The sequence below is a fragment of the Rhinolophus hipposideros genome (genome assembly GCF_964194185.1).
Source record: "Rhinolophus hipposideros genome assembly, chromosome: 4".
Lineage (NCBI taxonomy): Eukaryota > Metazoa > Chordata > Mammalia > Chiroptera > Rhinolophidae > Rhinolophus > Rhinolophus hipposideros.
The window spans coordinates 38,559,712-38,631,800 of record NC_138050.1 but is presented as its reverse complement, the minus strand read 5'-3'; the positions used below and the strand labels follow the sequence as shown (position 1 = coordinate 38,631,800).

General features: G+C 38.4%; 1 protein-coding gene across 2 annotated transcripts; it reads right to left on the bottom strand.

Annotated features, from left to right (window-relative positions):
- Positions 1-36,484: 36,484 nt before the first annotated feature.
- On the bottom strand, positions 36,485-59,786 carry ERI1 (exoribonuclease 1). 2 transcript variants are annotated; one of them, XM_081046269.1, is made up of 7 exons: positions 59,512-59,786; positions 55,406-55,584; positions 52,119-52,329; positions 48,653-48,736; positions 46,653-46,762; positions 44,492-44,606; positions 36,485-37,591 (listed from the first exon to the last, which is right to left on the bottom strand). In XM_081046269.1, the coding sequence occupies exons 1-7, from the start codon at positions 59,617-59,619 to the stop codon at positions 37,349-37,351; spliced, it is 1,050 nt and encodes a 349-aa protein (XP_080902395.1). In that variant the 5' UTR covers positions 59,620-59,786; the 3' UTR covers positions 36,485-37,348. The 2 variants fall into 2 exon arrangements, with proteins under 2 accessions (XP_080902395.1, XP_080902396.1); XM_081046270.1 differs by having other exon boundaries at positions 59,306-59,545.
- Positions 59,787-72,089: the final 12,303 nt, after the last annotated feature.

Below are 72,089 nucleotides of genomic sequence, written 5' to 3'. Positions count from 1 at the left end.
TCTCAAAGCTCCTCACATAGGCCTGGCATTACTAGAAAAGTAACAGATACTTTCTGCTTTTAATTATATTGAATTCCAAAGAGGGAACTTCAAGGTTAGGCATTTTATGATAGGTGTGCATTCTACTTCCATCTGTAATAGCTAGAATATAAACCCTACAAAAGGAAAAGTATTTATTAAACACCAAAGTTCCTTTGAGAAACGACTAAGTCAAGTTTACTGGTTATCATTAGTTTAATGAAAATGGTTAGGAAAAACTGACCTAGCAGATGTCTATAACCATGCAATCTTTGGCTTAGAATAATGCCCTGTATTACACTGTATAAACCCAAGAACTTTCCCTTGTGAGCCAATAAGCTTAGCAACAGTTCTCTTTCCAAACATGCCAAGAAAGATATGTTGCTTTGGGTTACAGACACTGAAAAACCAACAGACCAAAACACCCAGAAGAACTGAGTAGAGAGGATTGAGTCCGGTCACCCTGCAGTCTCTGAAGAACCACTGTGATAAAGCTGACTGCAACGCCCTTGGAAGCTTCCCCCCCACCCCCCCCAGACTACCACCACCACATCCCCGCCAGGCCCTCACACACATCTGCCAAAATGTCGAAGAAAAGAGATTGAAAATGAAGTCAGCCCCAAGTTAGAAACATAGTTCACAGAACCACAGTCAAAAAAAAAAAAAATTAACTGTGACCTATTTGACCTATACACATGAGACTGGAGCCAGATCCTTTCAGATACCAAGTGTTCTCTTTCTGTGTGCATTTGCAAGGACGAAATGCATTGGTTAAGTGGGTTAATTGGTCCTTATGAGCAATGAGTTTTTATGGGTATTCATTATGAATGCACTGTGGGTGAATAAGTGGTTGGGAAAAAAGCCAATCAATTTCTTCCTTTCTGTCCATACTGGTAGTTCTGATACTTCTGAACACCACCAATGCCTCACCAAACATTACTAGGGTTCTTTCCATTTTATTTTATGTATGCTATTTGAGTAAGACCATTGTCCTCTGCACATCCATCTTCAGGATAAAAAATCATTATGATTGCATAACTTGTTTCTACTTCTTCAAACACCTTCATACATGTTTGATCTTCATAACTGAGAGAAGCATTCTCAGGAAAAATTGACTGAATTTTCTTGACCACTAAAGTTCATCCCATTATGTTATCACAATTAAAACAAACAAGCAAAAAGAAACTTAACGAATCTGAATAAAAATCTTTCTAGAGCAGGCCCGGTGGCTCAGGTGGTTGGAGCTCCATGCTTCTAACTCCGAAGGCGCCGGTTCAAATCCCACATGGGCCAGTGGGCTCTCAACCACAAGGTTTCCAGTTCAATTCCTCGAGTCCCTCAAGGGATGGTGGGCTCTGCCCCCTGCAACTAAGATTGAACAGGGCACCTTGAGCTGAGCTGCCGCTGAGCTCCCGGATGGCTCAGTTGGTTGGAGCACATCCTCTCAACCCCAAGGTTGCCGGTTAGACTCCCGCAAGGGATGGTGGGCTGTGCCCCCTGCAACTAGTAATGGCAACTGGACCTGGAGCTGAGCTGCGCCCTCCACAACTAAGACTGAAAGGACAACAACTTGAAGCTGAACGGCACCCTCCACAACTAAGATTGAAAGGACAACAACTTGACTTGGAAAAAAAAAAAATCTTTCTAAAATACATTGCAACAAAGAAAGGTAAATTAAAATAAGAATAATATGAGTTAAATTTTTTTCTTTTTTGCCTATCATATTAACAAGGATTTTTTATCGTTGTAATATCCAGGTTCAGAGAAGATGCAAGGAAAAGGATCCTCACAGACACTACTGAGGAGATTGTGAATTTTGACATTTTGAGGAGGCGATTTGATAAAATAAATCAAAAACCTTATAAATGTTTCATCTCCTTGACCCCTTTTATTCTTTTAATAATATTTGAATGCCTAACAAGGCTAAACACTCAAGGTACCCGGAAGAACAACACCATCTCCCTGCTCTTGGGAAGCATACATTTTCATGAAAAGAGAGGAAGACAATGAAAAAGTACACAGATGAATAGAGAAGATAATTTCAGAGAGCGATAAAATCCTAGAAAGAAAAGTAAGCCATGGATACAATGGACCCCTGGGTGAGGGAGGAGGTTGCTTCTGTTGGTGTCAAGACCTCTGCGGCCAAGAGGACGATGCCCTCACAATATCCAGCCTCCCACTCACCCTCAGTAAGAGCCTCAATGAAAAAAGAAACCACAAAAGCAAACCCACCTTGCCTGGCCTTCCCGAAGAGCAGGACAGTATGTGAGCTGTAATGGAAGTTGTTAGCTGGAACTTCCAGAAATGCTTCTTTAAAAGTGAGACAGTGTCAGGTAAATCACATATAATAGAACTTCAGAGATGACTAGGGAAAAAACCTTGAATTTCAAAAGAGGTAAATTAATGGTAAGGAAAAAAGCAATTCTGGCTTAGCGATGACTCTGAAAACATAGGTCCTCTGCTTCCTATACTTGTTTTAGGTATAAAGCTTTAAGTGAAATTGTTCAAGGTTTGGTAGAAACTTCTAGCTTGGAGGATGGACTGTTGGGAGAGACCATCATGGAATATATAGGTGGTATAACACTGCTAATATGTATAGAAAAATTGGATTAGGTCATCTGTAAGGTCTCATCCATCTTCTATTAAGGCCTTGTCTATATTCTTTTTCCTTCCTCCTACTCTTAAGATCACACACACACACACACACACACACACACACACACACTCACTCACTCACACACACACACGATGCAGGTTAAATCTTACTATGACCTTTATAGTGAATGGGTCCATAGAGAGGAAAATTACAATCATGAAATAATGGACTATTTATGTCCGGAAAACTTAACACAGATTTTAGGATGATGAAAGAATGTGTCTATAATCTTTAGGTATAACATATTTTATATGTATGAATAATGTGCCTTGTAGCTAAATCAATAATAGAGGCTTATATTTGCATAATGCTTTAGTGTTTACAAAGCCAGTTTAACTATTGCTTTCACTTTTGAGTCTCCAACAACTTTAAGAAACAGGCAGGACAATCAGAATTACTTCCTTTTTGCAAATAAAGAGACTGAGACTTGAACGTGTTAAATGACTTGCTCAAGTTTACATAGCCAGAGACCAAGCTGGGACCTGTCCCAGTTCACCAGCATTTATTCCCAGGCCACTGGAAGGACTGTACCCTGCAGTGTCCCCTCCCCCTCTCACTTCACCTTTCTGTTTTACCCATTTGCATAGCTCAGCTGAAATCACTGAGAACACCAGCACAGTGAAGCAAAGGGATACCCAAACTGTCATAAAATAGAAGTTATCACAGAGATTCTCAACCAGCTGCTTCATGTCAATTCACAGAGTGGTCATATTTTAGTCACTGCATGGGAGTCTGCAAAACCCCCCTTTTCTTTTCTTTTTTTAAAATTTTAGATAGGAAAACAGAAGGCATAAAGTATACTAAACCCCTTCATTCAAAAATAACGAGTAGCATTATATGTCCATCATTCATAACTGAACTCATCTTGAATCACAAAATAGCCTACATCTGCACAAAATAATTTATTTGATTTCTTTATGCCTTTAGTTTGTCATCCACTTTCAGCATGCCTAACAATCCAAACACAATGTGAACTCTAAATCAAACCGTAGCCAAGTATTGGTGAGTTCAAAAGATATCAGGCATAAATCCTATACAAGAACCACAATTGGTTGCCAAGATAGTAAATATTTTAAACCAATTAAGTAAAGTTAAAAATATATGAAGATCATAAAAGGGTGGACCAAATGCCACAATCCCGTTATCATTTTTATTTGTCATCTCATTAAAATGGATAAAACCACTGCCCCTTTTGAGTTTTCACAGCAAGAATTAATTCTCATGGCCTTAATACCTGGGACACTCTCCATGAGCAAATTTGCTTCTAATTGTAATCCCAGAAATGCTGAGAAACATGAATGAAGGGTCCACTCTGCACGGTCACCTAAGAGGTCCTAAAAGGAAACAGTCCTTGACTCCACCCTTTTTTACACTTCACATTCACTTCATCAGGAAATCCCCTGGGCTCTACCAGATTCCCAGGCCTTCTCAGCAGCTCCATTGCCAAGTGAGGCCTCTAGATATTTGCAGCAGTCTCTTAACTGGTCTCCTTGCTTCTGCCCTTGACCCCCTGCGGTCTGTTTTTAATGCAGCACAGGGCCGATTGTGTCACTCTTCTGGTTCAAAACTTTCCAGTGCCTTGTATGTCACTCTGAAAAAGGCCTAAATCCTTTCCACAGTCCCTAAAGGGCTACAAAATCCACCTGTTTGACTTCTCTGACCTTATCTTCTATTCCTTTACCTGCCCACCATTCCATTTCAGCCTTCCTGGCTTCCTTGCTGTCCTTAAAACACACCAGGCACATTCTTGCCTCAGAACCGTCACCTTGGCTGGTGCCTCTGCCTGAACCAATCTACCCCCAGACTGTCCTTGGCACAGTGTCTCTCCTCTTTCAAGTCTTTGCTCCAATGTCACCTTCTCATTCACCCGACCACCCTATTTAAAATTGCTGCATGGACCACCACCACTCTCCCCGTGCTCTCATCCATTTTCCCCTAGCACTTACACCTTCTAATCTACAAAATAACAGACCTATTATGTTTACTTTCTTCCTCTCCTCTCTAGAATGTACACTCTCTAAAGGGAGAGATTTTTGTGTTATTTGTCACTGTGTCCAAAATAGTATGTGGCACATAGAAGGTCCCTAAGAATTATTTGTTGAATAAGTGAATGAATATAGATGCCTAATCCTTGTTTTGCAAACCAGAAACTAGTTAACAAGTGTGATTTCTAAGCATGAACCCCCAAATGACTGGACTTCTGAGCTGTACGCTGCGTCTTCTATGTGACTACTGAAGTGTTTGCCAGTCCCTGATTTAATATTCATTGGCCTCATTCTGCAATTAAAAGTTATGAGAGGAAGAATGATCCAGACCTGGGCAAAGTATATGAAAAAGAAGAAATAAGTGGCTAACAAGCACTTATGTGAGGAAAGTGTTTAACTTCAAGAATAATTGAACAAGTATATATATATATATATATATATATATATATATATATATATATATATATATATATATCTCAAAGCAGTAAGACCATTTTTCAACTATTATGTTAGCTAAAGTTTTTAAAAATTTATAATACTCAATGCTGTTAAAGGAACAGATGAAAATAAATGTATTTCTGGACACTGCCCTTTAGAAAATTGAGCCTTTTTGGAAAGTTATTTGGCAAATGTGTCAAAAGCCTTAAAATATTCAGGAATTAATTTATGAAATTTTACCCGAAATGTGGAAAAAGCTTTATGAGCAAAGACTTTATTACAGCTGTATTTATAAAATCAAAATTTGGAAGCAACCTAAATGAACCACTACATGAAAATGATTAAGCAAACCATACATGGCTCATCAACTCGATTCCATTTTTCATGACCCATTAGTAGTTTAACAATGTGGAAAAATCCTAATGTGATGCTATGTAACCCCCACCCCAACAGAGTAGGGGAAAAGATGGGAAGGAGGGCGGTTGAATATAAATAGAGGCAGACCCAGGAGAGAGCTGTGCTCCTGGATTCCCGGTTGTTGGACCCATCCATCTTCTCTCAAATCCTCAGACTGATAGTGTCTTTCACTCTCCTGTATCTGAGGATAGGAGTTCCAATGCCCAGAAGCGTCACTGTTTCCCACCCCTTACTGTCTCTCCTCGGAGCTCCAGGAACCCTAAGCATGTAGGCACCCAGGGATCTGCCCTGAGAACCACTGTTGCTGAGGGACATGTATGAATTAGGCCCTAGAGTGACCTCACTCCAATCCGTAACAAATACATATAAACAAAAATGTAAGAATAGAGGTGTAAAACAGACAACAACTATTTGTGGAAAGGTAAAGTTGAATCCTATAAAAAAGTGAATCAGAATGAGGACTAACTGGGCCCATAATGTATATTTTGATAGGCATAATTTGGCCCTCAGACCTGCTTTATAATGGGAATCTGCCATACAGATGAGTTCAGTCACAGGTCATTTTAAATACACTTACAAAATGCCATTACCAGTAGAAATTTATATTACTTTTGATACATCCAATTCCATGGTGTTGCTTTTACACAGGAAGATAATTGGATCCATTCTGAGGAGTTTTGGCAGAATAAATCATGAATTGGATGAACTTCCTATGTGAAGGTGGAAATGGGAGCTCATTATCACACCAGGTAGCATATTGGGCCTTAAAGCTTTGTATGCTACGTAATGTTGTTTACTCATCTATCACGGATATATATTTTCTCACTTCAGAAGGATCTGTTGAATGTTATGCTGTCTTCAAGTGTTTTAACGTGCTTTCTGGGGGCAATCGAGGACGGAGCGTACTCACTTGGCTGCTTTTCAGAAGAGAGATCTTATAGCCAGTTCCTCCAAAGTTCTTACCTGGTTTCCACAGCAATTCTCTGATGCCAACTGGGTGTCCTACGATTCAATCCAATTGTGACACTAACCACCTGAAGTAAGCATTAGGTCCCTCACGTGAAGGATTCAGTCTCACTAGTTAGTCTGCCCCCATGTCAGACACCAGTGCAAGCAAGCAGGGCCCCTGGGCCACCTGAACTTCTGCCCGGCTGACTACAAATTTGGGGTTTCTCTGCAAATATCAAATCATTGTTCTACAACTGAAACTAATATAATGCTATATGTCAGTTATACCTCAATTTTTTAAAAAGTCCCCCCCAAAAATCGGGGGTTTCCAAGACATCTTTCAGGCTTAATAATTTGCCAGAACAACCAACAGAACCCAGCAAAATCTCCCCTTCCCCATGGTTTTGCTTTCTGCCGTTTCAGTTATCCCTGATCACCATCATCTGAAAATATTAAATAGAAAATGCCAGAAATAAACAATTCCTAAGTTTGAAATCGCAAGTTATTCTGAGAAGCGTAATGAAATCTCACACTATCCAGCTCTGTCCCGCCCGGGACATGACTAGTCCCTTTGTCCGTCGTCTCGACATTGCACACCCTCCCCACCTGTTAGTCTCTTAGTACCCTTACTGGTTATCAGATGAGCCGTTACGGTATCACAGTGCTTGTGCTCAAGTCACCCTTATCTTACTTAATAATGGCCCCAAAGTGCAAGAGTATATATATATATGTATATACATGGTATATATATATATATATATATATATATGTGTATATATATATATATGGTATATATATTTCATATATATATGAAAAAGCACAGTACATATAGGGTTCAGTACTATTCATGGTTTCAGGCAACCACTCTAGGCCTTGGAACATATCCCTCATGGATTAGTGGGGACTACTGTATTAATAATTACAGTTTTATAGATACAACTCGAGAACAGATAAATGAAAGAGATGAGCAAGACAAGGCTTGGGGGTGGTCAGGAGGTGGGGCAGGTCCCAAAGCGTCCAGGTCCTCTCTGCTGCTCCACCCTCCCAGAACCTCGATGACGTCACCAACCTGAAAGCTCCTCAGAACTCTGTTGTTCAAGTTTTTATCGAGGTTGCATTACTTAATCATTGGCCGTTAGTGATTGAATTCAACCTCCAGCCCCTCTGCTCTCCCTGGAGGTTGGGGGTGAGGCTGAAAGCTCCAGCCTTCTAACCTCGTGCTTGGTCTTTCTGTTGTGACCAGCCCCTCCCTTGAAACTATCTAAGGGTCCACCATGAGTCACCTCATTATTTTAAACTCAGGTTTGGTCAGAAAGGAGCTCATTAGGAAGAACAAAAGATACTTCTATCAGAAAATTCCATGGGTTTTTGAAGCTCTGTGCCAGGAACCTGGGACAAAGACCAAACACACATTTTATTATCCCACAGGTCTGAATTGTGTTTTCTGGGTAAATCCTTTTACTTCAGTCTTCTCAAACGTACCCTGAAATCAACATGTTTAACTTCCTTGACAACCATGACCCAGGTTTCTTCAACTCTGGGTCTACACATGCTTAACACAGTCCCTTGTGCAAAGCATGTACAGCAAGATGTGTGCATTTAGTGTGCTTCTCAATTGATAGTACTGGTATGTGGCACTTAGGCCAAAGTGCTGCTGGTGTTAGTGGGAAAGCACTGCCAGGATCCCAGAAAACTGAGGGCTCTAGGAGAGTTAGACCAACTAGATTAAGCATAGGAGTTGACTGTTCTCAAACCAGTGGTGTTTGTCCAGAATTCTTTGGGTATCAAGAGACAGAAACCTGATTTAAATTTTCTTAAAGGAGATTTACGGGGAAAAAAATGTAGGAGACAACCAAGATGGCACAGTAGGTAAATGCTGTGCTTACCTCCTCTCACAACCACATCAAAATTACAACTAATCTACAAAACAACCATCAGAATCGCCTAAAATCGAGCCTTTCAACTAAGGACGTGCAGAAGAAGCCACCTCCAGAGAGGTAGGAAGGTCAGAGACGCAGAACAGACTGGTCTCACACCCACGTGGGACCATTAAGGATCGGGAGGGCTATTTCAGCTGTGGGTGTCCCCCTCACCCCCTAGAGGAGCGAGATCCCAGCCCCACCCCAGCCCAGGATTCCAGTGCCAGGGAGAGAAGTCCCCATAAATTTTGGTTGTGAAAACCAGCGGACTTTGTGACTGAGTGAGACAGTGCAGCTGTTCACAGGCGCTCCTCTTAAAGGGACCGCACACGGACTTACCCACCCGTGGAATCACTTCCTCTGAGCTCCAGAGCTGGGGCAGCAGCTGGAAAGGCGACAGGAACAAATGGTGGGGAACTGAGTTGTCTGGCTTGGGACAGGGGCTGGAGAGGCAGCTTTCTCCTGGATGAGGAACTGGCAGAAGCCATTGTTTCATTGCTGAGCCCTCTCCCTTTCCGGCAAGCAAACACAGGTGTCTGCCATTTCTGAGTCTGCCATTCACACCCCACCAAGGTGATTTGAAATGTGGTCCCACCCAACTTTCGGGCACACCCAGGCTGCTTTCAGTGTCTCTCTCATGCAGACCACCTGCTTTGGCTCAAGCTGCACTTTCCTAGGGCCTCTCAAAGGTTTGCGGAACCCAGACAAGCAGCACCTGGCTGGAGCATGTCCTGTACCTCTGGCTGAGCAGCCCTAAGCTCAGCACTAGTGGCAGCTGGCCTTGGTTCGCAGCTTGGCCTCTCAAGGCACTTCCAAGCACAGCACGGGCAGCAGACATCTGCAGATTTCTTTCCCGCTCCCACTGGGTGGCCCCGGATGGGGCACAGGCTGTGGCTGAAGTAGGCCTACAGAGGATCCCCTCCAAGGTGGTCCTGGGGCTAGCACCCCCAGTGGCCAGCTTCAAAACGAGCTGGAGCATCACCAGCCATCTCCAAGTACGACACACCCACGGGGCAGATTGGGCAGGCACCAGAGTCCTGCTGAGGCAGATCATGCTCTGTAGAATGAGCCCCTGCACAACAACCCTTCCACTGTAGTCAAGGCCAGTCCTTACAACCAGTGAGCCCAAGGTCAGTCCCTCACATTGATGTGCAATTATCAGCCAAGGCTCAACTACAAGAGGAGGGCACAACCCACACAAGGGATGCACCTGGAGCGCGTGGCTCAGGTGACCAGAAAGACTGTGCCATTGAACCCCACAGCTCACCTACTACATAAGGCCACTCTACTAAGACCAGAAGACATAGCAGCCCTACCTAATACATAGAAACAAACACAGGGAGGCAGCCAAAATGGGGAGACAAAGAGACATGTCCCAAATGAAAGAACAGAACAAAGCTCCAGAAAAACAACTAAGCAAAACAGAGACAAGCAATCTATCAGACACAGAGTTCCAAACACTAGCAATAAGAATGCTCAATGATCTCAGGGAGAACTTCAACAGAGAGATGAAATCCATTAGAAAGAACCAGTCAAAAATAAAGACTACAATAATGGAAATGAAGAATGTATTACAGGAAATCAAGAGTAGATTAAATGAAGCAGAGGATCCAACCAGCGATGTAGAAGATAAGGTAGCAGAAAACACCCAACCAGAAGAGCAAAAAGAAAAAAGAATCCAAAATATTGAGGAGAGTTTAAGGGGCCTCTGGGACAATATCAAGCATGCCTACATTCACATCATAGTGGTGCCAGAGGGAGAAGAGAGAGAGCAAGGAATTGAAAACCTATTTGAAGAAATAATGACAGAAAACTGCCCTAACCTGGTGAAGGAAATAGACATACAAGCCCAGGAAGCACAGAGAGTCTCAAGCAAGATGAACCCAGAGAGGCCCTCACCGAGACACATAATTCAAATGCCCAAGGTTAAATACAAAGAGAGAATCTTAAAAGCAGCAAGAGAAAAGCAGTTAGTTACCTACAAGGGAGACCCAATAGGACTGTCAGCTGATTTCTCAACAGAAACCCTATAGACAAGAAGGGAGTGGCAGGAAATATTCCAAGTGATGAAAAGCAACGACATACAATCAAGATTGCTCTACCCAGCAAGGCTGTCATTTAGAATTGAAGGACAGATAAGGAGCTTCCCAGGCAAGAAAAAGCTAAAGGACTGCATCACCACCAAACTAGTATTACAAGGAATCTTAGAGGAACTTCTTTAAGATGGGAAGTGGGTAAAGGAAGGGTGGAAGGGAAAGGGATTAAGAAGTACAAATTGGTTGTTAAACAGCAGTCATGGGGATGTAGGGTACAGCATAAGAAATACAGTCAACAATATGGTAGTAACTAGGTATGGTGCCAGATAGGTACTAGATCTATCAGGGTGATAAGTGGGAGTGGGGTTTGGGGTTTGGGGGCAGGGTAAAAATGGTGAAGTAGAGTCATGGGATATGGAGTATAGCACAGGGAAGACAGTCAATGGTATTGTAAGAGCTATATAAGATGTCAGAGGGGGAGTAGCTTCGGGGTGGGTTATCACTTTATGAGGGGTTTAAATTTCTAACTATTACATTGCTTTGCACACCTGAAACTAATATAATTATATATATAATTATATATATGAAAATTATATATATGTATATATGTGTGTGTGTGTGTGTGTGTGTATATACATATATATATATATATATCTCACAGAATAAAAATAAAAAGAAGAGCCCTTTGTTCAACCATGATCAGAAAAACAAGAAATGAAACCAAGAAACTCTGGGACTCCGGACAGGGGAACTGTGACTCCAGCACTACTAGGCCTCTACCATTTGGTCTCTCACTGTCTGTCTCCATCTCTCTCTGCTCCCATTCTCTCAAATATTGTTTAATTTTGTATGTTAGCTTTCTTCTTTCCTACTGCCACTGTAGCAACAGCTTTGGTACTAGAGGGAAAAAGGGTTTCCCCACACCCCATCCTAAGACTCAGTTGGAAATATCCAGGGCTTGGGCTCAGATTCTTACTCCTTAATCAATCACTATAGTTGGGGAGACGGAGGGAGAAGGGTCACATAAGCAGCAAATAATTAAAATGTCTAACATTTATTGAAATTTACTATATTCCATGCATCATTCTAATCGCTAGTTAGCAAGCATAAAGCACTCCATATGTGCCCCATTTTACGTGCACTGTAGATATTAATCATTTAAACCTCACAACCCTTAGGCAGGTGCTATATTATTCCCATTTCACAGGTTAGCCAACTGAGACATGAAGAGCTAAGACATATTTTCAAGACCATATGGCTACTAAGTGGTAGAGTTGGAATGTGAACCCAGGCAGTCTTGTTCCTGAGTTTATGCTTTCAATCACGATGCTATATAGTCTCCCCACTTTACATGTTTTAACCGACATGGGAAGTAAGTAGTACCTATAATTATCTCCATTTTACAGAGGGAGAAATGAGACTCAAAATGTGTCTGTTATGTGGTAGAATCAGGATTAAAACCCAGAGTGTGAACCCAAAGCCCATGTTTTCGACCATTCTGCTGTACTGCAGAGTTGGGGGACAAGGGGTGCAGTGCCTTGAAGAAGTCGGAGAGGCATAAGAAAACACTGCATCCATTGCATTCACTACAGTTTGCCGAGTCAGCCACTCAGGAATCCTTAGTAGCCCCAACCCTAAGCCGGAGAGTCAGGCATGCTCAACAGTAGGAGATGAGCTGTGATCAAGGCCAAGTCAAGGTCAAGATCAAAGAAAAGAAAGCCAACAGAGCCATGGCAGAAAAGCAGGGTAAGGGTCCAAGGAAACCCTCCACGAAGAGTGAGTTGGCCTGGGACTCTGATGGACATTACATACAAGAGTACAGAAGGCTGCATCCAAGAAACAACTGGAATTCTTTCAGAGCTCACACAGCACTGGTGTGTCCTTGCCCTAGAAAGCCACAGGACTGTGTCAGCTTAGATTTCCTCAGAAATGCGTTCACTGAGCTATGATGTACTGTCATGCTCTCAGCTTTTATCAAGAATTCAGATAAGAAATGGCCATTTAAGAAACATTTTGTGGTCTTCAGAAAATCTGCAACTGAATACATTGTTCTTACATCTTATATAATGACCTCAATATTCTGCCCATGATTTAGAGCCAGATAAATATTTGCCTCTCAGACAAATGTGTGTGCTTATTTTCATCAGACAATATGAACTATACAGCACGTTTCCCTTTTTCACATTGGCTCCTATGAACCGTAATTTAAATTTAATTGTTCCAATATCATCCTAGGTTCTTGGATGCCTCCTAATGAGTTCTGATTTTCCTTTTTGTCTTAAACTATCTTAGTGGTGTTTTTCCTAACTTTCTAATTGTGAAGCAGAGCATATATACAAAGGAGTGTACAAAACAAAAACACAGCATGATTACCTCAAGATAAATACCCATGTAACCACTACCTGGGACAGTAAACAGGAATGGCCAGCACCCCAAAAACACTTTCATCCTCCTCCCAAACACCATGCATCTCTCTTCACTACCCCTCCCTTGTTATTCTGACTGCTTTGCTTCTCTATATTTCTACTACCTAGGAGTTTATCCTTCAACAACCATAGCTTAGTGTTGCATTTTTTCTTTTAATTTCACATAATTAGAATCATGCACTATGTAGTCTTCTGTGACTGGCTAACTCCACGCAATATTACATTTGAGAATGTACACAATCTGCGCTATTATTTATATTTGTAGCTCATTTTATCGTATCTGTATAGTATGCCATTATATGCCTAGATCCCAATTTATCTATTTTACTGCTGATAGTCACTGTGTTTTTTCATTTCATTTTCTTGGGTTACTAAGACGGCTGAGCACCCATATAAATGTGGGTCATTTGGAAATCCTCTTGTTGACTACCTTTCTCTTGTTGACCACCTTTCCTCTTTTTGAACCAAGGAAACAGATTCTCTGGTACAGCCTGCAGAAGGATACAGAACGTGTCCTGCTAACATCTTGAGTTTAAACCAGTGAGACCCATTTTAGACCTCTGACCTCCACAACTGTGAGAAAATAAATTTATGTTGTTTTAAGCCACTAAGTGTGTGGTAACTTGTTACAGTAGCAACAGGAAATTAATACACAAGGAAAGGGAAGACGTCTGCTTAATTAAAATAGCTTATATTTTAAAATAATGTAATGATAATTTGCATTATTAAATGATAGAAAATGGACATTATAGCATTGCCCATTTTCCATCACTTAATATTTAATATCCCATCATTTGAAGTAAAAAGATGATTTTTAAAATTGAGGTATAATTCACCTGTAGTGATATGTACAGATCTTAAGTGCATACACAGTTCGATAAGTTTTGACAAATGCCTACATCTGAGTAACCAACACCCAAATGAACATTTCCACTACTCCAGAAATTCCTCATGTTCCTTCCTAGTCATTCCCTAATGCCTCCCTGCTCCTGCCACCCCAGCAACCACAGATCTGATTTCTATTCCTATAGATTAGTTTCCATTCTTGTAGAATTTCAAATAAAAGAAACATAAAATATCTATTCTGTGTCTAGTAAGAATGCTGAGTTAGAAGTTAAAGACTTCAATACAAATCCTGGTTCTTCCACTAACCAATTCTGTGAACTTGACTAAGTATCAGTCTTTAAGGGGCTGTTTCCGTTTAGAATATAGACTGCCCACCTCAGAGCTGCTGTGAAGATCATAGGAGATCATACGATAAAAACACTTTGTCATTTCTTAAATAGTATACACCTGTAAACACTTATTTCCACCTCAAAACAGAAACTGGATGCTAACCACCTTTGGGTAATGGCATAAGTGATTTCTTAAATACATACATACATATATACATACGTACATACATACATATATAGACACATATATATGTATATATATATATATATATATATATATATATATATATATATATATATATATATATATATAGTACGTTAACACATATTCCTTTTAAAATAGAAAAAGTCATTTTAAAATAACATGGGGATTGAACCAGCAATCTTGGTGTTATTAGCACCATACTCTAACCAACTACCAACTGAGCTAACCGGCCACCCTCAACTTCTATTTTATATCACAACTTCGTTAGATTTTTATTTTAATATTCTGTTTCAATTAATAATTACAATCCTCCAATATGTATTTGTGCAAATCATGGATAGAGTTTTATTCATCATTACAGCAGAAAATAAGGATATAAGGATCCTAGATTATTATTTTCTAATTTTATAAATCTAAGGAACGCCTCACAGCGTGAAATACGTTGCTGCGTTGCTGTACTTAAGAACAAGCCACATTATTGTACAGCACGTCTAGCTGTTCAGATGCAAAATGCAGGTGCAAGGCCTATGACCATTTCTTGTTTGTACCCTCTGAGCCTCCATCAGTAGCTAGCACATAGCAGGAGCTCAATGTTTGGGGATAAATCGGTTATAGAAATAAGGATGCTATCCTTCTAACCCGACCATGCTGTCATCAGCTAGCCCAAAATGTCCCTGTTCTGATAGCCAGAACTTTCGAGCAATCTCTATTTCTCTAATTATCAAATACAACTTAGAATTGTGTCTAGATATGGGTACTAATCATTTCATTTTTACAAAACATGATTCAGCTTCAATAAACAGCACAAACAACTGAATGTTAATGATAGCAATTAAATATCAACTATTTTATTAGACCTTTGTTCTTCACAACTTACAAAATGCTATTGCAGACTATCTATACGGACGTGGGTAGCAAAATGACAGAATTGCCAGTGGCTGCAACCAGTGGGTGGACTGGGAGGAAAGAGGAAAGATGTTTAATATTATGAACCAAGAAGGAATGACTTCCTAGAACTAGTCTACGTAGTCCTTCTCATTGCTGCTGTGAAGAGAGGAAGAAAGGGGTGGGGGAGAGAGAGAGAGAGAACATAACAGGGAGGAGTAGTTGGAATTCATAGATATTGCCCCATCGAACAAGCCTTTAGTTTCAGAATTGCACAGATCAGAGTAATAGCTAACACAAACAGGGGGCAATACAATAATGGTTAACATTTATTGAGTGGTTACTCTTTGCTAAGCACTATATTAAGCACTTTATCAACATTAATTCTTTCATTTCTCGCCACAACCCTATGAGATCATGGCTACTGTGCCCCATTTAACAGAGGAAGGCCACTTGTTTGGTGACACAGCAAGGCATCAGAGCCCATGCTCTCAATCATTACACTAGCTCACTTTCTAACAATGGCTGGAAAATGACTCTGCATTTAAAGTTTGAATTATAAGCAATTGCAGTCAAAAAGACTGAACATTCTCATGAAGTAGTGCATGAGCTCTGAGAAAAAGAAGAGATTAGTCAAACACATACTCATGGAGAATGTGTAATTACATGGGACACTTAAGAAGATCAAAATACACAAACTCAGGATAACCACAGAAGCAGTCAGTTGTAGGCAGGATGAAGAGGAAGACAGTTATGGTGCTTCTTAAAAATAACGCCAATTCCCTATGGGAAAGTAGTATAGATAATACGAGAAGCAACATCTATGCTGTTTGCTTACAGTAAGAATTTAGCCAATAATACGTAGTTCATCCCATTGTCCACGTTTTGTTACTCTCAATTAATCCTGCCTGCTATCATTTTAAAGTCCTGAAGAAAGGATCTACTTCCAAGGATTACTGAAGTTCAGTATCAGAACCAGGTGAACCAGCCCAAAGCCATAAGCCCGCTTAAAGGATTACACCTTGACAAAGCTGATTTCCACCTCAGTGTGCACCTGTGAGTCAGTCACTTTTGCACCATTATCTCTTTGATCCCCACAACAGGAGAACAGGAAACATACTATCATTAACCTCATGGTAAAAGGAAGAAATAAAGCGGTCCAGAGAGGCGAAGTGCTATACCTAAATGCACACAGCTCACAAGAGCTGTGACTAGAATCCAGACTTCTCCATTCCTTCTCTAATCCTGACCCTTTTTAGTGACAATTTCCCAGGTGTATTAATAAGCAACAAAACTGGCTGATTTGGCCTGCCCTCTGGTGAGTTACCAGTGAGCAGTGAAATGTTCTAAAAATGGACTGAGATAAGAAGGTAGAGCTTCTAGAACAGACTAAAAATGCAATAGTCATATAATACTAAATGCAGTTAGTTTTTAGCATTAGAATGTACTGGAAGTATGCAAAGTCGTATATATATATGTATATACATACAGATATATACACACACACATATATATATAACATATATATACACATATATATACACACATATATGTATATATATATATATATATATATATATATATATATATATATATATATAAACCTCTGTGTTTAAAATATCCCTGTGAGTTATATGATTAGCTGTTTTACAGACAAGGTTAAACAGGTTAACTTACCAAGGTAACACTTAGAATCCTGTGTCCAGGGGAGTTGTGTGCTCAGGTTCAGAACTCAGCCCAGCCTAATGATTCCACCGAGACTGGCACTCCAAGGCTGCCCTCAGGGACATGGGCTGGCTGACATCTCGCATTCAGCATACCCTCTCCATGCACTGTTTTCCACTCTCCCTCTCTTCTCACCTGCCGGCTCTGAACGACAAGGTTATTTTTTGTTCTAGTCTTCACTTTGATGCAGGAAATCCCGTCAGGCTCTGGGAGGCTAGCATTTTTCTGATGCTTCTGTGATATTGCCCTCTCTCAGTTCAGAAGGATCTGAGCCAACTATCAGAAGGATCTTTAGTCCCCTTGCGGAAAAGTTTACTCGGACTCGTGGTGGGACACAAAATTTAAGAACAATGCTGTAATGTAATGTTTGATTGAAAATCAAACTTAATGCAAAAAATCCATTTTAAATAAAGACGGGAGATCCAACCTCACACCTGGACCACTCACCCCACTCCCCTCACCTAGCCACAACCCTGTTGGATTCTGTCTACATTTCAATTCTTGACACGGTTTACCCTGGATGTTCTTTGCATTGATTTCTATTTTTTTAAATACACTAAAACATTATTTATCTTGATGAGAGAATTTGGGAGGTTTGGGGGAAGAGGTGGGGCACAGTCCGCCTAAATGTTGTGCCTGAGGCCTCACTCACCTCAGCCTATCCCGGTTCTGGACTGAGTACATAATAGACAGAATCGCAGATTCCAATTTCTGATTTCCAATTTACAGTTTTCCCACGTCCTTCTCTGTCTCCTCTCCATGTTAGCTGTTCTCCATGTAACTCTTGCCAAGTAAGTGACCGCCACGTGCACTCAAATTCATACCTGAGCCATGGGGGAGAAGGAGCAAAGACTTTACCTTGCACCAGAGCTGTAGTTTTGCTCTGTTTCTCTTTCTTACAGGACATGTTTTATACCAACAGCTGAGTAATTTGCCGTGAGGGAAATTCCTATCTTTGACACCCTCAAATCAGTGTTGACATGTAGTTTTAATTATTGAATTCCTGTCACTGTTTCCTTAATGCAAGTGGTTCTCAATCTTAAAAAAACAAATCCCCGTGCCCAGGCTGCTTCCCAGATCCATTCAATTAGTTATCTCTGAAGGTGAGAGTCTGGTGTGAGTAACCTTTAAAGCTTCCTAGGTGAACCTGGTGTGCAGGCAAGGTTGAGAATGATTGCTTTATGAAAGGCTGGCTTTGTTTTCCTCCGTCAGATAGGTTTCCCTGTGGTCCTTCCCACAGGACAGTATCAGTCAGGGCTCCAGGGTCAGAGAGAGCTGGATTCAATTCCTGGCTTTCCCACATAGTAGCTTTGTGACCTTGGAACAGATACTTGACTTTTGTTTCCTCCACTGGACTATGGATTTAATATCAGAATCTACCTCTTGGAATTGTTTGAAGGAATCAAGCTGAGGCTAAAACACCCAACACAGCGTTTGGTGTGCGTGTGCCTGCACACACTCATGCACCCACACACTCTCTAGGAGCTCTTAGTATTGATAGTTATGAATCCATTTTGCAAGCAAAATGGCAAGAAGCCCAATGGATAAATAAATGTGGAAGTGCTCTGTTGGAAGCCAGGGGTGGGGAGAGACTCAGACATCTCTCCTTTTCCAGGGTGCTCTGCAGAACCCTTAAGGGTTCTGGGAAATAATTTTAAGACCACTAGGATGGGACATAATGACATTATGGATGCAATTTTACTGTTTGGAGTGGCTTTTTCTGCCCCCAAACTGCTGTGGCCCATTTCTAATCTCTTGTCTGGTGGCGGACATCCAGCTGGCTGGGTTCAGGGGCCACTCTGTGGCCATACCCAGCAGAGCAGGGCTGCTTGGCCCAAGTGGCCTGAGGCTTATTAGTAGAGTAAGCAGACACTGAGTTCACCCACCCACCCGAAAGACGCTGCTCATTCCCAGTCCCCTGGCTGGATGAACGTCTCTGGTTTTTAGGTGTGTGGTAGTGGCCAGGAAGCTTGAACGTGTTTCCTGTTCAAAAGTAGAAGAGCATTTAAGTGCCCTGTGCAGGAAAACCTTGAGGGCATGCTGGCTTGGCAAAGACTGCTCCCTTTGGGAAAGAGTAGCCTGCCTGTGTTCCCATCCGAGAACAGCTACGCTCTCTATTTGTTTCTTGGGCCGTGTTGTTTCAACCCAACCAGTCAAAAATCTCGGCCCAGTTCAGAGACCTCGGCCAGCCTCAAGCTGATTCAGGGGGTGAGGCAGAAGGTACAGACTGGGACCAGTGTAACAGGTCAGCTCGGCCCCACAACGGTCTGGGCCATCAAATCGGCTCCTCTGTGGTTCCTCTTCCCTTAGGGAGGCCCATCTGGGCCCTGCCGGTTCATGTGTGGCTTCCATTGCTTCCTTTCTTCCAATCAATAGAGTGTCTTTTTCTTTTTCCATAAAGGAGTTCTCCTTGTACCAAGCTAATAGCTGAACAAACTACTCGATAGTAAGAGTGTTTTGTGTTTTTCCTCCCCTGAGCCCATTTCCAGACTTGTTGGGGAAGAAAGTTGATATTTCACACCATCATGAGTTTAAAGTGTATGCCTTGATTGTTCTTTAGAGAAGCTATTTTAGTTAGGCTTGTAGTAGTTGGGCTCTTTAATTGCAGGTAACAGAAACCAACTTGTGCTGGCTTTAGCCACAGAGGGGAATTTATTATAAGGATAAAGGAACATCTCATAGAAGCAAAGACAGGAGTGTGGCCAGGCTTCAGGAAGGAACTGAGAGCTGGAAAGCTGCCAGGACACCTCCACTGTGTCTCATCTCTGAAGCTTTGCATGTGTGCTGCTTTTGTCTCTCCCTGCTAACTGGTTTTTACTGCCTGTCTACAAGGAGAAATGTTGCTGTCACTCAGAGATAGGCACTCATCGCTTCCACTCGGGACTTGTGCTCAGAATGACTAGTGTCTTTCAGTATCGATTCACAGGAAAAAGCGTCTAATTGGTCAGATTCATCGGCGATGGGCAGTGGGCAGAGAGCCCAGGGGCTGTCTTCTCAGCCAAGGCTCCCAGATCGGGCTGATTAGAGTCACTGGTGGGAGATTTTTGTTTTTATTTTAAAATACAGATCCAGGCTCTACCTTAGAAACTCTAGTTTAGGGATTGGGACTCTTCATTAAAAATTCCTCAAGAAATTCTGATGATAAATGAGATTTGGGAGCCACTGAAACACAAGTCTTCAGTATCCATTAATCTTTTTTACTAAGGTCTAACGAGAGACAGCCTTTTAAGCTGTCTACTACTTGTGGAGCCCATTACTATAGGGCTGGAGTAAGCAATTCATTTCAGTGCAAATGTACGTGAGTGGGAGGGGAACATCCTACCCTACAGAGCAATTGCTGTAGAACCTGTCTAGTGGAAATCTGAGAAGCCAGCTCAGAGCTGGACCTAACATCACTGTTTGTAGAGGCCTCACGGTCAGGACTTTAGACAAGATTTCAGGAACAGTTCTTACCAGGGCAAATCTGGCTCAGTGTTAGCCAAGCAGGTGATGCAGCGATTGTGGGTCCACGTGAGAGTCAAGAATAGGTGTCCAATCTAGGTCTTCACACTGAGGACACATAGTGCCTCTTGGGAAAATAGCATCTCAGAGCATCAAATGGTGTTTTATGTGCCCATGCTTTTATTTCTTACCCATGCTGTTACTGCTGCTTGGTAAACTACCATGTTTCCCCGAAAATAAGACCTAGCTGGACAATCAGCTCTATGAGTCTTTTGGAGCAAAAATTAATGTAAGATCAGGTATTATATTATAAAGACCCAGTATTATATATATTATATTATTATTTAATGATATATCATATTAAAGACCCTGTCTTATACTAAAATAAGACCAGGTCTTATATTAATTTTTGCTCCAAAAGACGCCTTAGAGTTGATTATCCGGCCACCTCTTATTTTCGCAGAAACGCGGTATTACCTCTCCTAACGTCCATTGGCTTGTTCTTTAAGACTTGTGTTTCCATGGAGAGAAAGCCTTTTGTGACTCCCTAGTCCATTAATCTTTGCTTCTGACCCTATAATATCCTCTGTATACCTTGACCACACCATGGACTGGAATCATTTTACTTCTCCACCAACTCCACTTGATGATGGGTAGCTGGCACTTTGGTAACCGTAGCTACTTAGATGGGGGTTGGGGTGAACTGGCCTTCTACCGAATTGATGTAGTGATATGTCTGCTAATCTGGCCCCTGGCTTCCTCTCTGTCCCTCACATCCCCCTTATTCCCACAGACAAAGCCACTTTGCTTTTGCCCACAATCTCAGTGGCATTCCAGGTCCTGAGATCACTTGTCCCTTAATGATGGAAAATTTAAGGAGCCCTAGACCTGCAGCCCTGTGTCCACGATGCCATGCTAGTTGTGCCACCCTTTAACACCATGATGAATTTTGAAGACGTTTTATCTGTGTTTTACTCTACAATACTCTAGCTAAATCAGCCATAATTCACTAGGCACAAGTCAGATAGTACTTGAACTCCTACATCAAGCCTAAAAAGAAAGCTTTACAGGGTAAACTGGGAGTCAGAAAGGTTAAGTAACCTGCCTAGGCCACACCACTAGTACGTGTCAGAACCAAGATTGAAACCCAGGTCTGACCCCAGCCCTTAGGCTCTTAAACACCAGGCTGTACTTGAGGCCCCGTTTTAAACTTACTTACATAGTAAACAACTTAGTTAACTTACATTACATAGTTAGCCATCTTTCCTTGTGTATGCCATATTTTCTCCCTTAGAATTAAATAGTGTTTGTTGTTTGAATATAAACAATATAGTTATGATGGTATGTCACTGACTTGAACTTAAAAAAAAGTGACTAACCTTCTCTTAATGGTTATCAAGTTACAGAATGATTTTCTAGAAGTATCCATTTGAAAGTTTCCAAAAGAATGTGGACAGGACCTATTTGTATCTCATGTACTTACCTGAGCTAAGGAAAAGATTTCTCCACTGTTGTCCTCATTTTCCACGGACATTCCTGAACTCCGAGGAAGGCCTACGTCCATGGTGCTGTTTGTTTTAGGAGTGGCCCGGACATGGTACATGGTAGGGTCTGAGAATTACAAATGCTGCATGTAGCAAGACAGGGCAATGCAGCCAGCCACAGCTCTCAGCGTATTCATAACTGAGTCGCACAAGAATCACACAAGCTAAACCTGAAATTGGGCAGTTAGGGGAGGACACTGCATACACAGGTGTCCCGAATACCCCACCTATATACCTGACAGCTCACCACAAGAACACATTCATCACCTGTCTTAAAGGAGGGGTTTCATCAGTTATAAGTGGAGTAGAAAAAAACTGAAGTAAATCATAATTATGCAGCCCCTCCACACTCGAACATGGTGCAAAGGCTACAAACCTAAAGAGATGGGCTTAGACATAAGAACAGAGTCAAACCCCACCCATTCCAACAGAAGCATAGACTTCTGAAACATAGACTGCAAGGAGGGAGTAGCCAAGCCTTTTCTCCCCAGAAGCTACAGCAGTCTAGTGCAGAGCCTTGCAGAGAAGACACATGCACCAGGCAGGTAAGACCCACCATTTGGGAGCAATAGAGGGAAGGGCTGATTCAGGGATCGCCTCCTGAAAGCGTAACATTTTCCTCCAGTTTCATTAACAAACTTTTCATTCTAGAAGCAAAGGGTAATACATCGAGGTTTCTTCCAAGGGCAGAAAGCCACAGGACAGCTGTGGTGGACAAATGAAGCATCCCCATAAGCATAAAGGAAAGAGACTCAGCAGCTTTGCCACAGAATTTGAATGTGAGAGAGGAGCAGGTGACAGGCTGCTGGAGGGAATAACCACGTTTGTTTCTCCACGTATTAAAGATGCTTGTGGCGCTCATGATATATCCAGTAAGTTGGTAGAGAAGAAATTCTGGAACTCAAGAGAGGTCAAAGCAATAGATTTTAGGAACCATTTGCAGGGAGGTGATAAAATCTTACTCATCACAGGGAGAAAATAAAGCAAGGTGAAGACCAAGGACACGAGCTTAGGGAAACATACCGTGGATGAGGCATTATGGCTATATAGTCCTCAAGTTTTCCCTCTTCTTTGTAGAGATTCCTCTTAGCGCTGAGATGTCCTGATGCTTACCTTATTCTATTCCCTTCTACCTTGAACATAAGTAGTAAATTTTCTCCCCAAAGCTGACAGTCAAATAAAGCCTTGGAATAAATGGCTTTACTTAGCAAGGCCATCAACGATGTAGTAGGGGTGAGGTCTTTGAATGGATGAATAGATGAATAGCCTTTCTCAATAAAAAACTGTGGCATCTAAACCAGCTTAAGACGCTTATAGTGCCCCATTAATCCATAGTTGAACAACAATAAAAAATCACTTATAAGAAAGTTTTAAATTGTTAAGTTGGAAATTTATCACATCTCATTTTTAAAAGTTCCCCTTCCTTCTGTCCTGCCAACACTAATTTTAGAAGGAAGTTGCTTGTATGAGAAATGTAGTGTTTTATGCACGTTTCATGACTTACGGCTTATTTATTATATTTTACCCATGTTTCCTGAATTGCCTGAATGATCACGTTATTGTTTGCAGTTCCCACATTTTTCCCACTGTACACACAGAAAGAACAAAAAGTCATGGCCATTGTTCCCTGCGGCACTTTTTATATATTTGGAGCAAGCCAGCAGAAGTGCAGTGTAATCGCTGGAACACTCAGCAGAGCAAGTGATTGGGTCTTAGCTGTCTGCACTGAAAACTGTTTCCTAACATTATGCCTCGTATGTATGCAGTTTCAACATGGCTCAGGACTGAATAAGCACTAGACTGAGGTGGGAAGAATGCTAACCCAGGTGTTCGTGACATTATCAGATAAAGGGAACTCAAGAGGCTTGGTGTTGGCTGGTTGACAGATAAGCTTTGTGACGTTAATGAGGCAGGGGCAGGTTCGTTTGGTTTACACCCCTCCTACAAAAGATTAACCCAGTTTTCTCAGTCCTCGCTAAGGAAGTCCTGAATGAAAGCTTTTATCAAATGTGAACTCAAAAGAAAAAATAAAGGCACAAATCACTGACGGAAACATTTTACAAACACACAGAAATTTTCAACACTCTGGACCAGGGATCTTCATGTGGGGTACTCTAAGCCTATAAAGGGAACCTCAAAACCTTTCAGAGGGTCCCCAACAAGGGTAATTTTAAAGGACTCTTTCTCCACATTCTCGCCTTTATACATATTCTTCCTCCCTTATACTAAGCAATGTGAAAAATCACATCCACAGTATTTCTTCCATTCTACACACCAAAGGCACACAGTCCACGGTGCACGCAAGCGTTAGTCCTCGGGGCTTCCTGACCTTCCCTGTTCTATGTTTCTGTTAAGGGAGATTTAGAGATGCTGTATTCGGGGAATTGTTAGGATTTCAAAATGTGGATTATGTGGTAAAGTGGGGTCCAGTGGAAGTAACGATGATTTTTTCCTTAACAAATGGGCCACTTCCATCTCCAGATTCCTGCCAGGGAAGAAATGTATCACTCCTGATGAAGTCCCACCAGCAAAGCAGCAAGTACCTGTAAGAAATATTGAATGCTACAAATAGCTTTTCTCATAAACAATTTTTTTACTTAAAATATTCATCTTTGGAACACTCACTGACTGGAAAGAAAAGGACTTTTGAACAGTCAAAACAAGAATAGTTCAGTGATGCTGATTATTTTAAATGTAATTTGGAATATTTTTCAGGACTACCAGATTTTTCATGATGCACTGAATAAAACCTACACACAAAACTTTTCATATTATCATGAAATATTATTTGTTCCAAATACAGTCAAATCTCAATTTATGCAATCTTATGAAATGATTAATACTTCCTACCACTATTAACAAAAATAATTAGATTTTAGCTGCCATACCAGTTAGCTTTTAATAACATTCTACAGGAAAAGTCTGATCCTATCTAATAACAGTTATTTTTTGATTCCTAATTCTACTAAAAGCCAAACACCCTAGTTCAATATATGCACAAACCTTTATTGAAAGAACATCTTGCCTTATCAACTTATTTGCTTTGTAAATAACATAATTTTAGCTTACAGATGACTATAATGACTTGTTACAAGTTAAATAATGAAATAGTATATTGATTTGTTTTCAAAAAATTACGTTAAATCTATGTGATTTTTAAACCCTGACTGCTTTTAGTAATCTCTTACAAGAAGTGTCATAAGTAGAATGATTAAATCTGTAGCTCCAAAGTTTTGATGAATTACATATTTAATGAAATATGATGAAAATATATTTAAAGCACTAAGTGTATCAAAAAGTATATCTGAAAAGCTGTTAGAAAGTAAAGGTTGGATTTTCCAACTGGATTAAATATACTGGATTAAATAAAGTTTTTCTCATGAAAGAGTAATAGGTACAATTAATAATCTCTTGACAGTCTTGGCTTTTGGGGTTTACGTTCCCCAAATCTAATAAGGAACAATTTTAAGTAACAAACTCTTCTAAAAGTTAGGCAGCTACCAATTCTGTTTTCAACAAAAAATAAACAATAATCATGTCAGCTGAAGGATGAGTAAAAACACAATGTGATTTTTGGAATCAAATTTTAAAAATTACGTAAAATTGTTTTACTAAAGCTACTTTTTCCCACCTCTTTATTTAGGGGTTGTTTTTCAGCATTTACATAGATAGAAATGAAAGAAATAGAATTGATGCTGAATCCACTTTCATTCTAGCAATGCCATATTTATCCAAGGATACATAACTAATCATAAAAATTAATCTCAATAAAAGTGGACTTTCAAAAATTTTACATTTCAATTTATAAATATCAACATTTTAAATACATTTATATCTTGATCAATTATGTAAAATAATTTTAATAACAATATAGAAGAAATTTAGCACAGTCTTAAAGTGACAATAAATTTAAAAATTTAAATGTATATACTTACTTTTGTTGCAAAAAAATGTATGATAGTGTGATCAATATGACTTTCAGGCATAAAAATAAATAGTAAAATCCTATGACAACAAACTTCAAGAATATGAAATTCTGATTCTATGAAATCGGCCCCCAACCGCCCAGCCCCCTATTCCCAATATTCTAAGTTTCTCTGGAGAAGGTCTGTGGTGGCGGTTAGAAAGTGACTTACTCGTGATCAGTGGGGACATTCTCAGTTTAGTAAATGGTCAGTTTGTACAACAGGTTTCACTACCTTTATTTTATTTTTGTCCTTTGTGTGACAGTACAGACTAAAGCACACTCTTTTTTTCATTATTATTGCAATAATATGAGCCTGCATTTTCATAATTCAATTTTCTGGGTCCTCTCTAGGCCATTACGTTGTATTACATTAGAAAGAAATCTTGTGCGGAAATTGCAATGAAAATACAAGTTCAAGAAGAAAAGGGAAAGATGTAAAATTTTAAATATCTTTATGTATTTTCTATATGGTTGGTGGTATTAAATTTCTATGGTATTTGGACTCCACTGGATATATCTGAAAGAGTGATGAACATCTTGTTTTAAAATGTCAATATTTATACTATTTATACGCTGGAAATTATATCCTTTGCCAATATTTAAAGTTCGCTTTAAATGTGCAAAGGAACAGAGTTTCCTTTTACAACTCTTTTTAAAAACTATTTGTATAAGGGAGTGCTTGTGAAAAAAGTCTGAAAATCACTGCTCTAGACAGAGGAAAGGTTAAGCAACGACCTTTTTCAAGGCCAAAGATACTTGGAGCAAATTTTTTTTATCAGCAGTGCACAGAATGAACAAGTAGGAGGGAGAGCTTAACATTCGTTTGCTTTTCCTGGCACCTAGAGGGAAAGCCAAGCATAGACAGGATTAGACATTTCTGCTACTGAGTCGGAGCCTCTAAAAAGTTATTTATGGTACACGGTAACAGGGAAGGGAACAGCTCGTATCTGAAACTTGGCCCACGCAGCAACTCCTTCTTTATCAGAGTACTCAAGACTTAAGCTCTCTACCCTTTGCAATTTCAGGAAAAGGTACTCATCTGTTGGAATATATTTTACCACCACTAATAATTTTTAACTAAGCAGCCCTTAAGTGTTTGGTTCTAGGAATACACTTTTATATTAACTTTTATATTTATTTTATATATTAACTGTTATATTTTTTTATATTGCTCTAGGAATACAACATGGAGGAACCCACACTTGAGGAATTTACAATCTTGTTGGAGACAAAGAAAGAAAAACACTGAGATAAATACGAATCTGTGTAGCACAAATTAAGGGCCTGTGAGTATCACAAAAATGTAATGAGTGATTGGAGTTATTGCCTAAGGTCAGGATGGTCTGGGAAGGAGAAGGCTGGAATCAAAGTAGGTTTCTGAAACACTGCAATCAACAGAAAAAGACGGATGGGCTAATTTGCTGGGGACAGAAGTAGGATGGTGTAGGTGTGACGCAGGTATGACTGCCCAGAGCACTCAGATGCTATAAAACTTGGAAGGTAGCTAGAAACCAGACTGTGCAGGGTCTTAAATGCCAATGGACAGCTGTGATTTATCCTGAGAAATGTGAGTTTCTGAGCTCGATATGTAACATTTAGGAAGTTTTTTAAAAATGACAATAGTATATAGAAAGAGATAGCAAGAGAGATGAGTTCATTAAGTTTTAGCAATAGTCTAGGTAGGTAGGATGGAAGCAGCCTGGGGTAAGGATACTGTGACTGGAAAACAATCAAAGGACATTGTACTAAAAGAGGAGGTGGAACTACAAATAATTCCCAGGTTTCAAGTCTACGTGACTATGCTAATCATGGCCCCACTGACAACAATAAATCCAAAGGGAAAGCAGACAGGTTTACGTTCGAAGGAGCAGGGTCAGCAAGCCAGAATGGACAGGCAAAGGGGAAGGTTCAATGTCTGACTCACCTGCCATCACCAACTAAACAGAAAAGCATATGCTTTTTCATATGTTGTTCTCTTGCTCAATAGGGGGGTAAAGCATTAGTATTCCTTGAGAACACTCACTTAGAATTATAAAAACAGATCTAGCTAACGCCTCAGCTCCTCTTCAGCCTCTTACTTAAGTCCTGCTGCAGGAACTATGAAAACATTTACCTCCATCCACCCCTCTGCCCCTCCTCAGCCAAGCTTAAGTCCTTCGGCCTCTATGTCTCATTACAGACTCATTACAGTCCTCACCTTCAGAACACAGAAACATTTAAAACATAAGTCCTCTTCCTTTCCCACTGACCCTTACGCCCAACTAGCCTTGCAAGCTTGTTACCTACGAAGTGAACAGTATTTGCATGTTTCCTCCATTCCAAGAATGAACATCAAATTACTTCCTGATACGTATAGTACAATCAGACATTGAAAATCTCTAGTTGACACCATAGCAGGAAGATGTTCAGACTATGTAGGACAACCTATCTGTTCACAGAATATCAAATGTGCTGAAGTCTATAAGGGGAGGTGGCATACATAGCAAAATGGAAAAGTGCAAAGGCTCACGTCAGATTGCTTGTTTGAAACACCCACTGCTTAAACTTTGGCAAGTTATCCTCTCTGTACCTCAGTTTTTCCATCTGTAAAATGGAGATGAAAATCCTGCAGGGTTCTTGTTAAACAATGGATTAAGTGTATTCACAGTATTCAATGTTACGTGCAGTTCTTATTGTACCTTAGCTTTCAGCTCTAGGTTATCGTGTTACCACTGTTGATTTCTTACTTATTGATGGAACTTTTATATTGCTCTAGATCAAAGAAGCAGGGGTAGGCAAACCTTGTCTGCGAAGGGCAAGACAGTGATATTTTTGGCCTTGCTGACCTTTTGCAACTATTCCACTCTGCTATTATAGCACAAAAGCAGCCAGAGGTAACACACAAACAAATGAGCATGGTAGCTGTGTTCCAATAAAACTTCATTCATAAAAACTGAAATTTAATTTCATATAATTTTCATGGTACAAAGTACAGGTTTCCCCTGCTATCCAAAAGTCTGGTGTTCCTACGACACCTGTGGTAAACCAAAATGGCATCCAGCAAAAGAGAATCCCTGCTTTCTAAAAATTCAAATTATGTCCCTTCGCTTTTACAAAAGACCTACCCTGGTACCTGTTTTTTGCTAACCCAGACCCTGGTTCCACAGACCTGCACATGCCCACAACTTAGACACCAGTGCCATTAAGGCTGCAAGTGCACCTGTGCTCAAGAACACAGGCACTGTGGTAGTTCCATATGCACCTGGTTCCAGGACCCTACCCCACTACTGCTCTGAGTGCCAGCATGCTAGACTAAGTGCCAAGAAGGATCCCCTTGGCTAGAACTTTCTTCCATGGGCAAAAAAACAAAGAAGAAGAGGAAGACTCCAGCAGCCTTCGCCTCTAAGGATCTCAACAGCCAAGCCACCACGACCACCTGCAGGACCTCGGCATTGGTCACAGAAGATCCCTCAGTCGGCACCAACACTGACCTCAGCTAACAGAGCTGCATGGAGACGCGGCCACTGTGCCCTCCCAGCAAGCAACGATGCTGCTTCCCACTCAGCCAGTGGCCTCACAGCCACTGCCAGGGAAAGCCTTTCTCACCGAAGCCAGGATGAAAAGGCTAGAAGAGGTGACTGGTCCTTCAAATGCACAAAGATCAATGCAAAGCCATCAGAAAAGTGAAAAAGCAAAGAAAAATGATACCACCAAAGGAACACAACAATGTTTCAGTAACTGTCTCCCCAAAAATGAAGATCTGTGAATTACCTGAAAAACAATTCAAAACAAACAATGCATAAACAAAACAAGACATTCAACAAAGAGATAGAAATCATAAAAAAAGAACCAAACGAAATTCTGGAGTTGAATACAATAAATGAAATTAAAACGCAAAACAAACAAAAAAAAATGCAAGAGCTTCAATAGCAGGCTAAATCAGGAAGAAAAAAATAATCTGCAAACTTGAAGACAGATTTATTATTACCCAGTCAGAGAAAAAGAAAAAAAAAATGAAAAAGATTAAAGCTTACATGAATTATGGGACACCATCAAGTGATACAATATAGTCATCTTTCCATATCCATAAGTTCTGCATCCACAAATTTAAGCCACAGATCAAAAATATTTGAGAACAAAAAATTCCAGAAAGTTCCAAAAAGCAAAAATTTGACACATGCTGAGCAGTATGTTGAATCCACATGAAGTGACATGTAGGGATACCTTGCTGTAGCCTCCTGCCATTTCATAGATCACCAGTCTCTCTCCAGCACTCTTGTCTGAGCCCCATTTGCCTTTCATCTCATTTGTTTGCTACTTGCATTTTCTCACATCCTGTCGGAATGTTCAAGTTAGCCTGATGTTTCACTACTTACCAGCAGTGCCATGCATCTTGTCACCTCACCACTTCAGCACTGTGGGCACCATACAGCAAATCATCATCAGCACCAGCACCAGCATCATCATACAAGGGTTATCAAGAGACAAGAACCAGGGTTTTGGTGAGTGTTAATACAGTGTAAGAGACAGAATCAATTTATATTTTCTTTATGCACTTGTATTTTAAATAGTCTGTGTTTTATTCTATGTATTTCTCTTTCAGGTCATGAAACGAAAGCAATCTGTAAATGTTGAAAAAAATGTTATGTTGTTGCTGACATGCAGTTAGCCCTATAATGGCTGTGTCTGTACTGAACATGTACAGGCTTTTTAAATTATTATTCCCTAAACAATACAGTACATTGTATTAGGTATTATAAGTAACCTAGAGATGATTTAAAGTATGCGGAAGAATGTGTATAAGATACATACAAGCCACCTTATTTAAAGGACTTAAATATCTGCAGATTTTGGTATCCACGGGGATTCCTGGAACCAATTCCCCACAGATACTGAGGGACAACTGTATTTGCATTATAGGAGTCCCAGAAAGAAGAGAAAGGGACAGAAAACTTATTCAATGGCTGAACACTACTGGGAAGAGATATGGCTATCCAGGTACATGAAGCTCAAAGACTCCCCAGATTCAACCCAAAGGGATCTTCACCGCGACACATTATAATCAAGATCTCAAAAATTAAAGAAAAAAAAAGAATTCTGAAAGCAGCAAGAATAAAAAGATTCATTGTATACAATGGAATCCTGAAAAGGATATCAGCAAATTTCTCAGTAGGTGTCTTGCCAGATAGGATAGAGTGGGGTGATATATAGAAAGTGCTAAAAGAAGAAACTCTGAATCAAGAATACTTTACCCAGCAAAGTTGTCGTTCGAAAATGAAAGACAGACTTTATCAGACAAACAAAGATTGAGGCAATTTATCATCACTAGATCTGCCTTACAAGAAATGCTAAAGGGAGTTCTTCAAGCTGAGATGAAAGGATGCTAACACATGAAAACATATTGAAAATATAAAGTTCACTGGTAAAGGTAAATATACAGAGGATGACCAAAAAAATGTACACACATTTTAAGAAAGGAAAACTGTATTAAATTGTAATACTCAATATATACCAGTAACAGAAGATGATTACGAGTCATGTCTGACTTCTGCAATTACAAGAGGTGCTCAAAGTGGTTACCATCAGCGTCCAGACACTTCTGATTATGTTGGACTCCTGCTTGAGCAACGTTGACCAAAGTGTCCACTTGTGTACATTTTTTGGCATCCCCAGTATATTCAAATTCAAAATATTCACATATTGCAATGGTGGTTATAAATCATTCTGAACGCTAGCAAACAGGTTAAAAGACAAAAGTGTTAAATGTAACTATAGCTGTATTTTGTTAATGGATACACAACATAAAATGATGTCAACTGGGACATCAAAAAGATAAAATGTGGGGGGGCAAGTAATATGTGTAGAACTTTTTTATGCAATTGAAGTTAAGTTGTTAGCAGCTTACTGAAAATAGACTGTTATAACTAAAAGATGTATTATGGAAGCTTCATGGTAATCTAGAGAATATTAGATTGGTGCAAAAGTAACAGATACACAAACAATAAAGAAAAGAATCAAAGCATACCACTACAAAAAAAATCATCAACTCACAAAGAAATACAGAAAAGAAAGGAAGAAACTACAAAGCAATCAGAAAGTAATTAACAAAACGGAAATAAGTCTTTTCTTATCAAAAATTATTCTGAATGTAAATGGTTTAAATTCTCCAATTAAAAGACATAGAGTGGCTGAATAGATACAAAAAGAAAACTTGTATGCTGCCTACAACAGATTTACTTAAGCTTTAAGGATACTCATAAGCTGAAAATAAAGGGATAGAAAAAGATATTCCACGCAAATGGAAAACAAAATAGAGCAGGGATATCTATACTTAGATCAGACAAAATAAACTTTAACTCAAAAGCTGTAACAAGAGACAAAGATTATCACAAAACGATAAAGAAGTAAATTCATCAAGTGGATATAACAAATGTAAATACACATGTACCCAATATCAGAGCACTTAAATATATTATTATAAATAATTACTAACAGATCTGTAGGCAAAAATAGATAGCACTGCAATAAAACTAAAGGACTTCAATATCCCACTTTCAACAACTGATACATCATCCAGACAGAATATCTATAAGGAAATAATAGACTTGAATGGCACTTTAAACCAAGTAAACCTAACAAACATATAGAAAGTTCACAAATATATAGAAATTAAACAACATATTTCTGAGCAACCAATGAATCTAAGAAATCAAAAGGGAACTCAAAAAATATCTTGAAACAAAAATTATATATATATGTACACACACACACATATATATATATATATATATACATACATATATATATATATATATATATATATATATATATATATATATATAAGAATATTATTCAGCCACAATAAAGAAGGATATCCTACCATTTGCAACAACTTGGATGAACCTGGAGGGCTAAATGAAATAAGCCAGATGGAGAAAAACAAACACTGTAGGGTCACATATGTGGAACCTAAAAATAAAACAAAAAAGGCCAATATCATTGAAACAGAGAATAGAATGGGGTTGCCAAGGGCTGGAGATTGGGGAAGTGGGGTGATGTAGGACAAAGGGTACAAATTTTCAGTTATAAAAAGGGTAAGTTCTGAGGATCTAATGTACAGCAGAATGACTATGGTTAATTATATGGTATCATATACTTGAAAGTTACTGAGACTGCTCATAAAGCATTCTCAGCACCGAAAAAACAAACAAAAAGTTAACTATATGAGTTAATTATTTTGATCTTGGTAATCATTTTACATCGAATAGCAAATCATCACTTTTACACTTTAAGTGTATAACATTATAGTTGTCAATTATATCTCAATAAAGTCTTTAAAAAAATGAGTTAGATAGCAAAGCATCAGCAGATAAAATATTTGGTTGAGCCAAAGGATATTGAGGGCTTAAAATGTTAAGGATCTTAACAAGAAATACAAAATGAGCTTTTTGGTACTTGGCAAAAAGAAAAATGGGCACAGAAATCAGCAGCTTGACTTAAAAACAAACAAAAGAGGAAGGCAATGTAATACTTCTCTGCCATTCCCAGATTTCCCACTTGCAATTTTAGCTACTGATGAGCAACTCGTAAACTGGTGAGATAATTACAGCTTGCTATGGCATGAATGTGGCTATGTGGGCAACACTCACCTAAGGAGCGTGCCTAGTAGAACTCCTGGCATCCACCTTTCAGTAGTCAGTTCCTATTCTCTACTCCTCTGCCCTGGCACAGTAACTCAATAGGATTTGAAGGAAGTTCTTTAAAACTTTCAGTAATATTTTATGGTATATTATATGGTGCTATTTGGGATTCACAAAAATCTTAGCATATACCGTATTTGCCGGCGTATAAGACGACTGGGCATATAAGACGACCCCCTAACATTTCCACTCAAAATACAGAGTTTGTTATATACTCGTGTATAAGACTATCCCCTCTTCCGCACACCTTCCACACACCAAATAAAAGGTAAAACAATATCAGATTTGATTTCAACATTTTAATTTATATTCAAATGCTTATGACATGCAGGAAAACTGTAACAAGGCTGTATGTAATCAAACATATACATAAAACAGTGCAAGTTTATTACCGGTAAACATACCGGTAATTCACTAAAGAAAACACACTCTATAGACTGGTACCGTAGATGCTTCTCAGGAACATAGCCAAGCAGCCCACAACCTAGAGGGACTGTCAATGATAGAGGTAAGATAACAAATAGAGGGAGAGAGCAAGTGCCGGGCAAGTCCCTAGCAAGTTTGCTGGCGTGACAGTTTCCCCTTAAAAGCCTTCAAACTCCTCTTCATCATCTGATATTAAAAGTTCATCAACGACATCTTGGGATACAGTTGTAAGGCAGTCATCGTATGGATCTACCAATTCTGCGTCAGATGATGTGGCCTCAGCTTCAGCTTCCTCTTCATCTTGCCACAAGTACTCGTCCTCCATATCATCTAATGAATTTGATATGCCACACTTCTTGAAAGACTTGATTACTGTTTGCGCATCAATATCATTCCAGGCTTTTATGACAAACTGGCACAAAACATCCAACTGTGGAGCACGCATGTTTCCTCCTTTTGTGTATGACTTTTCGCCGCTAACCATCCATTCATTCCACTGTTCTCGAATGCGATCTTTAAACGGCTTGTTTAGGCACACATCCAGGGGCTGTACCAATGATGTCAATCCTGCAGGAATAACTGCTGCATCTGTTTTTATTCTCGCAAGCCTTTCCTTGGTGCTGGGAGTTAAATGAGCCCGGAACATATCCCACACAAGTAGACTACGTTTTTGAAGTAGACCACCTGGTCGTCTGCTCCATACATTATCCAGCCATAGCTTCACACCCTCCTCATCCATCCAACCTTTTTCATGCACATGCACAAAACAACCAGCAGGGAACTTGAGTTTTGGCATTGTTTTCCTTTTAAAAATAATCATAGGTTTCAGTTTGTTGCCATCAGCTGTACATGCGAGTACCACTGTAAAACTTGACTTCTCATGTCCTGTTGTTTTTATCAAAAGTTTTTTCACCTTTTTGATGGATAGTTTTATTTCCAATCATATCAAAATTCATTGGAGTTTCATCCATATTTCCAATATGATTTAGCGCATAGCCATGTTTAGTGTGCTGTTGTATTACGTATCGATGGAAACTACCCACTTTGTTATCCAGATCTGAGGGTAATTTTTGGGCAATTTTTGTCTTTTGCCTTAGTACCAGATCATGCCTTGTCATGAATCTACTGCACCAGGATATAGTGGCCTTAAAATTGTTGCTGTGATCTGGGTTAGATTTGGCCCACTGAAGTGCAAACAAGCGTATTGTATTTCGTGTCACCACATAACCGTTTTGGCGATGTTGAGCCACCATGTCTGCTACATGTTTTTCGAGTTCTGGCCAGTGTGGGGTGCCTCTTCTTAATGCACACTTACCCCTTGGCATACTCTTTAATGCTTTCTCATTTGATTTCCAGTCCCGAACCATCTTTTCTGTTACTCCATATTGTCTTGCAGCAGCACGTATTATTTTCCTTAGCAAAGTTTATAACTTTCAGTTTAAAATTTGCATCATACTTCTTTCTTTTGGCTGGTGCCATGATAGGGATGATAGGGGTTTGACTGGTCGACATTTTCTATGCTGTACTGTACAATGGTGCAGTATTGTGGTTGGCTGTTGGCCGTATACAAAGCCTGATTTGATTGGTCCCTGTTCCCTGTTTGCCCACCCTGTCACTATAGCAGTCTGGTCCACCCTTGCATCAGCATCTCCCTGGGACCTCACTAGTGCGCAAGTGCGAGCTCTTCAACATTCTAACAGGCACCATGATAGCGCAAAATCGCGAATCTTCAATGCATATGTAAAGAAATATACGGTAACCCGAATTTACCACACTCGCAAAATCGCACACAGCCGACCATACACCCAGTATGGTATCGCGATTCGCGATTTTGCGCTATCATACTGGGTGTATGCTCGGCTGTATGCGATTTTGCGAGTGTGGTAAAATCGCGTAACAGCAAAATCGCATAATAGCCGAGCATACACCCAGCAGCGCTGCTGATGCCTGAACGGTATGTGGAATGAAGTGGGCGGGCATCGGGAGGCCACTATGGCACGGGGCAAGCACTATGGGCAGTCTATCTGAAGTGTACCTGGCGTATAAGACGACCCCCCCACTTGGAGGCATATTTTTCGGGGCCAAAAAATCATCTTATACGCCGGTACCCATTTCACCTCAAGAATTTACTGTATAAACCTAAAACATCTAGATTTCCTCGTTTTACTATAATCAGTATAAGTCTGTCTAAGGGCATCATATACCCTTGTTCTTTCTGTTATCCACTTATTCTTAATTATGCTGAGTCTACAACTACTGCCCAAGAGCAGAATTCGTTTTTCAAGTAAGAAACCTACAGCACTGTGTATTCTCATACCAAAAAAAATACCTACTTTTCTCCTATGCATCAGGCTTAGAAAACCTCTATAAAACTCTTTTGATTATAATATATAAATCATTAAAATAAAGTAGCATCACAATTATTATTGGAAAAAAAAAGCAATGTCAATGAAATTGCCCCATGAAAGCTGTGGGAAATTCAATTCTGAAAATATGTATTTTTAGCTTCTAGATAAAAAGTTTTCTTTTCTCAACCCACATAGTGGCCACTCACTATGTAAAATCAGTTTTTAATAATAAAAACATAAGATATTGTGGAAAGCATTATTTAACTTTATTACCTTACTCATAACGTTGAATACAAATGCAAAATTAAGTGGTTATCCTTAATTTTAAGTCTACTTCAAAGCATGGTCTCTTAGATATAAGATTAAGGGCAGATATGTCACAAAGAGGAGGGAAACTAAAAAGTCAAGTCCCAAAACCTCACTAATTTACCTATGCAATATAAAGTTTGAGCTACAGCCCTTGTACTCCTTTACAGGTATTTTCTTCTGACTTTCCATTAATCTCATCTGAATTTTTAACAAGACCCAATAATCTGTCACAAGCCTTCCAATTATGAATTGAAAAGAAACATAGGTAGATTATGTGTATGTACCAAGTACTTTATGAAATTCATCACCACATACAGCTGCACTTCACATATAAACTTCAAAAATCAAAAGGACTATAATATTCTTAAAACCCAAAGGCCTATCTTCCAATCTTTTCTTCATTTTAAGAAAGGATTTGATCTAATGATGTTAATGTAGAAACACACCACATATTTTAACATCAATAAGAGATGACATTCAAAGTGAGAGCCAATAAATTTTTGCATTTAAAACCAAATGGAACATACCTTGGACACCTTAAATTATAAAATTCAATTCTAAGCAGGAACTGTTACTGTGTAACAAATACTGCTCATATCAAAAGTGCTGGTGACAACTAATTCAGTATGCCCTCCCCACAGAATCTGTTCACATACATATATGTATCTATAACTGTTAATAAGATTTTAAATGTTTAAGGTGCTTAAATTTTACAACGCAAGACTAATTCAATAAGCATTCATCTGCTACCTTTGTAGCAGTTAGAGTGAATGATCCATGGGCAAAAGGGCAAAAATGCTGTCATTTTCTAGAATGTGGCATTTGTGGAGGTGGAGTGCCCTCTATTGGTAGTGAGGAGGACACACTCATTAGCTGTCCTGCATGCATTTTCTCATTAATTCGGAGTTCACATCCATCCTGAAGCATTCGAACTGCTATTCGGGCAATATTCTTAGAGTCGTCAAGACCGCTGTGAGGCCGCCCATCATAATCCATTCCTAGTTTTTCAAGCATGATTGTTAGTTTGGTTTGGCTTCTAGGAACCTAAAAAATAAACAGTAAGTAATTCTTTAGTATTCTATAAGTCACTGTGAAGTAGCAAAACAGAAACCGAAAATTAATAGTAACAGCTAAATAAAGTTAGGCAAAGGGCAAATACTTCTGATCAACTGAAGCAAATAAATAAACATTCAGAGCTTTAAAAAAAGTGATCTTAGAGTTTTAGACAAAAATACGTATCAACAGATGGAATCTTCAAGGCATCTGAAAAGTTTGCAGGTTTGTAATTTAACAAATCATTTATGAAAGAAAATGTGTTGTTTTGAACATTTAAATTGAAGCGCTACCATTTTAACCCAAACTAATGCTTTTTTGCATGGTATTTTTCTGTACTGTATTAATTTATCTGAACGACTCTTTTGACAGATACACCAAAAAAATATTTAGCCTTTCTAGATGACTAAAGATAATGAAGATCAAGAATGAAAGACAACGTGATGTGGTATTTTCCCACCTATTTAACGTATACCCACTCCCTTTTGATAAATATAAAAATCTCACACATTCTCCAAATTTCAATATGCCCCTCCACTTCTGAGAACCACTGTTCTACCTTCAGTATACCCCTATCAGGAAGAAGATTTATTAAGTTTTACATCATGTATCTTGCATAGCTATGTCACCTCCATATTTCAGAGCCTCAGCTTCTTCATCTGTACATGAGAACAACAGTTGTACTGTTTACTCATTGGGTTAATGAAAGAATCACAAAGCAAATGCTATAAACTCACCATGACAAACATCAATAATTACCCTAAGCTGTAATACCACAATGCATTCTGGGCCTTCCACTAAATATCACCTAAAAATTGCGCTTCTGAAAAGAAACTTTTCCAACATATTGAATAACTTAGGTGAAATATTTCTAGAAACACACAACTTACCAAGACTGAATCATGAAGAAAACATAAAATCTAAACAGACCTACAATAAGGAAGACTGAATCAGTAATCAAAACCATCCCAACAAAGAAAAGCCCAGGACCAACTGAGTTCATTGGTGAATTCTACAAAACATTTAAAGAAGGGGGCGGCTGGGTGGCTCAGTTGGTAAGAGCTCAAGCTCTCAACAACAAGGTTGCCGTGGGATGGTGAGCTGCGCCCCTTATAACTAAAGATTGAAAATGGCAACTAGACTTGGAGCTGAGCTGTGCCCTCCACAACTAGATTGAAGGACAACGACCTGGAGCTGATGGGCTCTGGAGAAACACACTGTTCCTCAATATTCCCCAATAAAAAAAACGTATTAAAAAAAGCATTTAAAGAAGAATTAACACCAATCCTTGTCAAATTCTTGACAAAATAGAAGAAGAGGGAACACTTCGTAACTCATTCAATGAGGTCAACATTATCCTGGTACTCAAGCCAGACAAAGACACTACAAGGAAACTACAGACCAATATTCTGTATGAGTACTGATGCAAAAATCCTCAACAATACTAGTAAACTGAATTCTGCTGTATGTTAAATGATTTATCCACCATGACCAAGTGGGATTTGTTCCTGGAAAGCAAAGATTGTTCAACATATGAAAAACAATCAATGTAACATACCAATTAATATAATGAAGAGAAAAAAAAATGATCATCTCAATTGATGCAAAGAACGCACTGGACAAAACTAAACACACTTTCATGAAAAAACAGCCAACAATCAGGAACAGAGAAAACGAACTTAAAATAATAAAGGCTGCATGTGAAAAACCCACAGCATATTCAATGATGGAAGACTGAAAATGTTTCCTCTAAGATCAGGAATAAAATAAGGATGCCCACATTCACCACTTCTATTCAAAACAGAAAACCCATGTTCACTGAAGCATTATCCACAACAGCCAAAAGACAGAAGCAACCCAAGTGTCCATCAACAGATGGATGAATAAACAAAATGTGGTATATGCACACAATGGAATATTATTCAACCTTAAAAAGTAAAGAAATGCTCAAACTATAGAATATTATTTAGCCTCACAAAGGAAGGAAATTCTGACATGTACGTATGTACCATACAAAGTGAAATAAGCCAGTCACAAAGGGACAAATACTGTATGATTCCACTTATATGAGGTACTTAAGAGTAGTACAATTTATAGAGACAGGAAGTAGAAGGGTGGTTGCCTGGGGCTGGAGAAAGGGGGAAGAGGGAGTTTTTGTTTCAAGGTGACAGAGTTTCAGTTTTGGAAGATGAAGTTCTGGAGATGGACGGTGGTGATAGCGGCACGATAATGTGAATGTACCTGATGACACTGAACAGTACACTTAAAAATGGTTAAATGGGTCAATTTTGTTACATGTATTTTACCACAATAAAAGCAATCTCAGAGATAAAGTGAAAAGTCCTGGATAGTGCTGGAAAAATGGTTAACTCTTAAAAAGAGGCCAGTTCTCTCACTCAATATTTAAAATCTGAAAACTGTATGAAAACCTGGATAAAGAACACATAAACCTCATGCTTCCTAGGGCCTAGCAAGAAAAAGTTCTCAGAGAGGTGTCTGACCTGAAAAGTGAATGGTAGAAAAATAGTAGGCCAGATTTTACTGAGTGGCTTGAAGAAGAACTGCCAACAACAGTATACTTAGCAGACATTTTCATCTCATAAGCCAAATGAACAAGTGCTTATTATAAGACCCCAGAGAAAACATTTGACTTGAAGTGACAAGAGTCTTGGATTTTCAAAGGAAACTGAGTCTTTGTAAAACTCATATTGCAGAATGAAATCTTAAATGTTCATGCACTGAACTGAAAGCCATCTGGAAAAACTGTAGAAAACTAGACAGTATTTTGCCTCCCGTTCAACACCAGGATATGACTAGGGGTAGGACCCTTTCTCTGAATTGTCTGCTCAGCCTGAGAATTTGACTTTGAGAAAAGAGCTTTGTAAAGTACAGTCCAACTGCACACTAGAGATGAGATTTACTGATCTGCCTCTAGAGAAGTTATGGATTTCTGCAAAAGAAGAAGGTTCTGTCATTCATAGGAAAGTAATGAATATTTCACTGTCATTTTCAACTTTTTATGTATATCAACAAGTCTTTCCTTGTTTAATAATATGAAGGGCAAAGGCACAAGTTGTCTAATTTCAGTGGAAAATGATATCCTTGTGAGCTTATCTCAAATTCATCCCAAAATTGAGTGTTTATACAGGAAAAAACAAAAAGAACAAAAACACAGGTTTCACTTAAAGATGTATACTTCATTCTCTACTTTTACTTCAAAAATGACGTTCTAATACATATGTAGAAGCATAAAAGAAATAAACTAATACATTTGTATAATTTTGTACATGCTAAACCTACTTTTAAGTCTTATTAGTCACACAGAAAGAAAGCTTTTTTATTTTCTAAAATCTTGTTTAAAATTGTTTTAGGCTGTACTTTCATTCATAGTTTCAGCCTACTTATAAAAAAAAATCAAACTCCATTTTAAGTTAAAGACCGTTATTTAACAGAATTGTATTGTTTGCCTTATAAGTTTTTCACATTTATTAAAAGGAAAGAAAGAATAATTTCAAGTTTAATTATCCATTGCCACCCTCCACTCCCAAAAAAGGTTGGTTAAAAAGTCATTTTTAGTTTTAAAAAGGAGGAAAGAATACTTCGTACATACCACATACGAAAGACATTACATTGTTAGCAATGTATGTAGCAGAAACTTGTGATAAGACTTTTAAGTGTACTTGGATAAGACAAACAAAAAAACAAAACAAAAAAAGAGGAAATGTCCTAAAGAAGAAAACGTAAGTAGAAAACATAAGTTTCCTCAATTTATACTAATTGACATTATAGTTGGTATCTATTATGGAGAGGGGAAAACCAGAAGAAAAGAGCAGTCTAAGGAATTGGTCGACATAAACAGATACACAGAAAAATATTCTCTCCTCAAAAGAGCACTGGTAATTGCGTTAACGTATCTACAACTTTCTGATCACTCTAATGTACTGTGAGCTGTTGATATTTTTATGCAGACCTTGAAAATTATGGTTTTATTACCCTTAGAATAAATAAGTTATTCCTCTAAGTTAAAGGTTTGAAAAAGACACCCTAATATAAGAATTCATTACAACTTGGTAGTTGTTGCAAAAAAAAAAAGAAACTAAATATGATCAAGCCCCTTCAAATTTACAAGAAATACAGAGGACAGAGGTACATTTGAAACCATATCACAGGATACAATTAGCAAAATCTAGACTACATGGGAAACTACAGAACAAATGGCTCAGTTTCTTTAAAACACATAAAAGGTAAAAGAAAACAAAACATTTATGAAATTTATGATGATTAGATGACATTAGGAATTTTCAAAACTTTAATTTTTTAGGTGTGATAATGGTATGGTGGTTATATTTTTCCAAAGGAGTTCTTATCTTTTGGAATTATATAATGAAATGTTTACATCAAATGAAATAATGTTTGAGATCTGCTTCAAAAGAATATAGATGAAACAAGGTTGGACATGAGTTTAACTGATGAAATGGGCAATGAGGGTTCATTATATCTACTCTGGTATGCTTATAATTTTTCATAATTTGTTTTTTAAGAACACATTTTTCATAACATGTTTAAGGAATCACAAAATGAGTAAGATGATAAATCCACAAGAAAGAAATATTTACCAAATATAATCAAAGGACTGATATCCAAACTAATGATCTACAAACCAACTAAAAAAGGAAAGACTATCCATTTTTTTTTAAAATGGGTAGAAGATTTAAACAGACTTTGCAAAAGAAGAAATCCAAATGGCTAATAATCAGAAAAAGAAGCTCAACCTCATGAGTAATCAGGCAAATGCAAATCAGAACCTCAGTGAGATGACATCAAACATCTATCAGAATTACAAATATTTTAAATATCTAGTAATACCAGATACTGACAAAGACAGGGAGCAATTGTCAGTTCACACATTCTTTTTGTGAGCGTGCAAACTGATACAACCCCTTTGGAAAACTCTTTTGAATTACCTAATAATGCCAATGATGCACATATCCTATAAGCCAGCAATTCCACTCATAGGTTTACACCCTGGAGAAATGGGTGCACACAACACTGGAAGACACGCACAAGGCTCATAGCACTTCTGTTCATACAAGCCTCACACCAAAAACCGCCCCAATGGCCAGCCAGAATAGACTAGCTAAGCAAACTGGCATATTCACACAATGGAATGCTACACAGCAATAAAATAAATTAACTTTTATTAATGTATAAAGGTAATAAATTAACAGCTACATATACAACATGGATAAATCTCAAATATAATGTTGAAAAAAAGCTCAAAATAAAACAGCCAGTATGACACTAATTATATCATGTTTAAAAATAGGCAAAACCTAACTACATAGTGTTAAGGATAAACATATAAACATTAAAGCTATAAGGAAAAACAAGAAAATGATTCCCATGAAAAGTATGGATTTTAGTTCTGGGAGGAAGGAAGGGGTTGAGTAAGTGGAAGTTACAAGGGATTTCACTTTAAAACAATCTGTCAAACTCCACTTTTCTGTATGCATAGTTAAGAAACATTAAAACCACACACACAAAAACATTTTTAAGATAAAACACCTTTTCTCATGAACCTACCGTGTTTTCCTGAAAAAAAGACTAGCCGGACAATCAGCTCTAATGCACCTTTTGGAGCAAAAATTAATACAAGACCAGGTCTTATATTATATAGATCTTATATTAATATCATATGATTACAATACATTAATTATAATGTTACATAAACATTATAATATTATATAATTATATAAGAGCCGGTCTTAGAGTAAAACAAGACCGGGTATTGTATTATATTGTATTATATTATATTATACCCGGTCTTGTAAGACCGGGTCTTACATTAATTTTTGCTCCAAAAGACGCATTAGAGCTGATTGTCCGGCTAGGTCTTATTTTCAGGGAAACACAATACTTCAGGATGCACTTCACCAAAATGAAGTTGTAAAGAGAGAAGATGACACAAGATCTAACACATGATATAGAGCAGCAAAGGAAATCGCCTAGATGATTTTAGAAGAAGCCTGAAGAACAAAGAGTTCAGATTAGACCAGGATTAAAGGCTCTAGGAAGGTAGATCCCAAAGGGGGAAAGGGAAAAAAAAACACCTGACAGACTACCTGAATGTTTTGAGTATAGATACTGAGAAGTGATTTACAGTTTGAATGGAAAGAACAGGATAAGAAATCTAAAGAAGTCTATTGTTGTATTTGGGGAAAAGTTGTGAACCTTCTCCATTGTCATAGGAATGTAAACAATGGATAATGACTTGATTATAAAGGTAATAAAACTATATTAGAAAAATGCAGGGAGGGGAAAGACATGCAGGAATGGTGGCTTTATAACAGAGCTAAATTTTCATCTTCTGTTGCAGGAATTTAATAGATATCTCAAACTGAAATTCAAGAAATATATAATTTAGAAATGTTAAGGTCATTATTAGAACAGCTTTAAGAAGTTGAAAATGTTTGCCTCGGGAGAACAGAAGCCAATACTGGTGAGGGCCATGATGGAAGACTGCCAACTGTTACAAACTTTGCAATGTATTTTAAAAATGTACACTACACACAGGAATTTACGTTGATAAAATTAAAATTCAGTGGGAGCAGTTGTTCCACAAACAACCCACATACTGAATACCCCTATAGTTCCAAACCTGTTATTGAAAATTGTATCAACGTACTTAAGCAACAGGATGAACGAGAAAAATAGCTTATCTTTCTAAACTCATATGAACATAACCAATTTGGAATCGGAAAAGTAACAACTAATCATATGGCCTTTTTCTGTGAAAAGCACCTTGTAAAGAACAACTTAATGTACATACGAAATATAATAATTTATCATCAACAGCATAAGAGTAAAATCAATAAAATATAGAAATTTTACCTTGTAAAAGTTTCCATATGACTTTCGAATATTGATCCACTTTTTAGCAAAAGGAGGATATTTGAGCCTGTTTAGCCGGCACTGAATGTTCAGGAACTTACTCATATCCCAGGAACTTATAAATCAAAAACAGAAAAAAAAAACAATGGATAAAATAAATGCTGTAATAGTCTCACAAATGAGTATTTAAGTCATTCTTATTTGTTATTTATTTACACATATCACCTTTCTTTCTTATATTCACACATAACATCAAGCTTAGACAATAACCTCTCTTCCTCCAAAATAGTAATTCAAAAATAAACTTCAAAAAACAAACAGAAAGGGTGGTATATCAAATCTTTTCACAAACTAATTCTTATTAGGCTCATCTTGATCATTTTTATGATTCTGATTATCTGGGCAGACCTCTATCTTGTAGAGAATTTTTTCATAATTCTAAAATAACTCTGCTAACTTTCAACATCAGGCTTATCATATAGGAAGCTATTTGAGGGTGTAATGGAAATAAAACAAAAAACAAAAACAAATGAACAAAATACTTGAAAGGGACAAAAGGAGTTGGTATCAAGTAGTCATAATATAATTTGTTCTGCCAAAGTATGTTTCTACAACACTAATCAACCAAGTAGTTAAGGAAAATATTGACTGTATAATGTGGAAATTGTATCGGTTCATACATGGGTTTTCCTGGGCAGAGGGAGTCAGAATAATAGCAATCAGATTTATAACCTTCAGCAGGAAAAGAAAAAAGCTCTCAACTCAGCTGCTGTACTGACAACAGGAGTATTTTAAGAAAATTAGAAACAGTGGCCTGTCACCAGGATCCTATTTGCTTCTGTGTATTTGTAATATCCTCTGAGGCAATTTCACCTACCCTGAGCTGCTTGCCTGGGCTATCCAAATTATTTCTGGACATTATCGATTTTGTTTTTGTTAGTGCTCTGCTTACAAAATTGCACAGGTTTTGAATGGTCTGTCCCAAAATGGGAAGATCTTGCAGAATCGCACATACTCTGTTAGAACAGAAACTCCTGCATACTTTAGCAGGAACACTGCTTATTCGTGCTGCAATCAATAAGAGATTTCTAAAGAGGCCTATCAATATTTTCCCAAACTTCTACTTTTAAACACAATTATGATGTGATTAAGTTCAATGCTCTTTTTCCTCTTGTATGTGAGGGTCTCTAAACCCTTTATGTAGGTGACATCGTAGCTTTAGTGTACAGTCTGTCCATAGTTTGAAACAGAAATTGATCAGGACTTTCTTCAACCTTAACAGCACTATGGGAGAGGAGCTGCCTTGGCACAATGCCTGTAACCCTTCTTTTGATCTTTCTCATCTTTCTTCTTATTTTTCCATTTCACAATAAGCATACTTTTTGAACTCAGCACTACAGCAAGCATAATGGAAGACTACAAAGTAGCAAAAGTCCTTGCTCTAAAAGAATTTTAATCTCCTTGCAAACATAAATCTTACACACCTGAAGTTTAGATATCAGAATATTTAGTCAGATGCCAACAGGAATGGTACATATCTCAGAGGCTACAAGATTTTAAGCCAAAAAAAAAAAAAAAACCAACCACACACACACACACACACACACACACACACAAACAGAGCAATGTGAATTGTAGTGTCTGTAATAAAGCATTAGGTGGGCTTTGAATGATAAAGAAGTTGTCAAGGAAGAGAGTCTTCCAGTAGAGAGGAAACCATGAATAAGTATAGAGAGAAAGGATAAACCATGTGATTCATGGGCCAGCCTAACTAGAGTAATAAAGAATGGCAAGGTGAATTAGGCTACACAGGTAGGGTGAGATTAGATGAAAGAAACTCGAAAGCCAGACTGAAGTTTGGACTTTTCTGAGCAAAGAAGTGTCCTGATAAAAACAGTTTTAATAAAGACATTTTAGTTTTATATATTAATATTTATCTGTCTCTAGTCTTCTTATCCTGGATTAGACAGTTATCATTGCTTTCGTTCCTCTCTTTGATCCCTAGGATTCAAATTTAACTAGGAACAAGAATATGAAAGGAAATATACTGTCTCCTTTATTTAGTAAGTAATATTTTTGTGGTTATTCTAAAAGTTAAATGAATAAGGACATCTTTAATCTTAAAAAGTATATAAAAAAGATAATTTTCCTAAATACTTACCCATCTGTTAATATGCAATATTTATACTTTGTTCCTAATTCCTTCACTTTCATCCAGTCAATTACTTTCTTCAGTACCTGAGGGAAGGTATCAGCTCCGTCTACCTGATCCTGAAGATATAAAAGTAAAATATATAAAAATCTGCCAGACATAAACATTATAGGGTAAGTAACAGTAAGAGAAAGTCTTAGCTATGATTTTTTAAACTCTTCATGATTTCCTTGGCTGAGCTCTATCTAACATTTCATTTTAAAAACAATTAAGAATTATTTATAGCCAAGTATTAGGGACTGCTCTCAAGTGAAGTACATAATCCTCCCAAAATTAAGATTTAAGATCAATCCCAGTGATTCTCTTTTTGTTGTGTTTTTGCAATTCTATTCTTAATTTTTTCTTGTTAGTTGCAGGTATACAAAACAACTATATATATGTATGTTAAAGTATAGTTGACATTATTATTCAGCTCCAGCTTCAGGTGTACACAGCAGTGGTCGGTCACCTACACCGTCCGTGAAGTGGTCTCCCTAAAAAGACAAGTGCCCATCTGATCCCCTACAAAATCTTTACATTATTGATTATATTCCCCAAACTGTCCTTTGTATCCCCGTGGCAATACTGTGACCACTAACATGGGCTTTCTAATCTCCTCACCTTCTCCCTCATCCCACCCCCCTCCCAACTAGCAACCATCAGTTTTACCTCTATATCCCTGAGATTATTTGTTTACTTTGCTCATTTATTCAGTTCTTTAGATTCCACATATAAGTGAGATCATATGATATTTGTCTTTCTCCGTCTGACTTATTTCACTTATGTAGTATGTGGTAGAAAGATGTGAGCTTTGAGATAGGAAGACCATTTTAAAGGGCTATGGCTCAGTGAGAAGAGATTTCCCTTTTCTCCACTCTAGAGAATCTGTGAGCAGCAAGGTTGAGGCCTAAAAAAAGGAGAACCACATCATTGCAAAAAGAGCCAAAGCCCTTTAAAGTGGTCTCCCTATCTCAAAGCTCACATCTGTCTACTACATACTACATACCACAGCCAGACTCACCTCCCCCTAAAATGTAAATCTGTTCCATCACATCACTTTCATTCATACTTAAAATCCTCCAAACACTCCCCAGGGCTTTCAAGCTATAAAGACACACAAAACTCTTCATGATCTGGCTTGCCTTGGCCTACCACTTTAGCTTTATTTATAATCATTTTCTTACCAGCCCACCTGCACTACTTACTTGAATCATCCTGAACTACTTATAGTTCTGCCATTCACACCCATTCATGATCATTCTTTTCCACCTATTTACCTATTGTGACTCAGCCCAATTTCACTAACTTGAGGAAGGTTTTCCCAGGACAGCCCTCCATTCCTTCTGTCATAGGAAGCCCTTTTTACAGATGCCTGTAATGCCCTGATGAAACACTGACTTACTTGTCAGCCTTCCTAACCACACTGAGACCACGGTATATTCTGTGTCCTCCTGAATAAGATTGGTAACTGAGCGGAGGAGACTGACCTGACCATCTCTGTATCCCTTAGGACCTTGGCAAATACTACAGTAGGCACTCAAATATTTGTTGAGTGAATGAATGAAGGAACTAAGTAAATGAAGAAAGGGTCTGCCACATTAGAATACACCCAAAAATCAGAGACTTAAAAAAATTAAGCTATACTATATATTAAATCAAGTTGTAAACAGATACATTTTAAAACTTTAGTTCCAAGTTCAGCATGGTTAACACTTAACTTTACTAATGTTCCACAAACAAATGAACTTTTAGATTCATCATTACAACTCCTTGAAAAGAAAAGCTGAGAAAAATTTTATCAGATGTAAAGTTTGCTTTTCTATTTCTTAACTACCACAATATGAAAGATCTTTACCAAGCAAGGAAAGTATCACATTAATTTAAATTGTTTATAGCAATAATTTTTTAAAACTATGAAATAAATCCCTAATTTCAAAACTTCTTTCAAACTCCCAAAAAAGAATTATAACCTGAGTAATTCCAGTTAGACTGATGCAGAAATCAGAAAGTTGTGTGTTAATCTCTGGTCTCACATACTGCTGAAATGTATCTTCCTACAAGGGAAGGACAACAAGTTAAAAATATTTTCTAGACTTAAGATATATGACACATGATACATGACAAATTCAGCCACACAAAGTTATAATCTCATTGGTGCTCACTGCATAGACCTTTCCAGATTTTAAACAATTTAAAGGTAATTCCCTACTCCCAAAGCACTGATTTTTTTTTAATTAAAAAATTGTATTTCATAGTTCAAAATTTAAGATAAAGCAAGTATCTGAAAGCAAGCCTTCAAACCAAAGTTTAAACATATTCCTGAGGAGCAAAGTGTTGATAATTTTGTTTGTAATATTTTGAAACTATAAAGCCTATTAATGCAACCGCTACTTCCAGATAACAAATACTTTTCAAATAACTTCTTTTGAATACCAGTCTTCAGTTATAATGAATTAGCTCCAGTTTACTGCTCTCTCATTTACTCATGAATAGTCCTTTTTATTAGACTAAGATTCCATTAAACTGAATTCTGAACAGTCAAAATTTGACTATATGGTACCTTGTAGTTTAAAGGGAGACAACACTGTATTTATTAAAGTAATTTTTAACCTCGTCAAGCTTTCAGGTTTGCCTTCTTATTTTATGCTGACAACTCTGGGAACTCAGAAAGTCCAGTATTGCTGTCACCAGACTCAGATCTCTAAGTGCTTTTATTCTCTAGCCCAATACTGTCTTCCTAAACCAGATCACACTCAGTCACTTGTGAAAAATTAGCAACAATTTCAAAGCCTAAAGATTTATAGGCAGCAACTGTTAATACTAGGTAGATATGGAGAAAAAGACAAAGAATACTCTTTGTGGTAGAAGACTTAAAAATTAAGAATTCAAAATAACTGTTCATATTTCTTACAAATAATTCTTTTTACAGACTAGTATTAAGCAGATGAATTACAGTTATTAATATATTGTAAAAGAGCAAAAGTGAAGAACAGCAGAGAACACTGGAACTTTAAAAGTTAGATGCTCTTTACTGACTAGACATATTATAAAAGAGAAAAAAAATTCTACTTAATTGAATTTCAGAGATAAATGAAGTCTATATTCTTTTAAGTATTTTGTTCAAAACTATGCTACACCTTCTAAAAAAAGGAAGTTGCCATTACAAGCAGATGATAAAATGTTATTCATTAAATTTTTTAATACTTTAAAAATTTTTAATTAACAGAATAATGCTATAGAGAACTATGCATTCATTGATCAAATATTTAATAATTACTTAAATAAATTACACAGTAAGTTAAAAGGTAATGAAGGTTATCAGAAAATAGAGTAGGTAAGAGCGATCAGAAACACTGGGTGCAGCGGTATTTAAGCTACACTGTTAAACAGGTAACCAGTTAGGCTTCATTCAAAAGGTGAGAGCTAAGGAAGGTCTGGAAGGGAGGGAGAATGGGAGAAAGGGAGAGGAAGGAGGGAGGGAGGGAATTAGCAGCAAGACCTCTGGGGGAAAAGAACTGAGAGATAAAGCCCTGGGAAGTGGCGAGGTCTGACATTTTTGAGAAACAGCAAGCAGGTCAATATGGCACAATCTGAAGTAGCAAGAGGCCAGATCACATGAGAAATGCAACTTTTACTCTGAGTTAAATTGGGAGCCATTGAAGGGTTTTGAGCAGAGGAGTGATATGATCAGCTTGTATTTTATAAGGATCATTCTGGCCTCTATGTTGAGAACTGGCTATAGGCGACAAGGATAGAAATACAGAAAACGGTTAGCTGGTGAATACAGCAAATCCAGACAAGCAATGACCAGGGGCTCAGGTGAGTCACAGCAGTGCAGTTATGTGGCTGGATTCTGGACATATTTTGAAGGCAGAGTAAATGAGAGTTGCTGTCAGTCTGTATGTGTAGAACAAGCGTCAAGGATGAACTGAGCATTAGGAAGACAGAGCTGCCCTCACTCAAGCTAGGGAAGGATGCAGATAAAATAGATAATTCAGGGTAAATTCAATTTGGGACATGTTGAGATGTCTGTTTAGATGCCCAAGTAGAGATAGATGTTAAGTAAGCAGTCTGGCGACAGACATCCAGGTTGGAGATCTGTATTTGAAAGTCATCAGCACTTAGTTTCTAAAAGCTACGGAACTGGATGACAGATGTGATCATTAAGGGAGAATCTATACGGAGACGAGACCTGGGATTGAATCTGGGGCATTGATAATAGGAAACTGGGAAGAATGTATACATTTTTTGGCACCCTCTGTATATATCCTAAACCTACACCCTCTGTATAATCTTAAACCTAAAAGAGAAAGGGAGGAAACAGATGTATAAATAAATAACTTTTTCAAAGAAATTTGCCATAGAGAAACAAAGAAACATGGTAACTGGAGAGGAAGTGGGATCAAGCGAAGGCGTTTTATGGTGTGAAAATAAGATGCTTGAATGTGATGGGAACAATATAGTAGAAGCAATAAATCACTAATATCTAAATGAGGGAGAATTACTAGAGCAATCTCCTTGAGTAAGAGAGAGGAAGTGGAATCTACTGAGCTACGCAAGATTATATGCCTTCGGAGCTATCGTTTTTACTTTTGATTTATTGACCTTTAATTTGCTTTGGACAAGGAAATTATGTAAACAGGCTGATTAAGAATATAACTAAGAGAGGCTCTGAACAACAAACACTAAGAAAAAAGCTATGCATTTTAATGCATAAAGCCTTTTTATATTTATTCCCAGTGTGTTGGTGACAACTAGCGATACTACAGAAGTAACTATGGATAGATGAGATGTTATATGTCCTTGCTCAGATTTTACAAGGCACAGTAATAGTTTGGAGAATTCCTGTTGACTTCCAACTAGCAATGCAATGAAAACAAGCATCTAAAGCATACATGTTATATGGACTAGAAGCAAAAATTATGAGAGTTGTTTCCCCCATAACTTTTCACCAGAAAGATGGCCAGTTCTAAGTTGAAAGGTGATTTCTATAAATTATCATTTTCAGAGATCAGAGCATACATTCAGCTATAGCAGTTATTCTCAACCCTGACTGCATATAAAATGAGAAGCTTTTTTAAAATGCTAATGCCAGGGGCCCCAGCACAGAACAACTAAATCAGAATCTCTGGGATGAGGGCCAGGCATCTGTATTTTTCTTTTTAACACCCCAGGAGATTCTGATGCCCAACCAGAATCTTAGCAAATAGAAAAGAACACTATAATTTTGGCTACCGAAAAAGGAGAGAAGCAGACGCTGAAATTATTTTATTATAGCTTTTCTATTAATCAAGCTGATACAAAGCATACAGCAAGAGCAAAAAGCTCACTTTAGAACTCTAATTCTAGCTGAAACAAATAAGATCCTCTGCCTTACTAGCCAACCCCAGAATAGTTGCTGCTAAAAATAAAATTAAAATATAACAATTCACTTACTATTTCTAAGGTATGAGTATTCAGTAAAACAACAGGAAATTCAATTATTTCATGTATGAATTCAGGTGGGTTACCCTCTTCACAAGTGGCTTCAAAGTCAATAATACAAATGTAGTCATAATAACTGTCAGCACAATTGCTTTCTTTCAACATCAGCTTCTGCTTCTTATAATAGTTTTTCAGCCTCTTCTTTAGTACATCCTTTACTCCTCTAAGGAAAGTAAGAATAAAATTAACTCAGGTGAATTTCAGTCAAGGTGTGAATTCTTACCTGCTTGCATTGGGTTGAACATTGACAAGCAAAGCATAATTTAGCAAGTGTTAGCTAAAATAAATGTAAACAAAGCAAGACTCAAAGCTAATTTAGCAAAGAATTAATTAAAGTATAATGTTAATACAGCATCAATATTTTCCTTCACAAGTAGCTTTTCGTTTTTGTAGTTATTACAAACATTTTCTCCCGTCTATACTGGTACTTCACACCATGAGCCTTGTCGGCATATACCACCTACACGACGATACTGCCTTGAGTACCAAGCTGACATACATGATACAAAAACTGAAGTTAACACTGAATTATCCTACTTGCCAAATAAAAATTCAGAGTATGAAAATTCAGGTAAATTGAACATATTGTGCTTTTTTTCTTTCTTTTGGCTTCCACAGGTCAAACAACTAAAAAAGTCCATATGAATATGAAAACATTATGAGACTGATACATAAAGTTGAATGTCTGTTAGCTATTTAACTAGGAAAACTCATTTAGAAGACACCTTCTGTGTCCAGTAAAACAGTGCAATATTCAGTAAGTTTTTAATTGTAGACTTCTAGTTACCATGAGTAGATATGATTTGGGAGATTTCAGTATTACAGGTATTTTAAAAATACATGTTCCACAAATGGGGGATTGGGAATTGGTGGTTCTAAATAGAAACAATGGCTGGTAATGGTGGTTACATTCTTCAAATACTATGTATTTCTTCAAAAATATTAAAAGCAATAACCAATGCTCAGACTTCCTTCAGAATTTATTTAGCTGAGTCTATAATGGCTTGCAAATACATATGACAGTAAAAATAAGATCTAAGTTGTAATTAATGTGCAGTGACAAGCAAGGCACTTTGGTTGTCACCTATTAGTGACTATTAAAAAATCTGTTTTAACCTTTTGTTTTCCTTTCTAAACTACCACTGAAAATGAATCCTATCCACGCCACTACTAATAATTCATCAGTTCGTTGTTTTAAGACAAAATGTCTTAACATATTTATTTGCTTGAGATTTTCCAAATTGCCAAACCTAGCAAGGAAACCCTTTATCTCCTTTCACATTAAGGTACTGAGTGACCTCTGTCATGTGACAGCTTTGGACTACTTTGTCTTAATTTCTTTCCTCTCTCTCTTTTTTTGGAGAAGCCGTATTTTACTAATGGGTTGCCAGTAAACCAAATGGCAACACAAACATATAACCAGTTGCTCCAGAGAGGCTTGCCTCTTTAACATCTCCCTTGCCCATCCACATCCAAATCCTCACCATGTTTGACTGTGCGAACTTGGTAAGACATTCAGAATCTGTTTCTCCTTAATTCTCGCTGGTATGGCTCTTAGTAGCGTCCTGGACTCTGGCAAATGCCTCCACTCCCACAGCCCTCCTTGTCACTCTGTGCCTTACTTGAGAACGAAGCACTAATGTCAATTCCCTGCTGCAAATGCCTTCAGTGGCTTCCTTCTGCTTACAAAGTAAAACGCAGACTTTAGCGCAGGGTTCCTTCACAACTGGGCTATGACTGACCATCCTCAGCTGCTCCCACCCCCCACGGCACGGGGCGGACTGCAGACAACACGTGGTGGCAGTCATCACCTGAACCTGCAGTACGCTTTCGTGGCCTATAACTTTGGTTAGACGATAGCTGACGAAAAAGAAAGCTCATGGAGCAGAAAACATACCCACAGAAATTAGGATTTTTGAGTTCTTACGGCTGAAATACCCTGTCTCCCTTTTCTGCCTGGTACATCAATTCAAAGTCATCCCTGAATTCCTAAGATAGACTCTCTACTGCATTCTCATGCTATATTTGGCCATACCTCCAATATAGCACTGGTTACTCTGTATTGGGATTGTTTGTGTACTTTCGCAGAAAATCATATGAGTTTTCCAAATATACTGGGAATATACTTGTTTTACCTTTATAACTTTAAGGCCTAGTACTGCTTAGAATTCAGTAAGTGCTTCTTGAATAAAGTATAAACATGCCTCTAGATCACTAGCTCCCCTGCAAGTCAGGAGTAAGCAACTGGTCTTCACACCTGGGAAGGACAAATATGTTGCTCAAAAAATCTTCTGTAAGCTACAGGTTGTATCTTCATAATGGAAAGAGTTGGGGGAAATAAAGTAAAATTTTTCTTCACAAATTAATATGTAGACAATCTAGGAGAAAAAAATATATATGTGCTCTTTTGAAAAGTAGTGAAGCTCTATTTTAAAGCAAGGAGGAGGCTTCAGGGGTACCCAGAAACAATAACAATTTTCATCTATTGTATATAATCAATTTTTTCTTGATGCCTAGAAGTTCTATTGTCTATCAAAAATCTTCATGTTTTTCTGGATTCCTAAAGTCATTCCTGCCCATGGTCCAAGTCAAAATAAAGTGATTTGCTTTACAAAAATATCAAAAACCTAAGTGTGTATATATCTCACTGAAGACAGACAGACAGACACACACACACACACACAATTGGCGAAGCTGCATTCATTTCTCATTCAATATACAGTTAAACATAAAGCATACTATTCTGCATTTTTAAAAACAAAAACAGGGAAAAAAATACTTCCTGATAGGTGAACGACTTTTTTAAATCACCTGGTTACAAAGAAATCCTCTTCATAAAAATAATGCAAATGGACAAAAGAAAATAAAAAATGAAAATATTGAATCTCATTAATAAAATAATATCCAACAATGAAATGAGCAACTAAAAAAATGTTTAAACATATTTGGTGTAATAAATACTCCTATACATTGCTGGTAAATTGTCAAAATAGTCATAGGCTTTAACTCAGCGATCCTGGTCTATCACCTAAAAGCTAACAGAAATAATTTCTCATTCAAAGAACACACAAAGATTAATGTACAAGAATGAAATTACAGTTGTTATTTGAATTGTTAATAATGATTATTTCTTTATAGTAGCATAATTACAGAGCGTTTTTAATTTTTCCAGTGTTTTCAAGATTTTCTAGGATGAGCATGTACTACTTTTATAATTTTAAAAAATTATTTTTATTTACCTGGTTTCAAGCTTGAATTCTGAAAGTTTAGCTCTGAGTTCTTCCTTACTCATTCTATTAATGCAACCATTCGTAATAGCAATCTCTTTATAAACTGGGTCACTGAAATCACTGGAATTGGAGGTAATGAACTTAGATCCTTTTGTTTCTTGGCCATCAAATCTACATCGTTGCTTTTTCTACAAAAAAACAAAAACCACAGAGTTTATGATTAGTACCAACATCTTAAAGATTCAAACTCCTGAGGGAAGTTCAATGAAAACTGCCCACTTCAGCTACTGGAAGGACGGCAGGATAGAAAGAAGAGATACTTGTTTCCAATACCATTGACCCTGCTCTCTTCTGAGTCATGAAGTTCCTTATAGGCAATGAAGCTAAGTTAAAAGAACACTGATGTTGGGAATCAGAACCACTTCAGAACAGAGCCCCAGCTGACCATTTACTAGCAGCATTACCTTAGGTAGTTACTTATTAGTCTCTGATGTCTGTTTCCTTACCTACAAAATAAGCGTAATAATTGTCTCAATAGCATTTAGTTTGTGATAATAGTAATGGTAAATAGTATTTAGGCAAGATTATTATAAGGGTTTAATGAGATTATGTATATCAGGCTCCCAATACCATACTCACTGTAGCTATTAATAAATGGCAACTTTACTTATTACCACCACAGACTATAGAACAGACATTTTTTAATTTACAAATGAATTAATTTTTAAAATTAATCTTTACAACATTATGCACGTACAAATCAGTGACTTCCCAAGAATTTTTCACCTGATTGCATTCCACAAAGTTAACAGAAATTGCCCAATGTAAAATGAAAACGAACTAGAAATCTACTTCAAAACTTCCTAGTACCTAAGGCAAAGGAGGAAATGTATTCAGTTTCAAAACACAAAATCGCCAAAAGTTACACATACAACAGTTATTCAGGATAACTAGTTACTATATTATAAACCTTTTCTCTTTTCTTAAATCAAAATCCGTGTTAAAAAAATGACTCAATTTTAATCACTCTACAGGTAGTCCCAAAATATGTTAAATTTCAAAGATTCATTTGTAAGTCAATTACTTTCTACATGCAATGTAACAAATATCAGGTATGTTCCAGAAGTTTCAAAAATACTTTGCTACTTACTATTAATCCATATTAAATCTTGCTAACTTAGTTATAATTTACCACATTGTCCCCAGTTGAACTTTACAGATTTAAAGAGGGATAACCATAAACAGGCCATAATCTTTGTCTTATAATGGATCATAATGGTTCAGGGACTATTTCTCACTCTAAGTTCTCAATTTAAGGCAACATGCACTTACTGGAAATATAATGCTAGGTAGGCACTGTACTGGAGCACTCAAGAATGACTCACTCCCATTTCCTCTGAGGAAGAGGTCAGCAATTCTAATGTGTGAATTGTCCATAAATTGAAAAATAACTGCACTGAAGTTCCTTGTTGACAAATGTTTAAAAAGCTTTATTACACTGATCTTTGACTAAAACTGAGAAAATAATTAGCTTTCAATACTATATTACATTTACGATACCTGGTTATTTTATCATTAGAACTTAATCAGGATAATTTATCCTTTGTCTTTAAATGTACATTGCATTTTAAACTTCATGTTCAATCAGGTTAAAATTTAGGTCAACAGTGAGTAATAGTTCAACTACCAAAACAGACGTTTCAGTTAATTTAAGTCAATTTTCTTTTTGGCTAAATCCTCTCTCTGATTCACTTGCTTAATTTGTATCTAAAACTGTAGCTACAAACATTACCAACAAGTAACACTTAGGCCTCTTCTAGATACACTATAGGCATGATTTGTATAAAGAAAGATCTGTGTCCTCTCTTAGGTTCCACTTGAGCCCTTTTCCTTCAGTGAAGTTTAGGGCACAGTCAAGATCCAATACTCAGTGATCAATGTCTCTTCCCAAATTTCAGGTCTACGCTAAGTTTCCAAAGAAGGATGTTCAAGTCATTCCACTAAGGAGCAGAAAGAAAATATTAAAAACCCTACCTACATGGATTATTAATCTACAATAACACAAAATCAGTTTACTAAATAATACATAGATTGACAATGGCATCCTCCCCACTGTCTGCGTCCACCAGTCCGTCACATGTCACACACAGTACTGGCCACATGAGGAAGGAGGGCACACTCCACAGTATGGAGAAGAATATTCACCTTCACAGTACTGTGACAGTTTGCAATTTTCATGTGTCCAAGTAAGTGGTTTTATGGTTTATATTATCCCAAGTAAGAGAATCTTTACATTAGGGAGAGTGACTACAAATATCTTTTATACCAAACGGAAGCTTACCAACGATCTTGTGGCAAAGTACTTATTTAAGTGCTTTTGAACTTAAAAAAAAGTTACGTATTTTCTTTTACAAAAAGATAGGTATTCCAAAATTATTGTCCTTTTCCATGATAAGAAAGGGATTGACAGCTTGATCCTTAGAAGTTTTGGGTCTTTTTTAATGAACATAATTTGTTATTTCAAGGTGAAATAAAGTGTTTTAACAAATAAGTTAGATAGTAAGTGCGTATCGAAAGAAATTTTTTTTCTGTAGCAATAACATTTGAAAATAGATGTTTTCAAAATGTTTCCAGTATTTTATTGCCAAAAAATGGTTCATTATCTAATTTAAAAAAAAAACCCTCTCCATCTGCTCACTAAAAAAAAAAAAAGAAAACTCAGAAGCAGAATTTAACTTGATTAAAATTATTCCAAAGGAAGAGTTCTGATGATATTTGAAGTAATTGTTAAAAATATAGAAATGAGACATCTATTAGTTTACAAACACAACTGACATTAGAGATAATGGAAATGTACTTAGCTAAATTCCAACAAAAATCCTGCTTAATTGAGGTTGGAAAAAAAAACTACCATCGTTTATGAGCATCCAACAAAAGATTTTTAACAAACGTGAGTCACTAAAACCAATTTGGAACACAGTCCCAGGCCTTGTGTCGCCGTATTTCAAAGTTTTCAGACTCAAATGTAATGAAGTATATTCAGTCACACTTCTCTTATTCAAAATAAACTTTAAAAACTATTTTTAAACTGACTTAACATGATCTTATTGACAGTATCTCAGATTGTGAAGAGGGAGACGAGGTGGAAGAGTGCTTCCTTAGACGGGGCTCGGGAGGCCCTTTGGAAAGCAGTATCTCACGGAGAATGTGACACCTATGCAAAAACCCCGAGCAAGCTCTCGCGGGGCAAAAGGAGCGTACAAAAAAGACAGATTTAACACCATAAAAGCAAGCAAGGAAGCCAGAGGCGCTGGGAGCGGAAGGGAAGAGCTGTGTGGGAGGCGGTGCGCTACGAAGGAGGAGCCAGGTCCCGCGGGACAGCAACCTGAAGACGAAGGAGGGGGGCACACCAGTCAGATCCGTGTCAGTGAAACACCAGTCCAGCTGCTCCGCGGAGCACCGGCCGTAGATGCGAGGGGCCGTAACCAGGAAGCCTCTCGCAAGCACCCACTCTAAGAGGGGCTCCAAATTTGCTTGTTGTGGATGGAAAGTGACCGATTTCAGCCTTAGCTTCTCTACCACCTTCAGCGTTGGTCCAAATAACTCTTATTCATTAAACGAGTACACAAGCTCGTTGTGCCACTGTCACTCGGATCTGCCGGGGACACGTTAACAATCGTGAAGAAAATCCGCCGTCTGTCTACAGGAAAGAGCGGGAAACGGGCAGCAATCGGGGACGAGGTCACAACGGGCACCACCACCTTTTGTTCCGGCAGGAAGACGACGGGCTTAAGGATCTTAGGTGACAGGCGTGGCGCTCACGATGCGATGGGGAATAACCGCGGCAGCCCACGAGTCCCCGATCCGGGCGCGCAGAGCGTGCAGGCCAGAAGGCCCACCGTTACTCACCCCACCACAGTTCACACACTTCTCCTGCCTACGGCCTGTCATCCAGAAGTTACTTCCGACCAGAGGGGGCTCGAGGACAACCACTCCGCCTCAAGGCTCCCAGAGCTTGGGACAGGGAGAGCGGCAGGGGCTGGGATCCGAGGACACGCCGGCCGCGCTTTCCGCGAACGCCCCACAAGAACGGCGCGCGCGGACAGGCGCCTCACCTCGGGATGCGGGGGCTGCCGCTCCTCCCGCGACTCCAACCGCGGCGACTCCTGCAGCGCGGGAGCCACGGCCTCGCCGCCTGCCTGTTCGCTCTGCTCAGCCTCCATGCCGGGTGTCAAGGAAGAAGAGACCGGGCTGGCGCCCGACACTCACTCACTCTCACTCGGCCAAGCCCCAAAGGCTCGCCTTTCTCCGTCGAAAAATGACCGGCTCCCGTTCCCGCGGCGGCGGCCACACAAATCGAGCGGACACCTCCTACTTCCGGCAGCGTGTGGCGTCTACACGTCGCGCAGGCGCAGTGGGCCGGCGCGCGCCGAGAGCGAGCGCGTCGCCGACTGGGGCGGGAGGAGGAAGGGGAGGGAGGAGTGCGCGGGGCGGGGGCGTGGGCTTCGCTGACCCTGCGCGGACGCGGCGCTGCTTCCCAGGGAAGTCACTCAAGAATCTGAACGTTAGCGACTAGAGGATACCACGAGTAAATGATTCCACCAACTTTTCCTGAGAAGAAAAACAACAAGTACCATAGAGGGGAATTTTAATCATAGCAAATAACATTTATACAAGAGTTAAGACGTCCTCTTTTGGAGAAGAAGAAAGGAGTCTGGACTTAACTGAAAAACGGAACAATGTATGAAACAACTGTTTTCAGACATTGGACAAAAGTCAGTCCTGGACTGTTGTCCCTGACAGAAAAGAAACAAGATGAACCCCCTAGGTCACCCTGCTTTCTGCCTGGAGGCAATTTCCAGTTTGTGGTGCAGGGAAAAGGGAACTCAAAGACCCTGGGTCTCCCTGAGAGGACGGGTCTCACTGAATTAAGAAGACGGGGCTTGGCCTTTCGGGGCCTTGAGGAGGCCAAGGTGGTTGGAATTTATGAGGTGGAATTCATGAAGAAAGAGCTTCTGAAATCTGCAGAGGGTTCCCCTGGCATCTTCAGCTGAGTAAAAACCAGTGACTATGTCACGTGAAGCCACAAGACCAGGAAAGTCCAGTTATTGGGGAGCAGTGGGCCAAACCATTCTCGGAGCTCCCACAAGACTAAAAATAATCTGAGCTCCCCTTCAGCCAAAACGGAGAGACTGTGGAATATGTATAAATCTCTCTAAAAGACTATGACAAAATCCAGGACTCAACAACATTAAATTCAACAAATCCAGTCAAAAATTAACAGACATGCCAAGGAATAGAAAAATGTAGTGGATAGAAACATTTCCGGAAAGGACAAAAAATGATGGCATTAACCGATAAGGACTTGAAACACCTGTTATGAATACACTCAGTATGCTCAGTATGCTTTTAAAGGAAAAGATGACAGGAGAGAAACTGAAGAAAAAAAAATTTTTTTTTAAAAAAATGCAAATAGAATTTTTGGAGACGAAAAATATAACATCTGAAAGTTTTTAAATCTCTAGATGGGATCATTAGCACATCAAGCACTGCAGAAAAAAAAAATAATGAATTTGAAGACAGCAATAGAAAGAACCCAAAATGTCACACACAGAGAAAATAGACTGGAAAAAAAAAAAAAAAGACATATAGGACAATATAAAAAGGGCTAATTGTAGCCCCAGAAAGGGATGGGGGTAAAGAAAACAACATTTGAAGAAATAATGGACAAAAGTGTTCCAAATTTAATGAAACCTATAAATCACAAATCCAAGAAGGTCAAAGAAGCCCATAAATATAAAGGATAAATATAAAGGAAACTATACTAAGCCATATCATAACCACACTGGTGAAAATCAGTGATAAAGAGAAAATCTTAAAAGCAGCTAGAGATAAAAGATACATTATATACAGAGAATAATAAGATTTTCATAGACTTCTCATTAGAAACTATGCAAGCCGAAAGAAAAGGAAATGACAACTTTAAAGTGCACAAAAGTAAATAAAACTATCAAATTGGGGTTCTATACTCAACAGGGTGAGACAGAGTTTTTCAAACAAGCACAGAAAGCTATATCATGAAGTAGAGCCATCCCAGCAGACTTGCAGACCTGTGAGGAAGAAAAAATAAGTGTTTATTTTAAGCCACTGGGATGGTTTTTCAGCAGTATTATAAAAATAATTAACAAATACAGGATCACTTCAAGTCACATGGTAATGAGGACAAATAATTCCTAATAGAGAAAGAGACAAAATTGGAAATCTACCACAGTTGTTTTACTTCTGATATCACCTGTTTCTTCCTAAATGGACTATTTTTTCCCTTATAACTACAGACTTACTTTTGTGTTTATAAACTAAGGTTTATAGGCTCAAAAATTGTATAGCATTTGAAGGCACAACTTCTGAACTAATAATCTATTTTTGCCAGGATTTATTCATCTTCTCTTTGTGTAATGACTTAGAGTTACTGATACACAATTGCAGAGAAATTTATGAGAATTGCTGATCTCATCTCTCTTTCCCCTAAAAGATATCTTTTCTCTCAAAAAAGAAACAAAATGACCCAGTGAATGCTATCAGGATCTACATTACATCAACAAGCACTAGTTACAAACTATTTCACTTGAAATTTTTTATTTGATAACGTGTCCCAAATGTTCCGTAAAAAAGATTTACTATCAAGGACTGGTAGTTTATGTACACCGCAAATGATAAGGGCTTATACCTTAGTCCTGTTCCCTGTATCTATGGGAAGGCTAAGATACAATAAGCATTCATTCATTCAACAAATATTTAATAAGTAACTTCTATGTCCCAGGGATGAGCTTTGAACAGAATGACAAAAACTCTTTACCCTAGTGGAGTTTACATTCAAGAACTGGATACAGACAATAAATAAAAATAAGTAAAGTGTTTACAATATGGAGAAAAATTAAGCAGATAAGGGGAGTGGGGATGTGCTCATGTGGGGAAAGAGGTTGCAATTTTAAAGAGTGGTTATAGGAGGTCACTCTGATCATGTGCTATTTGAGCAAAGACCTGAAGGACCTGAGGGAGTAAACTGTGAGGATATATGGTGGAAGAGAATTTCAGGCAGAGCAAGCAACAAATAAAGGCCCTGAGCTGTGAATGTGCCTGGAACGTCCAAGAAACACCAGTGTCCCCCTCCAGAAGCTCCTTGACTTAGATGGGGTTAGGTCCTGATAAAGCCATTGTTTAAGTTAAAAATACCGTAAGTCAAAATGCATTTAATACCGTACTGTAGAGTATTGGTTGTTCACCTCAGTGATCGTCTGTCTGAGTGGGTGCTGTGGCTCAGTGCCACTTCCCAGCACCACAAGAGAGTGTCTTATCGCATATTGCTAGACCTGGAAAAGATTAAATTCAAAATTCGAAGTACAATTTCTACTGAATGTGTATTGCTTTGACATCGTAAAGTCAAAAAATTACAAATCGAACCATCCTAAGTCATACCATCTGTATTTCCCTTTGATTTTGTGATATCAGCATACACAGGACCCAAATGTTTTTGTATGTTGACTCCACTGTTGCTTTCCATATACCACCAATGGAGAAATCCCAATGATGCTAGTGCCTTCTGCCTAAAAGTATGTGCCCTAGTTGGACAGTTAAAGAGGAAAGCTTCCCTAAAAGAGAGGGTTTATAACTGTTTCTTCTATCATTAACCCCAGTTGAATTTTGCATTATCCACTGTCTCTTTTGTATTTTCAATCATTTCCTTGCAGATGGACCTTTCCCTTCTGTATTTAACTAGGCTGAACTCAAAATTTTCCTACTTAAAAAGACAAACCAAACAAAATACCTCCTTCAGCCTCAGGAATCCTACAGCTGCTCCATTCTTTTGCTCTCTCTTTTCCCCTTCAGAGCTAAACCCCTTGAAAGAAGTGTCTCTTTTCCCACACCATCCATTTATTACACAACTTACCCGAATTTGGATCCCACCTCCACAGTCCAGCGCCTTTACTTCGTTAAAGTTAACAATTATTTCCATGTGGTTAAACCTAGTAGGCTCTTATCAGAGCTTATCGTAGATATCCTTTCAACAGCATCCAACATTGTTGGCCATTCTTTATTTACTGAAACACTGTCTTACTTTGGTCTCCATGACAACACAGTTGCCTGGCTTCCTTTCTTTCTCTCTGGCATTCCCTCTTAATCTCCCTGTTCAGTTCCCCCTCTTATATTCAGTTGTTCAGTGTAGTAATTCTTTCAGGGCTGGATTTTAGACCCTCTTCTTTTCTATTACATGATTTTCTCAATATAGACTTTCACCCTAGGTGTTCTTATCCATTCTTGTAGCTTTATTTACTATCCATTTGCCAATGGCTCCAAAACTTATATTTCCACCCAAGATCTTAATTATGAGCACCAGATCCACATATCTAATTGCCTACTCACTCACACCTCAAACTCAACATACCTGAAAGTGGACTCATCTTCCCACCAAAAGCTACGCTTCTCTGTAGTTGCTTTTCCCAGCAAATGGTTCTACAATCTGCACAGTTGACCAGGCCAGAAATATGGGATTCACTTTTGACTTTTCATCTTTTTCATGTTCCTTAGTCAAGATGACTGCAAGGTTCAAAATAATCTGGGTTGTGCTTATCTTTCTAGGTTTAGCAGGAAATACGTTCTATTTCCTTCCATATTAACTTTTTTCAGTCCCTCGGCCCCCTGTGCTAGTTCTCATCTCAGGGCTTTTTCAGGCTAATTTCTGTGATTTTTTTAGATTAGAGATTAAACTTTACTGCTCCAGAATGAATATTGAAATAGTCAATATTCAAAACCGCAGATTTTGTTAGATTCTACCCTCTATGAGACCTGCTTCCTTCCTTGGTATGTTTTTTTTTTTTTTTAAATAAAGATCGGACTGTATAAGAAAAAGGTCTTAGATACCAGTGGTTTAAATAACATAGAAGTTTATTTCTCTCAGAAGTTAAAGTTTGGCTTTGTAATGTGAAGATGTCAAGGACTCAGAGTCCTGTTTTGTTGCTGCACCATTCCTAGTATGTTGTTCTCATCCCCATATTCCAGACAGCTCGGCATTCTGTGTGTAATCCAGCCAGTGGAGAGAGGGAGAAATTGAAAGGGAGAATGTGCATTTCTTCTATGGTCACACCCAGAAGTCATGCACGTTATTTATGCTTATATCCCATCTGTTGGAACTTAGTCACATAACCACACACCAGTTGCAGAAGAGGCTGGGGAAATTTTTGTCGTGGTTCTGTGAACAGTTAGCTATAAACTGTTGAAAGTCTATTGTTGTTGAAAAGGGGAAGACCAAATATTCGGACAGCTAACAGTCTCTGACACAATCCTGGTGAACACATATATTCACGCACACCCTTCTTCCTGCATATAATGCACACTCATCCCAGCCCCGATTGAGACAACCCCTAGATCCTATTCAGCTAGTGCCTCCAGCTCAAGGCCTATGATCTTTGAATGATGTTCAATTCTCTCCATCAGTACCAGATGGGGCTTTGTTGGTTCAGCCACTTATAAACCAAAAAACAAGTTGTCTGCTCTGACCATACCCAATATAAAATGGTAAGAGCTGCAGCAAGGTAACTGGAATAAGAATGCTTATTTGGGGTGGGGAAGGGAGGAGGGGAAGAAGAATGGAAACTATAGACAATCACTGGGTCATAGAAATGTTCAATTTCTGCTGAAAAGGAACTGAAAAGACTCTGGGACCAGATTGGTTAAACTCAAGTGACAAACATGGTGTGGGGACAGAGTCCCAGAGAGCAGTTTCTAGGCTCTCAGCCTCATGTGGTTAGGTCCTGGCTGGGCGGGGCGGGGGGGGGGGATGGGGGGGGAAGGTGTGAATGACCACCAACTGTGATTGGTTGGCCATCAGCTGTAACCGGTTAGCCAATTGGCTACTGATGTAACAGTGGGGCTGCGTTGATTGATTGGTTGGTTGGCAGGCAGAGAAGTGAATGGCGGACTGCGGATCATGTGGTTACTACTGGGTATGTCTCACCTGGCCACCAGAGAGAATATAGTGGTATGACTCCCCTTCCTATGGCTCCGTGGGTGTTCCTTTTTGGCCACACCATGTCCTGCGTTCTTATGTGGGGAGCGGGACCAGAGGCCCCACAGGCCGCCCCACATGGTTTCTGCTCTTAGGGGGATGGGTAGGGGAGGGGTTTTTCTCTCCCATGTTTATCTTCTGTGGTTCCCATCTGGCAACATCCATTTCTCTTACATTTGCTTAGCATGAACTCCGTTGCTAGGTAAAACATTTGAAAATTTAAATAATTTATATATATATATAATTTGTGAGTTCAGTAATTCCTTGTTCTAATAGGTTTTCTTCTTGTCTGATATTATGCAATTGCTTGGAAACATTTATGTGACCTGGTACATATCATGAACTGTCTCATCTTGAACACAAAACAAACAGGGCCCTCTGCTCTATCACAGCATGGGGATGTGCAGCCTGGCTGACAAGCACAGATCTGGGTTCAGTGACAGGGGAAGTGTGTACAAAATTTGACCCTTTTGCTAAATAGATAATCCAAGGATATTTATTTTTCATATATATATACATACATATGTATATATATATATATATAAATATATATATTTGTTTAAATATGTTCAAACATGAATATTAAAGATTTCAGATTTATTTTGAAATTTTTAGGGGGTTTTGATAGTAAAAATACAATGGATGTTTTTTATTATAAAGAACTTCAGATATTTATTTATCACTTGAATTATAAATAATTCATTTGAAGTTTACCACAATTCAATTAAGTCAGATTGAAAAATAAGAAAAACAAAGTAAACTTCAGAAATAGATTATATTTCATAAACACATCCCTAATATCCTTATGTTATATAGGAAACTCATCAAATTATTTTGAAAATTGTAGCTTTTCTCTGATTACAAAAGTCATGTATATTCAGTTGGGAAGATTAAAAAAAATAGAGAGGTGCATTCCATTGAAATTTTAACAGCAATAGCAGCAGATATCCTTTGCATGAAGACTACCCACAGGCTAGTTTCTAGAAATGCCACCAGAGGGCGATCAATGCAAAAATTGCTCTGATAAATAAACAGACTTCTTTGCTGTAGAGGCGCCCACAGCTTTTCAGTTTTAGTTTGGAGAAACAGCAAAAGAGAGAAACTGAAAAGGTTTAGTCGGTAAAAAGTATATCTGAATAAGTGTTCAATTTTTGAAAAGGTTTATCACTACTCTTTTTGGAACTTAATTATGCATTACTGAATATAGCAAACATTTATTGAGTGCTTGCTGTTTATTGTGTTAAGTGCAGTTGATAAAACTTGGTCCTGATATCTTAGGATTAATATTTTCTCTGGGGAAAGAGGCATATGAAAACAAATGGCTTAGAATCCACTTTGTGTGTACCACACTAAAAATCTTTGAATGCAGTGAAGGACAGGAATAATTCTGCTAAAGGTAAGTGTTTCAGAAGAATGCTTCACAGAACTGGACCTTACAGAATGATTAGATACTTTTGAACTTCCAGGTTAAAGTGTGGATTGAACATATGCATTTAATTTTCCTCTGTCTTGAACAAACATAAAAATAGGGAGTGTTTTATTTCAGGACCTAAACCCACAAAGAGTAGGAGAATAGGAGAGAAGACAACAGCAACAAAACTTTGGAAGCTGAAAAACTGATGGATCAGTGGTAAGTGATTTAACAGACTTGAGAAAACAAAATCTCAAGCCATCAGTGGGAAAGCTGAGAACCAACTATATTTACACAGAAAAATCTTCAAAGCGTACAATTCCTGGGCTCCTTAAGTTAGGACTGAAAGTCCAGGACTGGAGGTAAAAGGGAGAGAAATGATAATAAAAGGAGGACAAGGGTGAAAGCTGTTTGAGAAGAAATTGGAGCCATATGCCCTCCCTCACCCTGGCAGGAGTCTGGATATTGATTTTCATTGAGGAGACTAAGAGATCACTACCCCCCAAACCTCTTCTCCAACTTGGTCCCCAGAGTGCAGCAGCTAGATCTTTGCTCTTTAAGTAGGAACATGAGAACAGGACAAAACTGTATTCAAATATACAAGGCCTGAAAATCTTCCATCAATCTCTTTTCAAGTTTCTACTGAGGATATGCTCCACAAAATGTGAGAGTAAAGCAAGAAAGAGGAAGACATATAATTCAGAAAGTAAGTGTAACACAGGACAGAGGCAAGAGGAATCCCCAGGATGATGGAGAAAGAAGATTCCAAAATGACAGCTGTGCTGCAGCAAAAAGCACCAGTCAGGATCAGAGCAGTGCAACTCAAGAGACAGGCATGTTGAGCGCTATTATCACCGAGATCCTTGATGCTCTTATGTATTCTACTTAACAGGTGAACAGAAAGTGCAGTGAACCTGATGAAATTTTCATCTGTACTTGCTTTGTCTTGATGAAGGGCTGATGAAGTTACTGCTCTTTCTTCCAAGTCCTATTGCCATGTTAGTTTAAGATACTTATTTCACTCCACAGAAATATTCAGCTTTGAACTACCTGAGAGCTGGAAGTAGAACATGGTAAGCTAGGAAAGAGAAAATACAGTGCAGCTCACTCTCTCTAACCATCTTTCTTCTGGATGTCCTGTCCTCCACTCTGTAGTTCTGTCAGATGTCTAAAGGCTCTTTCCCAGGACTCATTTATGGCTTTGCCCACCAACTTAAAAAGTGTACCTGTCAACAATCAAGGAAGATGAAACCAGACCATGACTCAGAGATTGTTCCCATTACCTGGGAGCCTTCATCTAATAGGAATCATTCTGCCTGTCTTCACACAGCTAAATGTGTGTTTGCCTCTTAATTTTTCAAGGCTAAACAACATATCAACTAGGTATGTATTCCTAGATGGAAAATATGTTTTTAAAAGGCAATAAAGGAGAGACACAGAAGAGGCTTCTAATGTACTTTTAAGTTCTATTTCTCAACCTGGATGGTGTCCCCACCATTTGTACTATTATTATTTTAAGTTTTGTGTGTACATGATACATTTCACAATTTAAAAAAAGCACAGAAGAGAAAAACATCATTTGCAAAAAATTATAAACATCTATTTAAACAATATAAATATTATAAATTTGTATGTTTTATTAAGCCATGACAAAAATAAATAACAAGGAGGTGGGATTTTCCAGGCAAAGGAGGCAAAGGTACATTTCAGAGCGCATGTAGGAGAAAAGGTGAGGAGGCTTGAAGGTGTCTGGTGTGGGACTCACCAGACTAATAGTCAAAGATGCAATAGAAGGGAATTATCATATGCTGAAACCATTCTTAGCATGATAGTAATTCATGTTATACATGATTAGAGGTACAACAGGCACGATCAATGACACAACTCAGCAATTTTTAAAAATTAAAATCATAAAAGGTTGTAGAAGCATCCAGACTTATTAATTAATACTTACAAGTTAATACTAGAATTCTAAAAACAGAGTAAAACATAGGCTGTCCTCGAATTTCTCAGATATTAAATCCCAGAAGTCAATTGACAATATCTACAGTATTTGGGAGGAAAAGTTTATACCCAAGAATTTTGCACTCAACCAAGCTTTCTGTCATGTGTCATGCAAACAGAAATTCTCAGGCATACAAGGGCCCATAAAAAATACTTGAATAAGTACTCCAAGCAATTGGAAAATAATTAGATTAGGATTTCAGGATGTAATTTTGTTTGTCTTGAAGGCATTTCTTTGGTCATCAAAATTACCAAGCTCAACAGGATAGAAACCATGTGACAAAAGCTCTTAAATTTTAGTGTGCATCAGAGTCACCTGAGGAGCTCAATTTTTGACATCATAGATCTGGAGAGCCTCAGAATCTTCATTTTTACCTAAAATTCAGAGATTTTGAACATGTTGTAGTGGAAATGAGAGGAGAATAAACTGCTAAGTTTCAGACTTGGTTACAAAACAACTGATATTAAGATAAGGATTATATATTTAAATAATATTTAAAATCTGGAATCAGAGGAGCACTGTGAATCTAGAACACTGTTCAGAGATTAGCTTGATGGTGAAATAGTTTTATTAATACATTTGTTTTGAAATAATTCCAAACAAATAGAAAAGTTGCAAAAATAGTTTAAAGACTTCCCATATTCACTTCACCCAGATTCTCCAGTTTTACCTCCTTTGCTCTTGTTTCTCTCTCCCATTTACTCTCACCTTTCCTCTATCCCTCCCTCTCCCATCTTCTTTAGTCTTTAGTTTTCATCTTTGGTCCACTTTTGAACCACTGAGTGCAAGCTTCACACAAGCTACTCCATCACTTCTACATGCATAAATGTACTTCCCCCAAACAAGGCCACTCTCAGATATCTCCTGGAGATAGTGATTTCATTTCGTTCGGATATATACTGAGGAGTGGGATTGCCAGATTATATGGTAATTCCATTTTTAATTTTTTGTGAACTGCCATTCTGTTTTCCATAATGACAGTACCAATTTACCAGTATTTGTTTGTTTATATCAGTATGAACTCGTGGCTTCCTATTTTATTCAAGGGGTTGTAATCCATTACTAGCAATTATTTTATGCTCACATTAAACCACATATGCCCTATCCTGGACATACTCCTGGATATACTCCTGTGGGGAGCAGGATCAGAGACCCTGCGTGACTCCCTGCATGACAATGAGTCATGACAATATGGGAGTATTAATAATTAATATTTTTAAGTGCTCTTCACATATAAAAGATACAACAAAGGGTCTCTTTCCCAGTTTTGGCTAAGGTATGAAGACAATAGACATTAAATGCTAAAGTGAGTCGTGAGACAGACCATCCCGGAGGGCTTACAAAGTAGGATTTAGGAGAGAACTGTTTATATAACTTTTGACTATATAAAAGAATTGAAATTGAGAAAAAAAATTGAAGTAAATGTGTTTGGAGAGATGTGCTCTCTGGGTCCTTTCCCAGATGCTTCTTTCTTCATCTCAAGTCAAGAAGGGCTTCCCTGGAACCATCCAGAACATGGCACGTGTTTCCTGCAAGGAGGAGGCATAGTGAACAGATGTCTGACTTGCATGCAGAGCGTCTAGAGGGCAAGAGAGAAGGGTGGACTAGGACCATCATTAACAGAGTGAAGGAGAGTGGCTGCTATATTAAAATCAGCTTGCAGACCCAGAATGGCAGGACAAAGTGTCCGTGTGTGGACCATGAGACAGGGAAGGCTGGCTTGGAGCCTTCTCAAATCCTGGCCAAGGGACTGCCTTGAGAAACAATGGGTCTCCAATAAATACATTTCCCTCAACATGAGAAGAGTAGTTGAATTGTGGGGGACTCTGAAACACCATTTTAAAAAAAGCCCCCTTGAACATTTGCCAAGCCCAGAAAGTGAGAAGCCATCTTTCAACAGTATCAATTAATAACGTTTCTGCCACCCCCTACTTTTCCTCCCACCTCAACTGATGAGAAATCCTGATTACCAAATGGAAGAGTGAGATTCGAGGGGTAAGGTGAGGAAATAGGGTAGAATCGTGCACCCTAAACCTAGCTTCTCAGTAGAAGACCCCAGCTAGTGGGTACTTTGGATGAAACTGGAAGCTCTTGTTATTATATGGAACACGATTTCCTAAGCATCAAAATGAGGTTTGTGTTTTGAAACAATGGAGTTATAGAGCTTTTTATTATCTAAGGATAGTCAGAAATTTTAGGGAACTGCCTGATTTTTCGTTCAGGACAGATGAAGACCTTGTCCCACCGAATAAATTTTAAATGGACGATGAGAAACTAAGGTGCTTTCTGATTATGTCACGTGAATCTTGATTATCCAATATCTTGGTCACATATGAATTATTGCATTTAGTTCTCACAGCAACCCGATTAGGTAAGTCTATTTTTCCCATTTTATCGATGAGGAAATGAGGCACAGAGAGGTTCAGTAACTTGCCTAAGGCCGTACAGCAAGTAAAAGGTGGAGCCGGGATTCTACTACAAAGCTCGGGCTCTTAATAATCATCCTATACTGCTTCGTGATGACAACGGAGTATAAATATCTGTAAAGATAAGTCAACTTAGCCTGGTAGAATGCATCATGATACAGTAAATGCATACAGTAAAAGGAAACAAAACAAAACAAAAAACTTCTTTGTTTTGTGTTCCAGAGAAATCTCCTCACTGCTCTACATTTGTTTCCCTATGAGAATGTTCTTATTTGCATGATCATAATACTTTGAAATTAGATAGCTCTTTATTATCCTTAAAGCAACATAGTAACCATTCAATGATGGGTGCTTGCCACAGTTCTGTATGGTAAAGAAGACAGTTGTTACTATTTTTTAAATTATTATTTTTCCCATTATACAAATGGTAAATCTGTATCAATTATTGTCCTTTTAGGAAAATTATTAGGGAATATTGACAAAGGTGTTGAAAGAACTGGAAGAGCAAAGAGAGAAAGGGTGTTACCCAGTAATCAGAGATCAGAAGCTGCTGCTTCTCAGGGCCAGAGCCACTGAATGTCTAATGAGGCCCACCGTCCCACCCCACTGAGGGTGAGCAGCAGCTGATCCTGTGCCACTGCTGGAGCCTTGGATGCTGTGTGGGACCCCTGTTGTGTGACGTCGCTGGTACTTCCACTGATGGAGCGAGCAGTAGAATGGCTCTTCCTTGACTCCCACCTGCTCATCTTCACCTGGAGTGGGAAGCATGGGAAATGACACAAAGGAAA

Coding starts and splice junctions, on each gene's coding strand:
- ERI1 (XM_081046269.1), bottom strand. CDS start 59,619: ATGGAGGCTGAGCAGAGCGAACAGGCAGGCGGCGAGGCCGTGGCTCCC. Junction 48,737..52,118: donor ATACTCATACCTTAGAAATA/GTAAGTGAATTG, acceptor CTTCCCTTGTAG/GAAGATACATTTCAGCAGTA. Junction 46,763..48,652: donor GTCTAACTGGAATTACTCAG/GTTATAATTCTT, acceptor TTATATCTTCAG/GATCAGGTAGACGGAGCTGA.